The 72089-nt window shown below is 38.2% G+C and overlaps 1 long non-coding RNA gene across 1 annotated transcript; it reads right to left on the reverse strand.

The window, feature by feature from the left end:
* Positions 1–23379: 23379 nt before the first annotated feature.
* Positions 23380–57262, reverse strand: LOC128784810 (uncharacterized). The gene is made up of 5 exons (XR_008429627.1): positions 57170–57262; positions 54464–54574; positions 53253–53418; positions 24952–25121; positions 23380–23735 (listed from the first exon to the last, which is right to left on the reverse strand). It is a non-coding gene; the product is annotated as an uncharacterized LOC128784810 (long non-coding RNA).
* Positions 57263–72089: the final 14827 nt, after the last annotated feature.

Consider the following 72089-nt stretch of genomic DNA (forward strand, 5'->3'; position numbering starts at 1 on the left):
AGCAGCCTATTCTGAGATGCAGAGGGGACTGACACATCCCCATTTGACTGACACCTGCCTGGCTGGCAAAGCCCCATCAGGCATTTCATCAGGAGGTGAAGAGCATATTAATGTTTACCCTGGCAAATCATTATTCATAGTTAGCTGCTGGGTGCATTAGCAAGTTTAAAAGAGGTTTGCACTCCTCATTTGCGCACACACTGCCTGCAGAAACTGTTTTATTGTATAAGCTGCTGAAATTATTGTGGCACAGTGAGGGGAGTGGGTTCCCTGCACACACACACACACATGATGCCACCTGCCTGGCAGCAGACATGAAACCAGCTAATAATTTCACATCCATCCTTAAATTAAGGTTGAATGAAAACCAATAATGATCTTTCTCAGGTCTGCTGAAGGTTCAGTTTTGCTGAGTTTGTAACCTTAGGAAAGGGTAAAAAAAAAAATCTGCTGAGTTGTGCAAATAGCATAGTTTGAAATATATACTGATTGTTTAATAAATAAGGAGTCTACAGGATGGGTCTTGGGGCAAAGAAATTTATGGATAGCTTAACTGCAAGCCCCCCTACAATTCTTTCATTGGTAAATTATACATCCATCTTTACCACAGCAATATTCCATTTTAACCTTGGGTACTCACCTTGGGTACTTGCTATGTAAAAAACTTTTTCCATTTTTGCTAATAATCTAAGGGGATATCAAGTTAAAGAGTCTGAAGAGAAGCCCTTGCTGAGGAGAAACAGAGTCTACATAATAAATAAATACTATATTTAAGGCATGTGACCTCTGCAGTTCCAATGGCACAGGACATAACCAAGCCCAAATATTCTAAAATACACGAGTAGCAGGGCTGCAGAACATGAGTGGCAGGCTGACATTAACAGCATCCTGCAGTGATAACAGCAGAAAAACCATGGACTTAAATCCTGGCTGTCTCACAGCCTGGTCAGTCCTTTCTCTGTCAGCCATAAATTTCAGACCATTGCTCATATATCAGCTAAATCATTTGAATGGTCCTTCACTGTATCATTCCCCAGCTGTTGACTGGGTGCATCCATCAATGAGGTGAGCAGCTTTTGCTGCAGCTGGAGTAAAATCTATTTTTCAGTTTGAAAAGAAAGTCAGTGGCAAGGTTACCTAATGTAGTAACAATCTTTCTGTTTAAACTTTTATGCCAAAAAACCTTGATGTAAGTGATGGTCACCCATTTAGGACACAGAAACAACATTTAGGCTGCTTGTCATTACAGGAAGTGTGAATATCAGTGAATAGTCCTGAACTGCTGAACCATTTGTATTCTAGCTGCTTAGAAAAACTCAGGATCTGACCTCCTTGTTTTGCAAGTATTTATTTAAATCAACAGCAATAACATATTTATTCAAGTGTATTACAATTTGCTGCAGCCAGATTGTAAACAGAGGTAAAACTGAACAACTTCAGCCTTGTGTTTGTAATCCTGGGAAATGTATGGACTGGAAAAGATAATGTTAGGCTTGAACTTCCTGAACAGACATGCAATTACCACCATATAACTGAATTCCCTCCTGGTTTTGATGCATCTTTTTTGCTTCTCCCATTTTTAAAGCTCCTTTAAATGATTAGCCAACACCAAAATTGCACAGAAAGAAAACTGCAGCTATCTCCATCTGCATGTGGATTAGCAGGCAGAAAAGAAAACAAATCCATTTTCCATACAGGAGCTGGAAATCTTAGCACCTGATGGAATTGGATTAATTAACAAAGAATTAAAGGTAGGTATTTTTTGGCATTCCTACTTCATTAATAATTTTATGGCAAGCAAATTAGGAAAGCAGCAGATGAGAGAGAGAGATGAAAGTCATTTACATCAACTAGCTTGGCTAGAGCTGAGGCCAAATGGCATTTAATGACATATGTTTTCATTCTGGAATAATATTCCTTTGATGTGGGTAGAGAGAAAAAAAACCCAACCTTTGGTAAAATCTTAAATTTACAGTATTTTTAAGAAGAAAAAAAAAATCTCAATCCCTGATCAGCTGTTTGCAAACCCACTGAAACTTGTCAAGGGAGTTATGTTTTGAAGCAATGCCTTTGGCTAGAAATACATAACAATATTTTGTGTGTTCTATACTTACAAAAACACCACATTTCTCCTATGTCTTGTTAAGATTAAAAGCAGAATTTTCAAACCCGTGAATGTATCTGGTACCCATTAGTAGCCCAAACATGGCTTTTCCAGTTTCACACTGATGAGAACTTGTTAAGTTATGGAAACAAAAGTTGCAGTTGTGTTTAAATAAGCCTTGGGCAACTGAATGGCCTCTTAAAGTTATCTTATTCTCCAAGAAAATTCATCAGCTTTGGACAATATTATCACTTAACCTCTTCTGCAATGTGCATGCATCCAAAAACAACAGTTTTACCATACACTTTCCACTATTTGCAGTGATTGACGATTTGCTGGCAATCTGCTGTTCCTGTCTGGATCTTACCAAATTTGAACTTTTTTGGTCAGTGAAAGATGGTTTTAATTTCCAAAGTCCAGGACAAAATAAATAATCTGCCAATAAATTATTCTTAAAACCCACAAGAGTCACTCTGAAGGCTAAACCACTCCTCATAATGGGTGGCTCTTCTTTTTGCATCACATTCACTTTACTGAGCATCAAAACCTTTATATCAATTAACATGCTCCATTTCCTGTTAGATGCCATTCTATCAAACTGAAATTGTCCTTGGCAATTTTCCTGTTTAATTTAACAGATCCTGCTCTAAAATCTGTCTCCTAAATTCCATATCTCACTTGTAGAGCCTGCAGCCCACACCACCCTGTGCAGCCTTGTCAAGATGCTGGCAGAGTGAAATAAATGCTCAAAGAGTAAAATAAGTACTGCCTACATTTCAGCTGGAAATCTCCAGGAAGACTTGTTGCCCTTTCTTGTGCAGATTTACAGGGTTGATTCTGGCAGTTACCCATCATTTCCTCAGCCCAAAGGAGACAACCAAGCCTTGCACTGCCTGCCCAGTGTGCACAACAGTACCTGACACAGGACTGTGTTTGCACTGTATAGAGGAAAGTAAATTATTACAAACTCATTACAAAACCCACCCACACCAAGGGCAAAAAAAGTCTTTTTTCCTTCCTGAGGGACTCTATCAGAAATATGATGAATCTGAAGGCTGATGAACTTTCTTAATATGCTCTCATTCTCTTTAATGATCCCATTTCCTCCAAGTTTTTAGAAAAGTTGACCACGGGGAAAAAAAAAAAACGAATTCAAAACAACTTTGCCATGAATTAGATCTCTGAATTGAGCTGGGGTTAAATGGCAAACTGATTTTCAGCTAACTGCTTCTCATGTAGTTCATTCTTTTGAATGCATGGCTGCAAATCTGCTTGCTCACACTGCTGCTTCCTAGGCTGGAGTGACTATTAAGTTTTGTAATTAGTGGAATGTAATTATTTCCCGTAATGGGCTGTAAATTCACATTATGCAATAAATCATTCTTATGTACGCTTAAGGATTCATTATTCTTCTTAGCAACTGAATATTTACTAAGTGTAGAAATGTTCAGCTGGAGTGCCTTGTAGGTTATTGGAAAAGCATTAGTTGTTCCCAAATGAACCCTCTTTGGTGAGGGAAAGTGGTTAGCAGCAGGAAAATTGTGGTTCTGCCACTGAGGTTAGAAATAAGACTTGCAAACCTGATTCAGCAGGGCACTAAAAAAATATTTGCATATCAGTTCCACTGGGATCATTTACTTTCCTCATTAAGGCTATTAAGTGCTTTCTTAAATCATCTTCTGAAATAATAGTCAAGGAGAGAGAGCTGATGTTACCACTAAAGATTTGTCAGCCAGGATAGGAGAGAGCAGCAGAATCCATGGAACTGCTAAAGCCAAGCCAGAACAGTCCTAAGCCTTGCATAAGCCTTACTAATTTTGTACTTTGGGAGGGTGAAAAAAAAAACTTGAAAAGGCTGGTGGGTATTCTCAGTAGAGACAAGGAGTAAAGTTTATTATAATACTGTACTGAGCTGAAGACTCTGCACTAATGTGCCTTTAAATTGGTTCTTCCTTGGAGATCTGCTATTTGTCACCCCTTAATCAATTAAAGGAAGCAGAAGCTCAGAACATCTTTGAGCATTGCCATCAAGAACTGAGAGTGCAGGAAAAGGGAATTTGTTCAACAGAGAAAAAAATAAAGATTCAGCACAAAGTTTGTTTTCTGTGTGTTGTCACACTGCTGGCAGAATTTAGATTCTTTCATATACTGACCTAATATTCATATAGCATGCATACACACGTGCGTCTCCACCATCCTAATATGGTTCATGAGGGGTAAACCAGTCCAGAGATATTTTATTCTTCAGCAAAATGAAATTTAACATATAAACAGGCAAGCACCACCCTTCACAAGATGGAGGACTTCAATAAAAAGCCTTTCTTGAATTTTTCCTGTACTACTTTTGTTGCCACCTTTCCCCTCTCCAAATTTGATCTTATCCCACCTATCTCCTCTTCTTATTCACTCTCAGTAATGAAAGTAAAACTTTCAGAAGGGTCAGAATCTCTTTTCTTTTTTGCTGTGACCATTAAGCCCTCCTTTACTTTGGTCCTGTTGCAGCAGGACTGGCACAGACAGGACATATTCACAAGACATACATAAGATACATGACCCTAATTTAAAAAAAAGGAAAAAGCTAAAATAGAAAAAAAGAAATCCTCATCTGCACCTGAACCACTCACAATCAGTGTTGTTCAGATGTCTAAAATGTGCAGGCTGTAAGAATATCCTAATGCCCTTCACACCCAACATAGGGTGTTAATGATTGATTTAACAGCAAAAAAAAAAAAAAAAAAAGAAAAGAAAAAGGCTAATCCAACAGATAGCAGCAATGAACTACATGCCAATAAAGGGAATCTGAGAATGAGTTTAACAGATTTTCTGCTGAAGCTACTGCAGTGTAAACCTTGAAGGCATCCGTTTGTGGCCAGCAAAGATCAGCTCTCCGCTTGTCTCAGCCCGATCCTCTGCATGTGATTAACAAAGGTGAAGGGAAGCAGCTCCAGGGGACTGTCACAGTGGTAGATGGATGGTTTTAGACACTCTTTGCTTATGCTGTGACCAAACTCCAGATCCTGCCTCTGTCCATGAGTTTAGTGTGTCCCCAGTGGGCACTGTCAGATCCCATCAGCTTTGTTCCCGTACCTCGCGGAAATTTCTGTCCAAACACACAAACGGGTTTTTGCTCCCCAGAGGCTCCCCTGGTGCAGCTGAATAACCCAACACAGCTATTCCAGCTAAAGAAAGGGCAAACATTGCTGTGCTAGAGCAGGGCAAAACCCAAAATTAAACAGTCAGAATGCTCTCCCAGCTCGAGCACCAAAAGCACACACTTGTCAGGCTTCAGAGAAGGCTGCTTCAAAGTTCTGAACTCTTTAATAGGAATTAGGAAAGACCACTTTTTGGGGTTTTTCACATGGTCTTCAGCAGTGGTGGGACAACAGTGCGTGGTTGCTGAATGCAGGAGCAGAGAGCTTCATGCTTTCCAAGAGCAGACCTTGGCATCAATCAGGTGGTGAGCAAGCAGTGCATGTTAAAGGCAAGGCTGCTCAAGAACAGTCTCCCCGGTGGTTTTAAGGACATGCTGCTGTGAGGAACTTTCTCTCACTGCTCTGGTTTTAGCTCTGCTGCCTCTTCCAGCCAAGGGTGTAACTGTTAAAGAGCTCCCCTTCAGCCCTATTAGCACAAAAGAATTCACCAAGAAGCCCTTACAACATTCACAATATCTTTTTGACCAGTAGCAGGGCCATCTTCTTGCTGTCTTCATATACAGAAGGAAGAATCTGGAACAGAGCCAGGAAGTTGCAAATAAGTACTTATTAAATTTTTTTTCCCTCTATATTTGCTGGCTTTCTAAAGGGGCAAAGAAGAAATTAAATACAGCAAAAAGAAAATTGCTTTTCAGAAGCTGAATGTGTAGTTTTTCCAGCTAAATATGAAGAGCAGTTTTCTGTATCACTTCCTCTGTCTACTTTATAACTCTGTAAAATACCATTAAAATATAAGGTGCTTCTGAGATTCTTATGTTCAATAAAAGGGTCAATAAGAAGCTGTTATGGTAACAAACTCTTTTTCCTTAATTGCTTATCTGCTTACAATGCAAACCTTTCTCAAGGACTTCTATTTCTATAAAGTGTTTTGCAGCAGAGTACAAAGTTTTATAATATTGATAATTATATCTAATTTTTAGATGAATGAAACCATATTTCTTCCCTGTGCAGAGTCCATTCAGAAAGATTTGTTCCCAGGGTTATGGAATTGCCCATATACCAGATACCAACAAGGAAATTAACACTGTCCCACGTAAAACCAGGATTATCCTAATTAAAAAAAAAACTCTTCAAATTTCAGTATCTTTCTGTTACATGTACTTTTATTATCCCACAAAAGCTTTCAAAGATATAATGACTAATTTTCATTCTTTTAATCTTTTTTCTTCTTGCATTCTGTCCTGGAAAATTTCTCACCTTGGACTTCACTTCATATTCTTCTCTCCCTGCTTTTATTTTTCATTGCTCATCTATTTCTTGGCAATTCTCCACTCTCCAGGGTATATCTAATAATTATTTAGGTCCACAAGCCAAACTGTAAAACAGCTTCTGAAGGCAGCACCTGAGCAAACATCTTTTGTGGGACAAGGTAAGGGTGTATCAATGAGCCTTTTATAAGGAAATATTATTATTTCTTTAATGATAAAACTTCTATTGCTCCAAAACCATTTATGTAAAACCTCACTAAATTAAATGTATTGAAGGTAATGTGAACCTCTGGGCTGCTCTGTCTTACAGTTCAAATCTCTTGTGTGGCTAAGACTTAACTTCATATCTAACTATTAGCCAAGTAAGAAGCCTCACAGAAAACCCATCCAAATAAGTAATTAAAGAATAAATCATGCCAAAAATTTGCTTAGGACTGCTGAAGGCAGAGGTTAACTCAATGGAATACACCCTTGAAAGAAATTCAGTTTAGAAAGAAAACTGCCTCTACAGCCCATCACAAGGATATAAAGTGTATTTTACATCACAGCCCAGAGACTCAGATTTCTTTCTAATGGAATTAATTAGCAATCACCTCCTTTTGACTACATTTATATTCCCACATAATAAGCAGGGCTATGCCAAACAGGTGCCTTTGTATTAATTACTTTTTAGCAGTTGATTTTCCCAATTATCACAGATTATCACAGAGTATTCTGAGCTGGAAGGGACCCAAAAGGTTCATCAAGTCCAACTCCTAAGTGCATGGCAGGAAAAAGCCTTAGGGTGGACAAATTTTTAGCTTTTCAAATAGTCTAAGTAAATTTTAAATATTAAAAAAAATATGAAGAGGAAATCAGTCAGTTGTTAGTCAGTCTTACTCTAAGCTGTACATTTCAAAATGAATGAAAAGGGGGAAGCAGGGAGGAGAAAACTTTATGTAGCAAAAGACAACAAATTAGTACAGCTCTGTCTCAAATTCACATTAAGTACAAGATGAAATGAATAGGTTCAAAGGCAAGCCATAAATCAAGCTTATGAAAGGAGAGTGAGGAATTCACACACAAATGAAATCTGCTGACAGCAAAGTCAGTTGTGGATCACTCCACAAGCTCAAAATAAATAAGAATAAATCAGAAGCAAACAAAAAATACTGTTAGGAACAAATACCCAAGAAAACAGTGAGTGGGAATACAGCCTCTAACTTGATAGAGAAACAATTCTGTTTGAGATGAAAACCAGAGAAATATTTACAAAAGTGTCACAAGACTGTGGAACATATTTAGCAATCTCACAAAGCTCCTAATGCAGGCCAATGATTTTAAACATTTATATTTGGTAAGATTGTGGCTAATGCTCTCACATGCTTTTAGGTGCCCTTAATAGCCAAATACAGATTAAGGTAGTGATTCTTCTCTATAACAGATCTTTAAAACATTTTAATGAAAACAGAGTAGAAGGAACATGCTCCTGACTTTCTCTTGAATGGCAAAAATAATCTGTTGCAAAATTCAAGTATAATACTGGTTTAAGCCATTGGAAGTTGAATGAATTTTGATAAAATATATGATGGACATTGTCTTATTCAGAAGTGTTCACATAGTGCTCCAGTATATACCTATACCAAAATTGGTATATACTTATACCAAAAGTATATCTTGCCTAAATGTTTATTTTGGAGCTGTTCATTAAAGTGGTGAAATAAAGGTAAAGTTCCTCTCCTACTAAAGACAGCTGCAAAGGTTTTATTAATTCAGTATAAACATTGGGGACAATATTTCTCATTCCTACAGCAAATAGGAATGTAGCTTCAGTCCCACTGTTTCTACCTGATTTCTGTATTTCCAATTCCAGTGAAGTGAAAAATTTTGAAAGAGTAAGGGAAATATTAGCAGAAGGGACCATTTACAGGAAGGATTTCCACACTTTTTTCAACAGAGTCTGGCCCTTTGGAGTCTTATTAGCACATTGTGATTCTTTTGATGCAGAGTGTGGATTTTCAGTATTTAATTATTGTAGTTTAGAATGAAATTTCAGGTTTCCTCCTTGGTTATATTTTCTTGAGGGTTGTAGGACAACATTTCAGCTGCTATCAAAAGGTAGCAAGAATGAGGTAGTGAAACCAAGATTGCCTATGAGAAACACAGTAACCCAGAGAGAAAATATTACTGAGTTTAATAGCTAAAACAGCTAAAAAAAACAGTGACAGGCTGATCTAGGTACAGTTGTTAAAATGCCTTTATTCAGATTCTCATGAACTGACTTGTTTAAAACAACTGTGAGAAGTTCTGAGTGAAATTAGAGAAAAAAGTGACTGTCAGACCAAAAATATCTTATATCTGAGGTGTTGTCACAGAGAAATTAAATTCTATAGCTTGTAATGTAAATATATCTAGACAAAACTATTATCTCCGAAATTACAAATCTGGCATCACAATTCTTTTAATGAGTAAACAAAAAAAAAAAAAAAAAACAAAAAAAAAACCTCTAGAAAACAATATTAATGAATGTTCAAATTACTTTCAGTATTAGTTTACGAGTGGCATATAAATAAATTTGAAGGAAAGCATTTCTGATGGGACAGATATATGTATGTCCTTAATCTTCAATAGAAATTGGACAAGTCTGTCAAACCAGAAAGAAAAGTGTAAATACTGTGTGCTGTTTTTTTAATAACAAACCTCATTTTAATAATAATTGAGCCTGTGCCTGAAGATCAAAACAGAATTGGATGGGTTTGGGGGTTTGTTTCTTTTGTTTCACTTTATGAAATGCAGACAGCCTGAAGAAAGAGAGAGTCTGGAGTAAATTTGTAATACAAAATGCCTTTTTGATTTGTTGTGCTGCAGAAGTTTCTCAAGAACGGGAAGAAAAGCAGACAGAGATGTCAAAGGTTAGGAATGAGCAATCTCAAGCAGCCATTGACTTTCAGATCCAGGCCACCATCATCTTGATATTCCCACCTCCCTGTGTTGGTTTGGCTATGAGTCCTTCACAGTTTTATTCATTCTGTGCTCTTTGATTTTATTCTGGTGTTTAATGCTTCAGTTAAAAAAAGGGCCAATGTATAAAACCTCTCTTAAGAATGGAGCACATTCACAGAAGGAGCACTTGGATAGAATTTTTCCAGTATGGCTTTTCCATGAAGAAAAGAGGCAAAATTCTTGAATAATAAAACCAGATAAATTATATAGCCTTTCTGAAGTGATTTTGAACAAGAGGAAATCATAGGTTTTTACAGAGATGGAGAAAAGTAAAGTATCACCAGAGAACAAGTGGTGACGAGAAATTGATTTCAATAGAGTAAAAATGATCAATTGAGGACGAGGCTGAAACCCTCCCAAAGTCCTGAAAATTGTGACAGTGAACCTTGGCAGAACCTGTCCATCCAAATTAACACAAGGATGGTTTCTGGTTGAGCTCAGCCAAGACATCCACTCTCATATCAGTGATGCCCTCACGATGCAGAGCAAACCCAGCACTTCACAAGCAGCTGCTCCTGTTAAAGTTGTTCTTTGCAAGAGGCACATTTCCCTCAGTTGTGTCACATGCAGCAGCTCAATTAAGTTTTCTGGTGGGCTCAGCAGCTGCAGAGAGGTACAGGTTTTCAGGAGCATGTCATTCCCATTCAGACTATAAAATAAGTGACTTGACACTCAAATTGAGCTTTTGCTTGTGCTAAAAGATTTGCAAGGCTTGCAACACTAGTGGATTTATAAAAATTTGCCGTTATGGCTACAGGAATTTTTTTTCCCAAGTTTTGCAGCACGTGGGAAGAGGATTCTATTTAGCTCTACATGGTCCAACAGAAGACATCTGTATTTGAATATTTCATCCTTATTTTGCTACATAGAGAGTATAAATACCCCTTTCTCAGTGGGGAGAAATCAGAGCTTATAACACATGATTCATCTCATCTTGAAGCAGAAAATGATCAGGAAAATCACATTCTAAAATGTTTGTTTCTGCCCACTCATTATAGAGGAACTCTACATGAAAAAGACCATAGTATTATATATATATATATATATACACATATGTATGTGTATATATATAAACTCATATACTGTAGCTGAGCTTTTCTTCAGTGGTTTAATAAAGTGATTTTAAAAGTGATTTAATGATTTCTTCCCTCTATTTGACCTATTTTTAAAGTGATTCTGTTACTTTTAAATAAACAAAACAATAATCTAGAAACATTTTTCTCTAAATTTCAGCACTTAGAACATGTCCTAGGGTTCAGGCTTTTTTTATCTTGTTGAAGAAAACAGAAACCAGAATCGTAGTTGTCCTGTACATTCAATGACAACATATTTTCTGAAAAATATTTTCCATTCTTTTTGTTTGTAAATTGGGGAACATTGTTAGAAGGAACCTAAATATGGACACACAAGAGGACATAAAAAAAGGACCAGGATTTGGGGAAAAAATGGATTTCTCTGGTGGTCCCACAGGACAAACAGCAGCAAAGAGACAACTTCAATCCACCAAGGGGGAGACAGTTACAGCCTGTCATCAGCTGCACAGGAAAAAGACCTTTTAAACTGAATAGGAGCCTAAATCTGATTTTATTTAAAGCCTGTTCACAATGGGTAAAAGCCTGAGGTGCTGGTACTGGACTCACAGCCCCTTATGCTTGGCTAATATTCTAATGAGGGTAGATAAAAAACCCTTCTGTGGGCAGAAGTGTGTTTATCTCTGGGGTGTATTGATGTTTTTTGCTCAGTTTGTGTCTGTCAGTTGCTGAAATATTGCACAACCAGTAAAATACTGTGTCATCAGATATATCTCATGTATTTAGAGTGTGTAGGGTACAAAAAAATGCCAGTGGTTGGAGCACAGTGATGCTTTCAGAGGTGCCCTTGGTCTCCATGCTGGCATCCCTCTTAAACTCACTTTTCTCTGTGTTTTATTCACACTTTGCTTTTTCTGTCCTCCTGAGAACAAACTAAATGCCAACGAGTGTTTCAGGCAGGTGAGTGGTTATCAGCTCTTACAATACCTGATTTGTAAAACATTAAGCCAGAGCTGCCTTTTTACCCATAGCTGGCTCAGATGGATAGATCCCATCCCTGGTGTTTCTCTAAAGCCCATCATGGGCCTCATCTGCCTTTCCCCACCAAACCAGCTCTGAAAGGTGAGAGGCACCTGGAGACAGCACTCAGAACAGCAATACACCCTTGGGGAAAAGATGAGATTGATTTTTTTTCATCTGGACCTGAGGTTTGGCATTTACACTGTTTTGCTTGTATTGCAACCCTACACATGCACAGGATGTTTACGGTGATTATAATGGACATTTCTCATCTCTGTTTGCAGAACATGCTGATGGCTGTTTATTTTTCTTGAGACTCAGCTGTTATTTCCGCCCTCCTATGGAATGACAATGATGCTATTTTAAGTAAAAGCTGATCCTGGTAGTGAAAAGACTCATTTCACTGAGGCCCACAATACATTCCTGCTCTCAGCACACTAACTTGCTAACTCCAGGCTTTTGGAAAGACAGAACATTTCTTGCAAAGGACTGGGGGCAAAGTTGATGGGAAAATTTTGCCAGCAAGACAAAACCTTGTCCTATCTTCCACTCCCTCCTTGAACAACACCTCTCCCCAAAGCTGAAAACCTGATAAACTCTGAAATTTAGGTGTAGCATAACTTGCAACCATTTTACCTCTAACTCCTCAGCACACTCCCAGTATTCTCCAAATATTTGTATTTCCCTTCCAGAGGATAAATTTAAAGACATGAATACGTTTTACAGCTGCATAAATAAAATGCTGCTACTGAAGTCTGGGGCAGCTGGATCTACTTCTTTTGCTTTCTAGGATAGGGAACTATATTTTATTTATTCATCTGAACAGACCAGCATGTACCACAGGGGTAAAGACATCAATTTCACTCCTTCTTATTGAACCTCCAAGGAAAACTTGTACTCTATCAATCAAGCAGGAGGCCAGGCTGTGTGTAAGCACTGAAGGTGCTGATCTCAGCCTGATACTCTTTTCAATCCATTGCTGGCTGTAAATAGGATTCTGCTACAGGTAGAGCAGAGTTATGAAGCACAGAAGATCTGCCCTGCTGAGCTTTTGTGTGACTTCCTTTTCAAAGAGAAAACCAATTGATCGTAGGAGGCAGAGGAGTGTAACTCAGCCTCTCCCACTGAACTGCCTCAGATTAAGAAAAGAAAACTTCCTTTCCTTTTTTTCATGTGGATGAAGGAATGCAAAAACATGGTGTGTATGTGCACCTGACCACAGACACAAATCTCAGTGCACCAGAACCTTTTTGGGTGGAAGAACAGGGGCTCCACCTTTAAAAGAAGATGCTGTCTGAACAGAGAAGCCACTGGCAGTGACATATCCACAGAAGACAGTAAATCTATAATGTGTTTAACAAGTTGTATCTTTTCCCACAGCTCCTGAGCACAGCTCACGATTCCACCAGAGCAATCACTCTGCTGAACATCCTTCTACCTCCCAAGTCATGCTTAAATCAATGGCTTTTTGTGAAAATGCAGCAGAATGATGTATGGCTGAGGATAATAATATCTGGGGAAAAGATACAAGCCAGTAAACTGTTTCATCTTCTGCCACTGAAAGAATGGCCTTGATTGAAAGCTTTTTTTTTTTCATATAATAATTTAAACAACACAGCTGCAACTACAGCCTTCTAGACTGTGGGGTTTTGGCTCTGACTGGACACCAAGTGCCCACAAAAGCTGCTCTATCACTCCCATCCTCAGCTGGACAGGTGAGAGAAGATAGAATAAAAGGCTCATCTGTCCAGAGGGCAGGGAGAGATCACTCACCAGTTCCTGTCACTGGCAAAACTCAGCTTGGGGAGATAAATTTAATTTATTAAAAATCATAGGTTAATGAGAAATAAAACTCATTAACTCATCAATAAAACTTTTTCCTGGGCTGTGCAAATGCACAGCTGTTTTGCTTTTCTGAGGTTTGGTAGACATGGTGGGTCTTGATATACTGCTGAATTTTAAATCATCAGATTTTTAGGAAATTATCTCCTCCCATGAAATGCTAAATTTCCTCTTTTTAGCACTAGAATAAAGCCCCAATTTTCTCTGGTGATACCCTGTGAGCAATTTCAGGTATTTAATTTACGTCTCTACTCATGGAGCTATAGAGGCAATTTGTGTTGTACAGTTCAAACTTTTCTGTCCCCAGGGAACAATTAAATTCTCATTGTTCAATCACTCAGCCAAGGCATTTAGGGAACTCAAGTCATGTTGGGATAATGAGCCAAAAAAGCGCAAGAATTTGAACATGATATTTCTATATCTTTTCACCTCTGTGAGTGTTAGAGGTGGACTGAGAAGCTTTCATCTTCTAAGAGCTGTTGAAGTTATTCCACTTCTTTATATAAATTAATTAATATCAAAAATTGCTGCACTAAATCCACATGGACCTTCTTAAAAATTTGGTGATACTTACCCCATAAATATAAAACTTTATTCGTTTTTGGAGTAGATTGCTTTCTTTCATCTCCCCTTTACAGTAGGTAAAAAAGGGGCAATATTTACATAGATTGGTAGTAGATTTTCTCATGTTTAACAATGACATCAAATTCAGAGCTCACCATTATCTTCTCCCTTCTTCCTTGCCACCCTTATTTGACTTTTTTTTTTTTTTAATGAAAACATTGAGACCTCTAATGCTTTGTCAAATTTGGCTTAAAATCACTGGCAAGGTGAAAAGTTTATTGGAGCAGGAGACAAACCATGTGATCACATAAATCTCACCTTCAAAGAACAGAAGGAAAATCATAGGATTTAAAAAGAAAAGGAAAATTCTTATCCGCTCTTATGTGAACTCTTCTTGTAGGGAAAAAAAAACCCTGCATTGATCTGTTAATTCTGTATTGTTTTTCCTTACTGGTGATGGTCCTGCTGATCTTTGATTTTCAAAGTATTTTCAAAATACTGAAATTATTAAAGGAAAAGTAGAAATTAGAAAATTCACTTAATTAGTATCTAGTCCATTCTGTTGTGAAATCCTTTTTTAAAAAAAAATCTTTTCCTTGTCTGAGTAACAGGACAAGTCAGTATTTCCATATTTTTCTAGGTAATAATCAAAACACCACTAGATCAAATTTACCACTAGGTTGCTGTTATTTCTTTTAAATATCTGAAAAAGTGTTTTACTCAGACTAAGCCTTTGTTTCATGTCCCCAGTAGCAAGATGAACACATGATGGGTAATTTTCGGGAGGGAATGGAAGGAGGGAGGGAATAAGAGAAGGCAGGAAGGGATGGAGTGTTGCTTTGTTGGGTTTTTCTCCTTTTTTTCCAGTTGAACTATTTTCACCTATCCTTCACTTTCTAATATCACTGCCTGGGATAAGTCCAGCAACATTCATCCAGTGTCAGTATTCTAAATCAACTTTTCTTATCTGACACTATTTTTTAAAAAATTTCTTTACATAGATTATTTCCTCATTTTTAAATTTATTTATGGCTGACCTATACCAGCATTCATCTGAACATGCTGATCAATGTAAGCTGCTCTCTGTAATTAGACTTTTTTTTTTTAATTAAAACAAATTAAGGGGAGTTATTTACATGAAATCAGCTTTGCCACTAAGAAACCTTTATTGGTATTTACATGATTGCCTGCTGCACATTTGCTTTGGTAATTATACACATGTTAGCTCTTAATGGATTGAAAAGGGCACAGGGACCCAATGTTTTTAATCTACTGTCATTTATCTCCCAAAGTTGCCAAATTGGTGCTCAGCTAAAGACAGTTTTTCAGTGGAAAAGTGAGCACTGCTTTTGTTGATCTAATCTTGAAGCTACATTTGTACTCCTATCTATTTTCAAGATAGGAATGGGAAAAAAATGAAAGAAAAAAAAAAAAAAAACAAGGGCTGAATAAAATATAAATGGAAACAAAAATATTATAGTAACTGAACCTCCTTTGCAAAGAGAATGCATCTATATCATGACAAACAAAAAGAGGAAAGGACACCTGCAGTTCAGCATAAATCTTTTTGAAGTGAGTGAAGTTCTTTGACAGAACAATAGACTCTGCCACAGAATGAAGGAGGTTTTTTGAGGAATCAGTTGTACTTATAGGCCAGCTTGAACCTTCTTCTTTTTTTTTCCTCAGTAAAATCACTTTAAGAGGGGCCTGCACAGCAAAATTAGACTCTCTGCAAAGGAATGATTGCTGGGTTTACGTGTTGAAGGAATGTAGAAAAGTAATTAGGGAGAAAAAAAATGTCAGCTTGTTACACTTCAGCTGAGAGGAGAATGTGGTGTTGATACCCAACTACTGCATTATTTGTATCCACACTGCCATCCTAAATATCTCTCCTTAGTTACCCTGAGGGGAGTGAATTTAGCATTTCCTCCCTCTCTGCTGAAATACATGAATCCATGTATGAAGAGTCACTTGAGCAGCAGGACAGCACTTTATTTACATGAGAGGCACATAACCAATGCCTGGAGGCACCTTCACCAACGTTTAAAAAATAGTCTGACTCCACAAAACAAACTGCATTTGACACGAAATAGTTCTACATATCAATACAATACATATTACATATGTATACATATGAAATACAATACAATACAAATAGTTATACAAAGTTAAAAAAAGAAATAAAACCCCCAGATCCAAAGAACAAAACCCACAGACCCCCACCCAAATGTAATTGTGGTTTGCAACAGGATTTAATCATTTTCATTCTTGCATTTCATTGATTCAAGTGATGACACAGCCTCAGAAAGCCCACTTGGGAATTTGAGACATTTTTGAAGGAACCAGGAGCCCTGGTGGACTTGGATGGGCTTGGCTGTCAGTTTCCACAATGAAGAAATATGCCTGTCTTTGGAAATTAAAAAAACTAAACAGGATTCTTGGTTGGGAGGGACCTTACAGCCCATCCAGTGCCATCTCCTGCCATGGCAGGGGCACCTCCCACTATCCCTGGTTGCTCCAAGCCCTGTCCAACCTGGCCTTGGGCACTGCCAGGGATCCAGGGGCAGCCACAGCTGCTCTGGGCACCCTGTGCCAGGGCCTCACCATCCTCACAGTAAAAACATCCTAATCTAAACCTTCTTTCAATTTGAAACCAGTGCCCCTTGTCCTGTGACTCCAGGCCCTTGTAAATAGTGCCTCTCCATATTTTTGGAAGGCTCCCTTCAGGTACTGGAAGGGCTCAGTTAGGAGAGAGAGAGGTGGGGGGAAGAGAGGGCAGAGAGAAAGGAGGGAGATGAGGAGAGAGAGAGAGGAGGTGCTGTGTTCACGTGTTTTGCTCAACAGCAGATAAAAATACACTGTTTACACCCTCTTCCATCTATATGTGCCAAAACTGATCATAATATAAAAGCAGTCAGTGATTTTTTTTTTTACCATGCTTTTTCAAAGATAAAATAAATGGAATTTTCAAGTATTTCCAACCAGCTCTCATTCTAAGCAGCCATGAAATTGTCTGTACGACCACCCTCAATTACAAGACTTGTTAGATACACAGCCTGTGAATTATCTGTATAAAAAGTGAAGTTCCATCCTCTGCTTTAAAAAGAGTGCAGGTCACTGCAGAGGGTAGCCTGCATTTGAGCCTTCGTGGAATTCTGGTTTTTGGGACTGAATTTTTAGCAAAGGTATGGACAAAGGTTTTAGAATACTTGTGGACTTTCCCAGACAGGTTATGTCTATGGCAGTCAGGCAAAATTTGGCAGCTGTCTAAAGAAAACCACAGAGAACAATAATAATGTGATAAAAATGCGGTAAAGGGGTCTTAAAACTTGCTCTGTTTGACACCTCTCCTAGAAGGTCACCTTTGGAAGCTGAGTCTGCTATGTTCACTGGAAACTCAGGGGTTATTGAGGAGCAGACCAGATTTATTTTCAGAAATCCCTTTGGAGACATCAAGCACCTTGCACAGATACCAAATATCGCAAAGCAACCACCCATTCCTGCCAAATCTGGACTCTTCCAACCCTCCCTGCTCAAGTGGTGAAGGCCATCAATCAATAACACCATAAAAGTCATGATTACATTTCATAGATACATAAAATATGAGTTGTTTACAGCAGCCTGCTTGTCAAGGAATTAAAAGTCAGCAGAGGTTCATAAAGCTGAAGATAGAAGGAGCAGTGCAGATCTGACACATTCCATAAACATCCATCTGTCTCCCTGAGAACAATCTTGGCCAGGAAGGATGCAGAGGAAGAGATGCAGAGGAATAAATGGCTCAGTTTGTTTGGGATTCAGAATTGTCCCTGCAGCAGCCCTGTGGATCAGAGCACAAGCCACACATCCATGGGGAGAATGGCACATGCACCAATCTCTCCACCTTAAAGATTTGTCTGTTTAGTATCATGGAAAGAACCACTCCCAGGGCTCTTCCAGAAGGAGAAAGAAATCCTCACAGGAAACAGCAATAAATGGTATCTGTGGCATAGGAAAGCAGAAGAAATATTAAATCTGTGAGAAGGCCCAGTGGAGGATAAATGAACAGTTTACTGTGGAACCACTGGGTCTCTGCAAGAGCCAGGTGCTATTTTACAGGCTCTGGAAAGATCTCTCAGTTTTATGCACCATATTCATGAAAAAGCCTGTTTCCTAATTAATCAACTGAATAAATAGGTTTGATTACCAGGGTTTCCCCACCTCCACCCTCCTGCCCCCTTCAAAATCTGGAATCAAGAAACTCTTCTCAGGGGTTGCAATTTCTACCTATAATCTAAACTGCATTACTATTATTTTATGCAGTGTATGATCTTGTGACACTTCTGTATGAACCTGACATGGCAGAGAAGACATATATAAAAAATAGCAGAGGAAAACTCAGAAGGGTACATTTTAAATAAAGCTTGGCATATCACATATTATTTTGCTTTTTCTTTTTAATAACCTGCATAAAAATAAGGTGGCCTGGAGACTGCACACTACCCATAAAAGAGGTGAAATCAAACAGTATTAGACTCTGGGGATTACTAATGTCACAAAATATACAGGTTTAAATGCTGACTGTACAGAAAAACAGGGTAAGCCACTATGATAGTGCCACATCCTCTTTTGCATATTATAACTTTTAAAAGCAAAAGCAGTGCAGGAAAGGAGAGAAAACCCAGCTGAATGAACAGAGCTTGATTTAGGCAATGATATAAAATCCACTCACTCATTCCAGGTGTTCAGTGCACAGTCTGCAAGGCCTAAATCACTACATCTTGTGATCCAGCAGGTCTCAGAACAAAACATTCTGATTACATTGTGCTGCTGTTTGGAACACTCCAGAGAATTTCGGGGATGAGCTTTCTCTGTGCACATTAAGGAAAAATGTTCATTCAATAGAGGGACTCCTCCATGGGTGGGGAAAAGGCATCTCTGAGAGATATTCTTTATTTTTTTGAATACTTCAAAATGAACTGTGGTGCCATGAAGAAAAAATACAGGGTGAAATTTTTACTTCAGTACTTGCTCCTTGATAATGTACTGGCTTTACTTTTAGGGTGTCAGAGAAGCTTTAAAATTCACAAATTTGGGTACTGTGAAGTGTCAAAGACCTCCTCCTCCTCCACCTAAAAGTGTCTTCTCATCAACTTTGGCTTAAATGCAATCCTGCACTGCAGCACTTCACTGCCTGAAGTTTTGTCAGCCACTGAAAGAACTGCAGCTCCTAGGCAGGGACACCTGAGGATGTTGATAAAATAGGAGGATAAACAATTTAATGAATAAATAATTAACATGCAATTAAAGCTTTATTAAACCAGACTTGCATTAGATGTGCATACTCTGACTCTTAGTGCTTTCCTGAGATCTTACAGGCCTGACTCACTCATTTTTTTTTTGTATTTTCTGTGTAGATCTTTGCCGTGAAAAAGTTAAAAATTAACTGCTACCAGAGCATAGTGTCTTTTGAGCTATTGTAAATTAATGCACATATTAATGGTAATCAAACCCCAAACCCATTCTTTTTCAAATTATCATGAAATATTGCTATCGTTAATTACATTTATTCCTATTTGCAAAATCTCCCTTCCTACAGAACAAATTGTTTGTTTCAGAGCTCAGCCATGTATAAATTAGGTATAGCAGTATTGCAGAGAACTAAATAAATCTGCTGCAAAAGATTAGGTTCCACAAGACCTAAATTGCTGTTTCTGCATATGCACAAGTAATTAAAAATGATTCATAGGGGCTGTGAAAATACAAGAACCTCCCATAAATATTGTGGACATCAGAAATGGGAGAGGCAGGTTTGGTGAAGTGCAGGAGATCTGATGCTGACCTTTCACAGTGAAATGATGGAGAGAAGGTCCTGACAAGTCACAGCTTCTCTGCCTCCATGGGAAACAGAGAAAACACTTCTGCTCCTCACTGTAATTCTTCTCCTTGGTCATTGTCACCAACCTGGTTTTCTAATAAAGCCAGTTTGTTGCTACATTTATTCCTCAGACTCCATTATTTAATAAGTGCACCCTGGAAGGTGACAAGTGCTGGCAGTGGGTGAACTCATATTTCAAGTGCAGAGAAAAGTTTTACAAATTAGTCTTAACTGGTTTACAAAACACAGTTTGCTGAATTAATGTCACTGAAAAAATATTACATTTTGAAGAGGTGATGCATCCACGGCAAAATTCAAAAATTAACTTTCCTCCAGACTGCAAAACTTATAAAAAGATCATCTCAAGATCCCAGTTTAACCCCCTCCTTTTAGAGAAAATCCAAAATATCCTGTGTCATACACATCATTTTTTATCAGATAGGGAAAAGGCTGTGTGGGGTTTAGTAGGCACTGCTGCTAATTTCTGAAATTAGAAGCACAGGGTAAGGAAATAAGAAAGTGCAACTGAACCTTTTAAGATCTACATCTTTTTTGTCATTTATTGGGGAGCTTGACTAGTCTTGCTACAGGCCATGCTGTAGAAAATCATATTTTAAATGGGGGGTGAGGGAGAAAAATAACAGAATGAAACAACAAGAATTAATTTATTTTTCAAGAAAGGAAAAAAAAAAGGAAGTAAGCTTTATGGCATTTTCAAGTTTTAATTGTGTGAAAAGCTTTAATATTTTGCCATTTTAAGAACTGTTGGTTAAAAGTAGACAGCCCTTGGCAGGATTTTTTCAGAGAGCCATTAACCTCACCCCATACAAAGAAATACATCTTTAACTTGCACTTTTAAATTTTCAAAATATAAAGTTATTGTAGTACACCTGGTCTGTTAAACACCTTCTTTAAGGTCACCTTTCATCCTGCTTTGCTCCCTGCTTCTTTTCCCACAAAGAAAACCTGAATTTTAAACTAATCTATAAAATGTTTGTCTCACAACTCTTTTTTAGAAAACCACTGAAATTCAAATATATTATATAAAACTGAATGTGATTCTCAGCAGGCTTTTTGAAGGTATCTCACCACATTGGTTCTTACAGAAACCAATCTGCCTTGGGGTAGTAAGGAAAGCCTGCTTATACATTAATAAGTGCTCAAGAAAAAGGAAAGTCATGGGTGATACAGTCCCTCAAGTGAAGATTTGTCATTATTTTATCACTGTGGCCTGGGCTGGAATTGGAGTAGGAAAATGAAATCAGCTACTAATTGGAGAGGGCTAGAGAAGATCTGAGATGCCTTTGATCATAATTGACTACAGGGTTTCCTTTTCAATGTGTGAAAAAATCACAAATCAGTGGCTTTTTTTGAAGGCTAGGAATGTGGTGTTTGGGATTCTGAAGTTAGGGGGGTTTTTTACACCATTTGTTGTGCTGATTTGCTATTTCTCCTGTGGAATTTCTGAGGTAACAAATAAACTTCTTCAGGTTGGTATTAGAATCCCACATTATGAACCTTTTTCTTACGTGGCTTAGAAACAGGATCCCTTTTACCTCGGAGCCTATAAAAGCATTGCTGTCAGAACCTGAAATTCCATTTATTTCTCCAGGGTGACAAACCTCCCTGCTTTGACTGAGTTTCCAGGCACCATGCTCAACAACACAGTCTTAACCTAGTTCTTATAATTAATCACTAAAAACTCATTTCCTTTGATTATACTTGTTTCTTTTGCCCAACACACCCAGAAGAGAGAGCCAGGACTACTTTCTTCAATTTGTAATGAGCACAAGCTAATCTCCATTTAATAGCATGTAACTAATGACATCTAAATGACCTCTGCTCCTTCACACCCCTGACTTTATTACATTTCTGAATAATGACCCTCTCAATCAAACCCTTCCTCATAAGAAGATTTCAGCAGCGCGAGCACAGCTCAAGGAGTGGAAGCAGCTGTGATGCAAACACGAGCTGCTGTGACTGTGCCCACAGCAAGGCACACTGAGCCACTGCCTTCATCTAACACAGCACCTCTGTCAAGCCTTGATTTGCAAGAGTCCTGCAGTCCTCAGACACCTGAGCAATTTGTGTCCTTCATTCTCTGAGCTGAACTGCTGAACTAGCCTATAAACTCAATTAACACCTAGGATAACTCAGTGATTTGTTCCCTGACTAGTCACTGGACAGCAGCTGAGATGAGTGGCCACCCTGGGGAATATCAGAGCTAAAAGTACTCCAGTATTGGTTAAAAATAAATAAATACAGTAAGTAAATTTTTTTAAGGTGTAAGAATCTCAGAATCTTTTTCCAAAAAATAATTTCTAATGTAGATCAACCTTGTCATATTACAGCTACACCTAATTTCATACTCTCAACTGAAATTCTGTCTCTGCCCCAAGAATTACCTGGAATAAATCTACATCTTGCTGGGAACTGTGGTGGTACAGAGTGACATCCCACATTTCAAATAAAGCTTTGGGAAGACAGTTCTAATTTTGTCCTATCTACTGTAGTTGTCCAGCATGATGATGATTTTTAATAGGAGTTTTTTGGTTGTGGGGTTTTTTTTGGGTTTTTTTTTTTTTGGAAGATCTAAAGGTGAGTTACCTAGTTATTAAAAGCATTTTTATATCCCTAAATCCTTCAGAGCCCTTAAACCCACACATCCCCGAGGCAAACTTTATTAAGTTCACAGACTTCTGATGTCCAGCAACAACTCTATAAATCTGCAAGGCTCTAACACCTCCCAATACCTCCTTTAAAGTTCTCAGAGCCCTGAGGCAGCCCTTTCCATCACAGCATGGCCAGAAGGCATCAAGACAAGCAGGAGCAGGTGGAATATGGACACAGGAAAACTTCAGTGCACCAGAGGAGGGCGAGGGGAGCAGGCAGAAAAGAGTCCTGGAGTTTGCAGATGCTCCAAGCATCCCTGTGCTGACAAGGAGAGGCATAACCTGTGACAAGGACACCAAACAGATTCTCTGATTTGAATTCTGACACAACCTTGGTGTGGTTTTTCCTGCATCTCTGCAAGACAGGAAGGGCTCAGCCACCCTTCTCGTTACAACCAGGAAAATGACTGCAAGGCGAGAGGATGGAACTCAACCCAAAACGTCACAACAATTAGGAAAGTGGGTATGGACTTAAAAATTTGATGCTGCTGCAGTTAGTGAGGAGGCAAAACACACAGAAGAGGAGAAAATCCCAAATGTCCTGTGTGATCAACACCATCAGAGCACAGAGAGGGAAGGGTTTCTCCTGCCTCTCCCCAGTGGCAGCAGCTCACTCACAGAACACCAGAACTTTCAAACATTTATATTTAAGGAAGTTGCAAGAGATAACAGATGAATACAAGGAAGAAAAGCTGCCAAAATATATATTCATCAGCTGCTAAAATATATTTATATTTATTTTTCAGCTCTTTGAGGTAACCACAAGCAAGCACACAAGCATTGAAATCAGCCAAGAATCAGTATTTCTGATTACAGTTGAGTTAGTGCAAACTACTCCATAATTTTTCTTTTTTTTTTTTTTTTTTTTTTTTTTGTATTTCCCATCAGATTAAAACTGAAGCTGGAATACTGACCACATGAGAACAGAAAATTGGTTGTTCTGCCTGTGGCTTCATCTTCAGGGTTGGATAAATGCTCTTGTTGTCTCTTCATAGTAGGTGAAAATGGAACATTTAAAAGAGAAAGACACTGAGTTTATAAAAGAAATGTTGTCTGGATTATCTTCATCAGGTAGAACATCCTTGATCACTAAAATAATGGTGTCATTGCATTACCCATTCTGTGATTCTGCAAATAACTCATTTTCTCTCCTTGTGTTTGACAATTGTGACAGAAGGTCCACCAATGTAGAGTTTCTCAGCCACAAGAAATTTTTTCCTTCGTCACTACTAGGAAGTAATGCCAGCTGGAAAATAAATTACCAGAAATTTCCATGAGACTTCCAGTCCAAAAATGTAGTGAACACAAAAAAAAAAAAAAAATCCTACCAGAAACTCCAACATCCTGGCACAGATTACATTTTTATGCCATGTACTTGGCCAGTGAGCAAATTTGATAGAAACAAATAGAGCTATTATTTTTTTCTGCAGGAGCAGATTTAAAAGGAGGAAAAGAAGGACAGAGCTCCTTCAGAACAGAAATGCAGGACTCTACAAAGAGAAAAAGGCAGGTCAGACCTCACTTGTGGTATCTTTTCAGGATATGAAATAAAGCAGCAGTTCATGTCACTCCAGAGGAAGCAAATGCCATAATATAACACAGGCACATTGGTGGGCTGACATAAAAAAAAATAAATCTATCAACAGATAAGGTTTGTTTGACATTGAGTCTGGGGAACTGTGTCTGATGGCTCTGGTCTAACCAGATGATGGAAATTTTATGAACTTGGACAGCAGAGGTTTTGACTTTGTGGATGAAACTGCAGCAGAAACGGTTTCATTTTATTCAATTCATTGGAGTATTGATTTTCAAGGTTGATGATTTATTAAAGTAACATGTGGTACAGTTAGATCTTCCAGTAATGATGATGTTGCTACTGACACTGAAAATAAATCACAGTAAATCTTTAAAAGAATACAAGTGCTTAGCCAACAAATTGGGTGTCCTGGATTTGGAGAAGCTTGGGAATTCCTGCTAAATCATATGGTGACTTTTTTTTTTTTTTTTTTTTTTTTTTTTTCCTGGGGAACTGTTCTCCTTTTTGACAACACTGGGCAGAGGACAAGTTTATTTAAACATTCCAGGGAGTTTATAGCCTCATTTTTTACCAAAGTAAAAAATTTTACCATTTTTTATGCAAAGTGTGAAGTACACATTGAATTTAGCTTCTTCACTACTAAACAATCCTGTGTGAAAATCAGGCAGTGATCTAGCAAACTGAACAGCTCACCACTGGAGCAAATGCTTACCTATCTTGTGTGGAATATAATTCAATAGTTAAAAAATCCCTGGGCACACAAAAGACAGTTTTGTGTCCATAAGTAATCTCTTGTGTGTCCACCTGGCAGGTGCCTCCCAAATATTTACCCCTGAAGTGGCTGCAGCTTCACAGAGCTGGAGGATTTCCCTTCCCTGGCACTTTTTCATGGTTTTACCTGCTGACAGTAATTTTCAACACTCACCTTTGTAATTAAGGCTGCACTCAGAAGCAGGCAAGTCTTCCCATGGGGAAATGAGTGCAACCAAGATCATCAGCACTCCCCACAGCAATAATGCTGCTGCTGCACTGCTACTCCATAATCACTTCTAGACTGCCTGGGATGGGATCTCCAATAGAATGGAGTTCCATTCTCTGTGGGAAACAAAGGTACAAAACTGCTTAGTACCACTGCACATTGTGAAAATGCATTTCTACAACACTAAAATACAGGAAATTAATAACTTCACAAAGGGATCATGACTTTTTTTTTTTTCTTTTTTTTTATTTGCTAAGGACAACTAGTTTATTTTTCCTTGTAATAAACTTTATTTCCAAACCCTTCCTTTTTTTTTTTTTTTTTCTGTGTGAGAATAACCTTGTTAAGCATAATACAAGCAATTCTGCCTATTGACATTGCAACCTAGGTGTTCCTAAATAAAATTCTCTCATATATTCTGTCTGTGGTCAGGCAAGCCTGTAAATGAACTAAAAAAAACTGAGAACTAACTTGTCACATTTAGCCACAGCCTTGACAAGAGGTGTAAAGAACCATCTTCCCTGAAGGACCCAAAATTCCCTGCCCATTGCTCTGTAGTTGTGCTCAAGAAGTGAGCAATTAGCTAAAATTCATTTAAAGATTCACCACAGGTCTCTACACTGGGTTAGACCAGAGATTGCAATACAGAGATTGTAGCCTTGTAGTTCTTTTCCATATCTTCTGTCTGATGAGTCAGGGATTGATATTAGAAGATGTTAAACAAACTTTGTAGAATTATACATAAAAGTCTCACTTACTGGAAAACAGAGGTGGCTCAGAATGAAAAAGATGTAAAAAGCAGTGAGTGGCAACAAATTTCCCCCATTTCTTTCTGAGTTTATTCTGGATGGGTCCTCTCAGACTGTCACTCACACAATCCCCCTTGGTTACTCAGTAAAGAAAAAAAAAGAAGAAAAAGAAAGAAAAAAGCAAGAAAAGTGAAGATGACATCTATACATCTGCAGAAAACCCATTGGGTCAGCAATTTTTTGCTGTTTGGGAATTTGAAGGTTTTGATAACTCTTCAAGGGCACATCTGTAAAAATGCTCCTTTTTAGCTTTTGTATCATGCAATTATCTTGGGGCTAAAAATCTGTGCTTGGCTGATTATAATATATTAGGATCTCAATAAATTCACAAGGAAAATACCAAATTTTCTTTAAAAAATAAAAAAGAGAGGAAGAACTAGCAGAGATACCAAATCTGTAAATAAAGCTGTTTCAATGTATAAAAAAGCTGGCCATGAATTATGCTTCTTTTAAGCCCTGGCAGCTTTGTCATGAGTTTTATAGCAGAATAGCTCCAAATGGATCTTTTCTGCTAAAGGTTGTGAGCATCATCATCATGGATTTTATTTTATTTTATTTATTTTATTTTATTTTATTTTATTTTATTTTATTTTTTATTTAATTTAATTTTATTTTATTTTAATTTTTTATCATTATGGATTTCATTTTATTTTATCTTTTCCTACAGATTTACCCCTTCCATGTGCAGTACACCTGATGATAGCAAGGTGAAGCCTTCACTGATATTTCAAGTGGGGTCATTCTCTTGTTTCTGACTTGTGTGTAAACTTCTGTGACCCCAAACCTGACACTCTCTCTTACTTAAGATGAATTTTCCTTGGTAGGTGGCTTGATGGAAGCTCCTGTTACACTAAAGGCTGACCTATAACTATGCAGCTAGGAATTGGGAGAGATCATTTCTCGCCTTAGCACAGGCATTGTTGGGATCATGAGGAATTACAGCAGAAGAACAAGAGCTAGACAGAAAAACATAAACAGATTAAAAGCAGAAGTGATTATTTTAATAATTAAACATTTCTTAGCTGAAACGTGAAATGCAAAAGCAGCATGAAAGGTCAGGAGAGATTTTCAAAGAGTGCTCCAGAGGAAGGGAAAGGGAAAAGCAATTAAATACAAAAATAGAAGGTTATGATGCACAGAAGATTATTGCAAACAAGTGGCTGCCAGCAACAAACTGTATTGTTTTGAATGTTTAATTAATAAAATAATCTTTTTCATTAACCACTGCCAGGGGGAAGATAGATTGGAAAAAAACATGCAGGAAACACAACAGACCCATTTCCTACTTATGTGCATTTGTATATATGTAGAAATCTGAAAATGAATTTTGTTTGTCTTCAGAACGATAGGATCAGAAGGAATACATGGTTATTACTGACACTGCATGTTTTCATGTAAAAAAGGTCATGTTTTCTTTAAAAAAGCCACCAAAATTTGTCCACTCAAATGTTTGGGTGGGATATAGGATGCACTTTTTTCTTTGCTTTGTTGTGCATTATACTCAAAGGTAGAAAAGGCAGCTGAGGGAAGCAGCACACTTAAAAGGGGAAAAACTAAATTAAATACTTTAATTTATTTAAAATGTGGTTACTCTTTTTCTTGTGTAGGTTGGAATATTGTCTGTTTTTTTTTTTTTTTTTTTTGAGGCATATCTAGTGAAGTAAATGCTTGTAAAGGGTGATGACAAACATGTTTAGTAGTTTTTTTTTGTAAGGAGGTAAAAACTAGACTTGAAAAGGTGTCTACTGATATCTGGATATTTTTGAATTTTTTAAAAGATAAATATTTTGTGATATCTGTTTCCTATAATTGCAGGCTCTGTAATTTCCATGGATTGACAGCTCCTGTGGATACAGGAGGTTGCACAAGCTGACAGTTAGGGTAAGCATTTATGATTGCTTGATCTTTGGACATATGAAACATTTGTGTGAGTGCTTGTGTATTTTGATTAAAAAATGCATGACTTAGTTTTTTTTTGTTTAAAGATGTTTCATAAAGTTCTTGTAATGGCTATTGTTAATTTATTTGCTTTTGTATTTAATTTTAACTAAGAATCTTGGAAGTGAAGAATGTGCTTTAATATGTGATATAAAGTATTTGCTATTTTTCTAAAATACTTTATAAATATTAAAATATTTTTCTAAAGCACTTAAAAATTCCAATTCTGAGCCAGGGTTGGTTAGAGCCTGTTTTTAATAGTGCCTTTTAATTGTGGGTTCAATCTCTGTACGGGCCAGTCACTAAAGAGGTGGGTTTGATAATCCTGGTGGGGTCCCTTCCAGCTCAGAATATTCACAAACAGGTGACTTCATGTGAATAACGCCCTCCTTTATACCCCTGACAAGAACTGAGATTGAAGGTGTTTGTTTTTCCCTTCTGAGAGGAAAACATTGAGCAAAGCATCAAAGGCAAAAGGAGCTGGGTGAAGGGCCAGTGTGTAAGATTCAGCCTCTCTGCCTGTGCTCTCTGCTCAGTGGAGGTTTTGCTGTGCCAAAACTCTTCCCTTCTGCCTTCAGCATTAGCCCACGAGCAAAGCTGAGCTGCTCAGAGCTCTGACACCACCTGTGATTAAAGCAAGGCCTTGATCAAAAGCAGTTTTTAGACTCCCAGCTCACTGCTCTGTGCGAGGCAGTGACTTTGTCACACCGTACGAATCAAAAGCCCCAGTGGATGTTGTGAATAGAAACACTTTAAACAACAACAACAATAAGGAAGAAAGGATCTTTGATCAGGCTACAGTTAATTGATTAAAATGTCCATTTCATTGTCCTTTAATGTCTAAGCTACAGTAAACAACATGAGAAAGCAGAACTCGGCATGCAGTAGTAGAAAGGAGGCCACAAAGGAAAGCCTGGCAAGTAAACAAAGATTAAAAAGAAAGGGAAAAAATAGATTATACAGAATAAATACAGAAACATGCTGTGCTCATGCCCAGAAGCTTAACCCAATTCTCCAGCTATGCCACTGAAAGGCAGGGGAATTAAAAACCATCAGCAAATCAAGGACTCATATTTGCATTTATTTTCCTCACTGTAGCCATATGAAACCTTTCCTACCAAACCCACAATGTGATTTGTGCAAAACTAACCTCATATAATGCTTCCAATATGAAATGGATTAAGTACTGGGGAAGGATATTGACTTTCATTCTAGGGAAATCTGAAAAAAATCCTTGTCTTTGGTTAACAAATAAACCAGGTTTCCCTCTCTGATGAAAGTGGAATTGCTATAGTTGCAATTTCTCTCTCAGCTGAGAGGTATCAGGATGGTACCCAAGTTCCAGATATTCCCAAAGACACTGAGATATTTAAACATCAGCAGGAGCCACTGAAACACTTCAGGATGCTCACAAGTAATCAGTTTACAGGCTCCTTTTGTGTGCAGTGGAAGAGAGCCACACAATCCCTCCTCCTCCTCTCAGGCAACTCAGCACACTGGTGCTTCAACTTCTTTGAATCTTCTCCCTGGAGAGCCAAGGCTCCCTCTGTGATTCAAACAGAAAACCTAGAGACACCTGTCTCACCAAAGCCCATCATTTTTAATTATCTCTTTCAGCCTTTCTATTAAGAAGAGATCACAACTTCATTAAACAATTATGTTCAATGCTGGGCATGACATTTGCAAATGGATAAAATAAAGTGAAACAATATTCTAGAGTTTGCATTTTTACTTTTGCCTAAAGAACATCAGTGATATCCCTTAAAAGCATAAGATTCTCAAGTGAGATGTTTTTAAACTTGAATTTTATGTGTCAAGGCATGTAAATCAATACACACTGACAGACAAAGCAATTGGGAGGTGAGGCAACTGAATTGTGCCTCTCATGTTACACCTTGGTTGAGTTTTATTAAAGAGCAGAAAAAATTACTCCAGAGATCCTATTTTATCTTGCTGAGCTAAAAACTCGTGAATACAGTCATTTTAAATGAAAGTAATGATATTTTTTGCTAAAATCAATGTTGCAGCAGTAATAACACCCCACTTGTGTCCCTGTCCAGTCTCGAGCATTCAGGGAGAGGCAGAGAATTGCTGTCACTCATATCTTTAACACTTCTGCAGTGGCTGATGCTTTGCAGCCCAAACACCCAGCCCCAGTGCCAAGCTTGATCTCTCTTTTTTTCTCATTTAACAGCCCAAATGCACATCCCCAGTCACTTGGATTTGGGGATTATTGCCTCTTGCTTGCAGTGCTTGATGCGTGAGCTGTGTATGAGTGACTGGCTCCCTTCTCTGAAAAAACATGAAAACATCACTCTGCAAACACACAGAGCTGCCCAATATCCCACCTGAGTCACATTGGGCTTAAAATATAAAGCCCTGATCCTGCCAGCACTTATTGCTGCTTGGGAAAAAGTGACTACCACGAATAAAAGCCCCAGAGAAATCTTCCCAGAGTGTCGCCACTCCTAGCACTAAATTAAATTATTAAGCAGTACTGGTGTAAAGATTGCACATTCAGATATTTAATAGGTGCAAAATCTTCTGACATAACATGACAATTTGCCTGAAGTATTCCACAATTTCCTTTTCTTCTCTGTAACAGTGCAAACAACTCCTCCATCTTGGAAAGGCAAACAAACAGCTGGGTACAACATATTTACCAGCAGACCACTAAACACACTTCTGTTCAAATAAACAGAACTGCAGCAGCAAACCTCAAGATAATATGGGCTTTTATGGAGTCTTTATGGATCCATTAGCTTGAATAGCTGCTGAATTTTCGAACTAGAATAACAGATTTGCATATATTGCCTCGAATTTGCACCTTGCAAGGTCTGTTTCCTAATTTTGAATGATGAAGGCAGCAATGTAATACCAGAGTATGCCTGAATAGTGCATTATATGAACTGTAATACTTTTTATTCTCTCTAATTTATTAATGTGCCATACTTCAAACAGCAGGGGCTTTTTCAATCATCTCATTGAAGTGTCAAAGATGCTTAGTACAAACATTTCTAAGATATTAGTTATTAGACTGATCGTACATTTTAGCAAATAGTGAAATCATGCATTTCAATTTAATTTTAATGTTCAATTCACGCAGAACATTTTCACATAGTTTTCAAATCTACTAATATTAGTCAGGCATAATCTTCTGGTTGGAAAGAGCAAGCTTACAAAATTTCATTCCCACAAGTAATGGCAGTAACTTGACTTAAATTAAATCACTGCAGAATCATGTTCATTTAATTTTTTTAAATGCAGAAAATGCACAGCACTCCTCTCCTCTTATAGCACAAAAAAGTGTAGAGGAGGGTAGGTTCTCACCTAAGTGATGTTCAGCACTGATAAAATTCTGGATTTTTGGGCATGAAAATGAAGACAAACAAGGCAGTTTTTCTAAAATATCAAATGGGACCTCCTCTTAACTGCTTGTTTTGTGGGGCCTTCTTGAATGCAAACAATCTAGAATAGTTTTATCAATATAAATGTGTATTTCTTCTGCTGCAGAAAAGTAGTTTTTTAAACTACCAAGCTATGTATATAAATAACCAGGGAGAAAAACAAGACAAAAAAAAACCCTGAGACAAACACAAGTAAATTGCCAGATAATCTTTAAAGACTTCACTTTAGCTAAATTACGGGTACTGATCTTAATTACCCAAATGGCTCCATTAAACAAATGAGATGTCTGAGAACCACACAGGAAGATGTGTTCTGATTTTGCTCCCCAAATTGTTTGACTAATATGCTACAAAGCTAATTAATCTTAATGGGTAAGCATAAGAGTTGTGCTTCATATTGCACAGGTTATCTGTTGTTACCTAGTAATACACCCAAAAGAACTTTTAATCTAAAGAGTACATTCATTATTCATGTGTTTTTTATTTAATATTACATTTTAAGACTGCCTATATATTGCTGATCATTCTCTTAAACACAACTATTTGTAGCAAAAGTTTGAAGATTCCAAAACACACCAGAGAAGTGGAGACAGACTTGCAAAGTTCTACTTCAGGAAAATTTGTAATGCTGTCAGAAAGTACAGAACTGAAAACTACAACACTGAGGATGTGGGACTGGAATTTTCCAAACGGCAAAATTTCCTTATGATTTTTTTTAAGCCCTAAAGCAAAGACATTCCTACCTTTGGACACACTGAAAACCCTGGGGATGACACCTAAGAGGAAAATTCTTTCCTCTTTCTTGATGAGTTGAGCAGACAGCCTGCATGTGAAAAAATGGGAAACAGGACATTTGAAAGAATTTTAAAGAGCAGAAAGATCACAAAACTTCGTGGGATCGTCTTAGAATGTCCTAGGTTGGAAGGGACCTGAAAGATCATCCAGTTCCAACCCCTCTGCCATGGGCAGGGACACCTCCCCTAGACCAGGTTGAAAAAGAAAGTCTGTGGTAAACTGTGAGAAAAAGCAGTACAAAGCAGCTTTAATATTCTCTACTATAACGAGAATTTGGCTTTGTAAGATTGACAAAAATTGAATTTACTTATTACAATCATCAACATTAATACATATGTTAGATGTGATAATATTTATATCAAATTGTATCATCATTCTACTACTTAGGGAAAATTTTGCTCACCAGCTCTTCAATGCAAGGAGGTGTAAGGATTAATTAGTCCTGTGAAAATGCACATTCTGCTAACTTTGTTTTTAAGTCAGGGAAGTTCCTCATGGACACTTGCTCCACTTAGTGTGAAAGTGAGATATCTGCTGAGCATTAGGGCTAAAGACTTAGAAACTCTGCATTTCCAAAAGGAAGTCTATTAAGAAAAAAAAAAAAGTCATGATCTTTCTTCAAAGATGCATTGAGCTGAATTGCATGTGAAATACTTGAAGAAATAAAGCAGAGTGAGAAATTATATCATCTAGGTGTATTATCTAGGTGTTCCAGCTACTGATGAGATTTTAAGCATATTTTTGGTTATCAGCCAATTACAGACTGCCACATTCAAAAGCTTACATGCAATTTGTCACATTTCTGTCAGAAGGATGTTTTAACTGCCTGTGGGATGTAGGACAATAGAGATAAAAACAGCAGATGGGATCAGAGCACTGGTTTACTGATCCAATTAAACAGACTTATGGGAGAAAAACGTCAGAAATCATGCTAATAAAAAATTCTTTTCTGCAATCACAAAATAAGACCTTAATTATGCAATGTGTCTTTTAGTACTTTGAGAGGATTTCCTACTCAATTTTGTTTTCTCTCTAATCTACATTAGCCCGCTGGAAAAAAAAACAAAATGAACCAAAAAAGCAGTTTACTGCCTTATGTTTTAACAAAAAATATTAGACTACAATTTTCTCTCTTTTAGAGCTTTCTACAGCTACAGGAATGTACTATCAAGATAACATGTAAAGATTTTTCTTTTGTAAAACACACCTTTGCAATTACAAAAATTAAGCCTAGAGCTTATCAGTTAGATTTGTGTGCACTCAAAGAAACTCATTTTCGAGCAAAATATTTGCTTTTTATTTTTTCCAGTTTTCATAATAATAAGAGTTTCCAGTTGATAAGGAAAAGCTGTTGCAATAACAAAGCAGACAGGCAGAATATATTAAACCAGGAGATGTTTCTTTTGATGGTAAATTTCTTTTTAACATTAATATCTATGCTTTTGCTGAGGTCTCTTGGTCTGTTCAGCCTGGAGAGGAGGAGGCTGAGGGGAGACCTCATCACAGTGAGGGGAAGAGGAGAGGCAGCCACTGAACTCTGCTCTCTGATGACCACGATTTTGGATATTTTATCTTTTCAACTAGCATTACCCAATGCTTCAGTGGAGATTGAAGAGAAGAATCAGTAAAAGAGCAAGAAATATAACAAGAGTGAAATGCTAGAAAGATGAAGGGAAAAAACCAAAAAGTTAAGTGAATCAGCACTTCAAGTGGAAAGGTTGAAAAACCAGACATCTCTGATATAATTGGAAGCCTCAAAATCATTGAAGTTACTTTGTCAGTGATGAAAATAGAAGCAAAGCTGCCTCTTGTAAAGGAGGCCACTCTCTGCCAGCGTGCATGAAAGTAGACAGAGGCTCATCCTACAAAAATCCTTCAAATGTGGCATGAAAAAGGGCGTGCTGGGAAGGAGGAGGAGAAAATGCTCACAACGAGACCTATTTGGGACAAAAATGGGCAGAGGAGGAAACTGTAGGGAGGAAAAGAGGGTTGTAGTGTAGACTGGGTGTAAAAGAGAGAAAAATATGGACAAAGGGATAAAGAGAGATATGAGGAGGTCAAAAAGGGGAGGGGAATTCAGAGTATAAGAGGGGCGTTTCTAAACATGTCTAGACATTTGCAAAAGGAAAAAACAATGCTGAAGTCCAGCTAGGAGAAGGAAATTAAGATTTCTATGGAGCAGTTAAAATTGCATTCTTATGTTCACTGGAAATCCAGTGCACAATCAGGCTGAGGTGGGAGCTTTGAGAAAAATCATGGAATGTGTCAAAACAAAGCTTGTGGTCTTACAGCTCCATCCAATCATTTTCATTCTTGTTTTGAACATGGGCTCTTGATTTTTTTCAGACAAGCAGTTCAGTAAGAAAAAAAAAATGGACAATTGGACACCGTCTCTCATTCTGACCTTGGAATTCCTTGGAATGACCAAGGAATGAAAAAATAACTTGAGCCAAAGTCATAGAGGAACAGACCAGGCACATTAAGGACGTGAGGGAAAAAAAATGAAATTAGAAATAGAAGCTAAACTAAAGTTAGCATCTGTCAGCCAGCAAATCTTTGGCTTTGTCAGACTCTGTAATTTTCATTCCACAGAGGTTGACAGGAGAAAAATGGCACCTAACTGAGGTGAAATGCTTAGTTCTGAGAACATCTCCTGAAAATAATACAGACTTCCATTATTTTCATGCTGCAGCACTAATATTTTAGTGCTTTTTCATGGAAAGCTTCACTTTGATAACCCTGGCTGCTGCTGGCCAGAATGGCGTGCAGAAAAATCGCCCTGCCCAGGGGAAAACCAGGGGAAAAAAGTGGGAAGAAGTTTTTATGTTGTGTGGATGTGAAAATACTGACCTTGCTTTGAAACTTCCTCAAGAAATAAGGCAGGATCTGCCAGTAAAAGAGGTGTTTTATGCACAGAAACTTTTTTTTTTTTTGTTCACTACAAAGTAAGAAAAGGTATCTGGGAGAAATCTCTGCCCAGATAATTTTGTGCTGGGTGGGAAATACAATAAAATAACACTGACCCCTGTGGTGCTGAGTTAAGCTGTTCTCCAGAGAGGCAGATATGTGACACCCACACAAGAAAAATACATGTGCTAGAGGCACGTTAACCCATCAGAATGAATACAGAATAACCTGTTTATATGTCTAGTGCACAAGTATTTGTCAGCAGAACAATGAAAGAGCTCTTCTGCCTCCAAAAAAGTGATCTCAAAGTTTTGGGCTCAGCCAATAAAGACTGCCCTATAAGCTGATTAACCCAATTTGATTTGGATTTATGAGCTCACCAAAGAGAAATCTCTTGAAGGAAGTTGTTTTTAAAATTGTCCTGCCACAACAGGTTCGTTTTAATGAAAAGACTGAAGAGGACACCAAGAGCAAAACTGGCCCTCATTAGGGTACAGTTTCACATTCTGTGTGATTCTGTGATTTCACAGAAGAAGGAAGAGATGGAGAGTGAGGAAGGTGCTGGGATGGAGAACAAAAGCCATCTTCCAGCTGTTATCCCTGCTGGATTGACACGTTAAATGAAAATTAATGAAACACATTGCTTCCATCTAAACACTTTTCCCAGTGCTATCACCTGGTGTGAGTAGCATCTCAACTTTTTGAAAAACGTGGGTTTTGATGGGCAATGTTACCTAATTACCACATAATTTGCTTGCCAGAACACCTAAACCCAGGTAAGGTGAAGTGTGAGCTAATCTGTGTGATGTTTAGGCAGACAGATGATGCACCATGAGTGCAGTGAGCTGTGTGGAATCCTCCATCCAACCACCTACACAGTGGTACATAACAGGTATCAAAGAAGATATCTGGGAACAAGTAAATAATTAGAACCTAAACCCACCAGTACTATGGGGCTCTGAGCTATCCTTGGAGGTTGAAATTCTGTTTGGTGGAAAATCTGCAGGCTGGAAAGAGCCTGGCAGACTTCAAGGCAGATGAAATAGCATTATTACTCTCTATTTCTGAAATGATTGAGGTGATTGTAGATCAAAACTTGTTTCACTGACTTCAGGCAGTGTCTGTGAATTGGCACTGGCTTTGTTTCAGGGGCCTGGAGGAAAGCTAAATAATTTACTCGAGATCCCAGCTTCTCTCTTTCATTTGTATTTTTCTCTCTCAGTTTCTACTGGTAGCAATACCCTTGCTCCTGGCTAACTGTGCTGTGTATCACCAAATTCACATCACCTATGACAGAAAATGTAGCTCTTCTCTTTTCCCAGACTGACCATAAGGCTAGTGCCTTTTTTTCCTACCTGTCATTAAAAGCAACTGTAAAAAAACTAACCAACCCAAAAAAAACACCAAAAAACTCAACCTCTCTAACTTTGCAATTACATCGTACACGTAGTTAGAAATCAGAGACCATTTTGTAAAGTAAAATCCATCACAGGCTTATAATTCACCCTTGGAAAAATCAAATTATGTTCAAAATAAATCTGGAAAGAAAAAAAAAGCAGAAATATAAAACTTGATCTCCTGCTTTTTGCGCAATAGTGGAACATATTCTCAGAGTGTTTAAGGAGAAATTTGTGCTTTGCTTCACTGGAGCTACAAATGTTGGATCAGTTTCAAAACTGAGCTAGCAACAAAAACTGATTAAGATATATCTGAAAGAGTTTATGAAATAGTAATGTAAGAAAAATTACAGCAGAGACAAAAGAAGAACACATGCTGGAACTGGAGCTATTTTAAAAGAAAAGTGAAGAAACAACCTTTTAACTTTCTAAAAGGTTGAAAATGAGCGAAGCAGTTACTGTGTATGACAGGAAAAAAAAAAAAAAAGAACATTTATGAAGATGGAAAGGTGAACCACAGCTGCAGTTAGCAGAGAAAATTCAGTTCAATTCACATACTTCACATGCGAGGAAAAATTTCTCTCCTCACTTAGAGCTGTGATCTTTATTAGTGTTTTTGTAGGTGAAGTGTGGAACCTTTATCTGTATTGTGGGGTGATTTTCCCCATGGCAAACAAGTGCTGCAGAACACAGCAGCTGATGCAAACCCGAGACCTGTGCACCCATGGGATCTGTGGAGAATGCTGACAGCAGGGAAAGGGGCAGACGGCACAAGTAATACTCCCTGATAGAAATGAAGAAACCAAATCCAGGTTGGTTTTGATCACATTAAAAAAAAAAAGAATCCAAAAATGAGTCTATCATATTCTGGAGTTCTGCTGCAGTGTCGCAGATCCTCGAATGAGCCAATAATTCACTCGCAGACAAAAATTAATGGGAATAAAAGAGAAGCTTTTCTCCCTGCCTTGTGTGTCCACTGAACATTGATCTTTAACCTGCAACAAGCAAAACCTATCAAAGCTCCTGCAATTTTCCCTGCAGCAATCTCTGGGGAAATGAAGGGGCAATGTGTTATGGTGTCGTGCCGTGGAGGTCCCAAGCCCTGCTCAGAGATGGATGCTGTTGAACCCACACCCCAGAAAGGCAACCAGGCAGCTCCCAACAGCTTCCTCCTAAAGAATTATCATTTCAGACATGTTTCCTCCATGGAAAATAGGTGTTTTTTTGTTACCACTCTTTCATTGTAGGGACATCCAAGTTGTACAGTGATTTTGACAGAGCTTCAAGTCAGTCTTTTATTAATTGGGTGCTGAATATTCAGCTGAAGGGATGTTGCTGTTAGATCCACAAAGAGAACAATGCACATACATGAACAGCACACAATATATAAAAAGTTATTTGTGTGTACATATATATATATAGTAATTACTGTTCTGTGATGTGCAACCAACCCATTCCCTTACTTCATCTTCCTTTTCCATGGTATCCTGCTGTATCTGGTTAGATTCTCACCTTTATTTGAAAAGATGGATTGTTACAATTTTTTTTGTGTCATTTACAAAGTTGAAACAGACCCAGCGGGTACAAATATGTGCCAATAAATATAATATCATACCTAAAAGACTCTTCAACTTTAGAGGGTAAATGCACTAGAAGTGGAATTAATTTTTTTGTTTGCTAATGCATCCCAAAGAAGTTCCAGTCTTAAGTCAATACATGACAAAGTCCTTTCAAATTTTACATGGCACCATACCATTTATATGGAAAAAACCTTTGAAAATAAGAAAATGATGAATGTTTTTCTTGTCTGTTTTGACAAATTAAAGTGCAAATATTTGAATTGGTGAGTCTCTTGCTCTCACGTAACATTTTCAAGCCTACAGATGATCAAACTCTAATTGAAAACATTAGGCAATAAAACAAACTTTATCCAACTTATTATTTAATTTTGTCAAAGCCTGACTGTATTCTTGTTCCTTTTGTTTGGTGAAAGGATCCTGCAAGCATACTAAAAAAATTCCCATTTCTATGACCCTGTCCAAGTAGGTGAAATCTCTACCAAACAGTTACAAAATTGATGCTGTTCCTTGTAATGTTTTTCCAGCAGAGCAGGTAAAGGATTTATGAGTACCTTAACAATTAAGGTTATGAAGTACATTATAATTTCATCTAATTCCTCCATCCTGAGTGGATTTTTCCCTGCTCTTTGCAGTTCCCACACTTTTTCATTAATTTTCCACATCTTTCATTAATTTCCCATATCTTTTCATTAATTTCTGTCATGAAAACATCGCTGCTGTGATGGTACTGCAAACAGAATGCTGACTGCTGTACTTGCACACTTTGCAAATATTTCCTTAGTTAAAAAAAAAAAAAAAAAAAAATTCTGACGTTCCTACAGTTTCACTGTGTTCCTTTTTTCTCCACTTCCCCTGAAGCTAAGCTTCTGAATGTTTTTGTTCTCAGTATTTTCCTTAGTCTATCTTTTTAAAGACACTTATTATGTCTCACATTTTATATATCTGCAGTCTCATTTCAAGAAAGTGACCCTTTTTTAAAAGGCACATATATGCTGAGCTTCTTGTTGTGTAATTCTCTTCTGAAATGTAAAAGCATTGATCAGCAAAATTTCATGCTGTTCCTTGAAATGGTAAGAATCTGCTGAGAACTCTTAGGCACTGAAAATCTATGTGTCCTGTGCTCTTAAGAAGTCAGATCTGCATGACCTGGGAGCCAAAAAATTCCAAGGATCATTTACCTGAAATCTCCTGGCTTCATTACAAGGTGCTGTTCTGCACCTGTGAAGATACAGGTTGCTCTCTGCATTATTCTTGTGTGAGTCCTTCTTGGGTGATGAATTCCTGTTCTGAGCTGTGTTTTAGAATCATTCTGCAAGCTTCATTTTTGGCAGAGGTGAGTTAGGGATGACGTTGAGGAACTCAATGCTTCCTAATTTCTACTAGGGAGGCAAAATCTGCCTGTTCTACTCACAGAGAAAAACCTCTGGCTGGAAGACATCCTGTCATTTCAAGAGACCTGAGATATTTACAGGATGCTGATGGAAAGACCCTCTTCAGCATGATGATGTGAGAAGAGAATCAGTGAAAGGACACTGTACCATAAACATTTGCTCCTCTTTCTCCTATTGCCCCACATATAATTCCTCTCCATCGATATCTTCCTGCAAAAGATTTATCCAGGGAGGCTGAGGAAAAGTCTGGTGAGAGCTGTTCATTTAGGATCCCTCCACCACTGAAAAAGAATGAGGAGTGTCTTCACTTGCACTTCCCATTGCTACAGAAAGAGCCCAGATGATTAGCTTAGGTCAGAACATTTTCAAGGATGCTAAAGTCAGTGAAATTAGATTGAAAAATAATGTAATATTCCTATCTTTCTCATATTTCTCCTCCTACATCTGAGCTACAACAAAGCAAATTGAAAGGTCAGAATTCATCTTTTGCAAAATGCTGCAGAGTGAGGCAAGTCCCTCCTGATGAGACTTGAAGCAAAATGTGGAAGTGCAGGTGAGGCACACAGGGCTGCAGGGCTGGAAAGGAGGAATTTGCAGTTCTGGAAAGGAGGAATTTGCAGCTCTGAGCTTCCCTGCATCATGTAACCAGATCATGCAGACCCCTACTAAACCAGGGGTGTAAAAGGAGGATGTAAACCATAATTACAGGCAAGAGTCAATCAGCTTTGAAGAAATGCTGGGACATGAATTACAGTTGGCCAGGAATTGTGAGTTAAGCCTCTTTCAAGCACAGCCATTAACAACGTGTAAAAGGCCTGCTGAAAAAAATCAATACATAACTGTAGCATTTATCAAGTTCATATAGATTTGTGTTGTTCCTGTCTAATTTGGATGGGCTTACCAAAGAGGTGTTCACAAGTGGGGTATCAAAACAGCACCAGGGAGGCAATTTCCTCATTTTGTTTCATCCTCCTGGTGTTCTGTTGAGGAATAAGATCTGATGTTAACTTCAGATTGTTTGAAAAGAGATTGTTATTGATCAGAGATCCACAGCTGTGCATGTCAGAGGCTGTGTAAGACTTTCCAAACATGAATCTTCTGTGTGGCTTTTCCTCTTATATTTAATTCTTTGTGCCGATGCTTTATCACTTTTTCCAATTACACACACACACAAGAAAAAGCTAATCTAAATGATAAGTGAGAAATAACATTTGGAATATGCAATGGAGTTTGTTTACATTCTGCTTTTATCTTGAGGGTACTGGTTTTGCTGATGGGAAAAGAGAAAGCCAACAGAAGAGCTCAGAAATTAAATAAAAACCTGAACTAATGATTCCAAGGGGCAGCCTGAGATCAAAATGCTTAAATTTCAATCCACCTTAAATTAAAAAAAAAAAAAAATCCCTTAAAATTTTTTTTTAGTGTCTACAATGCTTGCAAAGTCAAATTTTACAGCAGTTGTCTTGCATGAGATACTGGCAGTGAGAATTCTCTTACTGCAAGATTCCACGAAATACAAAGCAATCTGTGACCCAAATATTGTTTTACTGTGCAACACTGACATTCTTCACACAGGATAAAAGATTAAATGGAAAAGGAATTTAATTTTCTGAAGGTTCCTCCATCACTTCCCCAACTCTCAGTTTCTTCTCCCCGCTTTCTGCTCTGAATATTTTGAAAGATAGAAAACACAAACCCAGAAAAATATTGCAGTAGTGCAAGGAGGCAAAATTAAGACATCAACTGAAGAAACATAAAGAATAGTGTGACTAAAAGGTGGAGCTTCTTTTTCCTTTTAGTGACTTGAATACAAAGCAAAAGCACTGTACACAACAAAAAAAAAAAAAAAAATCCCATGAGCACATTTTCAGGATAGGGCTTGCACAGAGCCTCAGAGACGCTGAAGTTGTGTGGCAGATACATTTACTGCTGTAGGAATTCCAGCTAATGATCTGCCTCCCAGGGCTTGTTAAGATTATCTTCCTTGTTCTTGTTGTACTCACTTGAGTAGTCACTTTGTAATTTTTTCCCCCCTGTTTGGAGTTAAGAAGCCCTACTTAGCCAAATAGGTCTTTATAGAAGCTGCTCTGCCATGTAATCAAAGCATCTTACAAAAGGCTGCTCTTCCAGAAACATCAAATTAGCTCATTAGCTCCATTTTTTTATTTTCTACACCCTTCACAAAAACCTAAAAGCAAGTGGTTAAAGGAGAAACAAAGAACCTCATGCTGGGTGCACTGCTGGTGGGCATCATTGTTTAATTAATCCAGAGGCAATTTAATTCATAAACAGGCTTAAATAGATATTAGGAATAAATTAATCTTTTAACTGGTTTGGCAAATACTATGTGATATCAAAGTATAATTGTGGGAGAGGTTTAAGAAGCTTTTTAAAATTTAACATTGAAATATTTTTAATAAATAGGGGTAGATTAGGGGTAGGGATGGATTTAAGCCCATGTGCACATTCTTCTTTAGAACAGGTTCTAGTGCAAGGTGGACTCCAAAATTCACTGCATCACCAGGAATGCTGAAGATGCAATTTAGATCTTCTGCAAGTTGTTGCTTATGACTCTCCCTGGGAAATTCAATTCACTGTACAGTCCCCTTTGTAGCAATTTCTCCAAGCCAAGCAATAAACCCTCTGGAATTTGTGAAAAAAAAGGGGAATGGAGCAGCTGAGGATTGCTCAAATTCCGTAGGAAACCCTAATTCCAATTTACTCAGGGCTGATAAGGCCCAGCCCAGACTGTGTGTGCACATGAAAGTTGCAGGTGCACAGAACAGCACTAGTGTGATATTTGTCAGAAGAATTTTTTTTACTAGCCTGGCTTTGCATGGAAACACCTTTCTGCCTCACCACCTCCAGCATCCCCTCACAAAAAATGCAGCAGCAGATTTACTAATCTGAATGAGAAAAAGATTTCAGATCTACCAGTAGGGCACAAATGAGACTTTCTGGCTTCCTTCTGTTCTGCTGTGATGCAGAAAATTCAGTGGCTTTTGTTTCCACTTTGTTTGATTGTGCTGCAGTGCGGTTTGATGTAAATGACTGAGCTAAAAATGAGTATAACTAGACCCAGCCTGTCTCTACTTCTATTTCTCTTTGTCAGCTGTGACTTAAAACAACAAATACATTCCAAGCTACCTTCACAGCCCTGCCTTCCCCAGTGAAACACACAACTACCCAAAATATCATCCCTTGTAGTCACTGCGGCTGTTTTGGATAGGAGATGCTTCCTCTCACACTTCTTTCCACTCACAAGGGTTTTTTTAATTAATCTCTTCAATTCAGTTCTAATGAGAATAAAGCTATTACAATGGCTAAGGTTAAAATTACATGTTTATTTTAACAACAAGAGCCTTCCCAACTTCTCAGCTATTTTGAGGGATTTAGAGTTCTGAGTTTCTGAAATAAACACTCCCTCCTTTTCCTCTCTGTTCTCTTTTCTGTTGATGAAAAAGTAAGGTAAAATATTGGCATCTTTTGGATACAAGAAAAAATAAAAGCTAAAAGAAATAGGATTAAACAAAAAGCTATGTAATGCTATTAGAACTGAATCAAACAAAAGTAGCAAACATTTTCAGACTTTTAAAACTTTAATTGCTTTTTAATAATTGAAATTATCTGGTTATCATCTCTGATTATGAATACTGTTTCTAAACACAAATCCAAGTTCCAGATAAGCACAACATTTACCCAGCTGTTATCTGTTCTTGATCATCTCCTCTTTACTTTTCCTCTTTCTGCCAAGTAGACCAGACCTGGTGTTTCCACTGTATAAAGAAAGTTTCATGGAAACACAGCTTGTGCATTCTGCATTATTTGGTTAATACAATTTTAGCATCAGCCCACTTTTAACATGTTTATATTCTATAATGTCCAAGGACCTGATATGGATTTTATAAAATATCACTCAGACCTCAGGAAAAAAAAATCAGACATCAACAAAAGCCTATAAACACTAAATACCTTGCAGATGATTGTGTTATTTTATATATATATATATATTATTCTGCTCAGCCTGGCTCATCTAGAACACTAAATTTCTGTGAGACTGTAGACTGGCGAGGCACACACTGAATTTGGAAGAGCTGGCTGAGCACTCCAAGCAGCAGAACGTTATAAAAGACACATTATGTTCAGTTGCTGAGAATAGACCAAGATAGGGATTCATTTTGGCTTTTGATACCCTGAGATCTCAGCAACAAACCAACTGCACAGACAAAACCATCTCCACAAACTTCTGCTCTCCAGCTCTTTCTGAGGGGTGCAGAGTGACAGGGCCAGCAGGCCACCCCCGTGGGCCAGGACACGACCAGGGGGACACAAATGGGCTCCACCCAGGGTCAAAGGCTGAGCTGCTGCTCCCAGGCTGGCCAGGCAGGGGAGGATGAGATGAGGATCCCTTCCAGCTCCTGGCACAGGGCTCCTGGCCTTCTGTGGGGTCAGAGTTTGTCTGCAGTTAATATTTAAGCACTTTCCAGCTGTCATTTTAAATAAATAAATAAACAAACAAATAAATAAATAAATAAAATTTTATATAGAATGTAATTATAATATTATATATATTATTATATTGTGGTATATGTATAATATAACATATAATACATATTATATTATATATTATATATTATATATTATATATTATATATTATATATTTATATATAATTTATCATATATTTATATGATATATTATATATCATATATAATATATCATATATTATATATTTATATTATATATTTATATTATATATTTATTTAAATATATTTATATTATATATTTATTTAAATATATTTATATAGGTTTGTAGATGAAAATATACATCTATACCCCCTGTATTATACATACAGGAATTTCTTGTAATCTCCCATTCAGAAAGGCAGTGATTTCAGTCTCAGGGTGAATGCCATCAGCCTACTTGGCTCTCACAGGCTGGAGCTGAGCCAAGAGGATTTTTTCCAAGTGACTGACACTCTGCCCAGGCTGCAAAGACACCCCGGTTCCTCCTCTGTGTCAGGACATGAGGGGACACGTGGGAAAAGCCATTGTAACTTGGAGGTGAATAGGAGACTCAACAGAGGCCAAAATATATTCCAAAACAGCTTAAAAATCCAAAAGAGCTCAAGAAAACACAGACAAAAATTTGTAACAAAATTCCCTTTGGAAAAGGCAGTGAAGGCTATTGCTGGTGTTTATTTTAAATATTGTTAAGGCCTTTATAGAGAGAAGGTTAAAAACAATTCATAATGCTGGCAAGGTTATTTGGGGGTAATGCAGACAGTGCAAACTTGATGTGAGATGGAGCTGAACTTTCTCTATTTAACTTCCTCACACTGAAGTCAGTGTTTCTCAACTTGTGTTTTTACAATTCAAACCTATTTTGAATTGGGTTTATTGCTCCTAGAACTAAATTCTCAATACTTCATACACAGGGACAGAGGTTTCTATATCTTCCATTGGGTGACCCCTTCACTTCAAAAGAAATGAAGTTATCGTTGCCATTTTTGAGGATGAAATATGCTGGAACAACCATTTACTTTCTAGAGAGAAGCATCTAAAAGCCAGGAGCACTCCCAGTTCCCTTTAGACATGTCACTTCCCTGTAAAACAGCACAACCCCTCAAGGCACACCTGCTCCTGCTCTACAGCAAAACCAACCCAGCCAAGGAGCCATTTGCAACAAAAAGCATCCATGAGATTACTGAATTTATCAATTCTTACGCTGCAGTTCAGCACTGATGTCTCTGATCACATCACACCTTCAGCAGGCACAAAATGACATTTTCTCTTCAAATGTGCCCAGAGCTCCATGAAGAAAGGGTATCAGGTTTTCATCAGGGAAGATGGAACCCATGTTCTGGCAGAAAAGCAATATAAAAATCAATCAGGTTCCAGAGAATAGTGAGGCTGAAAAATAATCTGGTTTCACTGTACACCAGTGATCAGAAGCTGACACTTCATTTATGGAAGGCTCAGAAATTTCCTCTTTAACAACAACAACAAAAAATTGGATTTATTAAGTTCAAATAGTCAAAAAAGTCTCAGTGACAAGTTAAGCCTTGCTAATTTTTATACACACTTCTCCTCAGTGCTGTGATAGCCTGGCAAAGGCCACGGACTAGGGGTAAATTCTTCATACAGCAGAAATTCCAACTGTCATGGAATTTCATGTCGTGTCTCAAATTTCACTCTGCACTACAGTAAACTTCAGAACTTGCATTTAAAAGGAGAAAAAAAGAAAAAAAAAAAATCCCCAAACACTGCTGGCTTCAAAAAGAGCTTGTCATTGTCTGTAGAGATGCTCTGTTTGTCAGCACTTATTTTTGATGCTACTACTGAGACTGCAAGGAATAAATTTCTCTGGTTGAAACACTGAACCAGTGTTTCTGGTTGAAACACTGAAGCTTCAGGAGAGGAACAAAAACCTTACATCACATCCATCTTGCTTGCATTTTAAAGCAACTTTGCCAAGGCAAATTATTTTCAAGGTGAGGGTCTAAGTTAACAAATAAATATGTTATTTCATTAATGGTCCAGTAAAAAAGACAAATTAAATTAAATAAAATGTCTACATTTTATCAGACATACTGGCTGCCTTCTGTTAAGGTGAAATCTGTCTTTCCTCAGATCCATGTTCTATAGTGCCATTAGTATTTTTTCCTCCAATATGCACTAAAGGAAAAAAGAAATAAGAAATACTTTGTGAAAAATTCTGCCTTTAAATTTCTTATCTTGTCAATGCTATTATAAAAGAAAATATTTATTCTCCAGAAGGAGAATAAATTTCCAATTTCCAAGCACTGACAATTATTTTGTCAAAAATAATTCTCTACAATTTCCCAGCAGCTACCAGAACTACCTTTGCAGAGCAGCTGGATGCCTGTAGGCCTACAGAATTCCTGGGGTCTTCCCAAACAAAATTCCCCAGGCAAACCACTCCTTGCAAGGAGGGGTCCTCAGGTCATCAGTCAAACTTGAAAATGTCAATTATTACACTTGAAATAAGTGAAAGATAAACTACTTTAAGATAATTAGAACTCTAATTTGTTTTATAACTTAGATTAGGATAAAGTAACTGATGATATTTGTTAAGATTTTAACAAACTTGAAAGAAATAAAAAGCTGTTTAGGCAGTGATGATCAAAATGACTGTAAATGGTACCACTACAACAAATGAAAAATTTAATATTTTGAAGATAACTTCAATACTTGAAAATATTTAAAATTCATGTCTGTCCATGAACCAATATCAGGCTCCTGTGAACAAAGGTCCATTTAGTCAGCTGGATGCTGGATGCCTGTATTTAACTGAGAGGTGGTTGAAATCACTAGACCTAGTTAAATGTAAATGTGTCTTTACTAATTTTGTTCCCAACTTCAATTTCCACTTAAAAAAAAAAAAATCAGAATTATTTCAGTAAAATCTGAAAAATGTAGCAGGGCATGTGAGAAGATCAGACAAACTGCCTTCTGAACTTAAAGTATTCTACCTCATGATATCTCATTTTTTGTGTTTCCAGAAAAGCAAGATTTACTGGCTCTGAAAGACTCCCTTCATCCTCCCACTGACTCTATTTCTGCCTTCTGAGAGAAATGCTCTTCCTTACACAGAGCTCCTCTCATCCCAGGAAGTGACAGAGCCACATCTCACCCAGCTCCAGGTCCTTCATGAATATTAAACCAAAAGAGATTGTGGGAAGGAAAGCAGAATATTGGAAAGGACATTTGAGGAAATCCTCTTAAGAATTACTGAAAATACTGAAGGAGATGGAGGAGAAGGAGAAGAAGGAGATGAAGAAGAATGAGAAGAAGGAGAAGAATGAGAAGAAGGAGGAAAAGGAGAAGAAGGAGGAGAAGGAGGAGAAGGAGGAGAAGGAGGAGAAGGAGGAGAAGGAGAAGGAGAAGGAGAAGGAGAAGGAGAAGGAGAAGGAGAAAAAGGAGAAGGAGAAAAAGGAGAAGAGAAAAAGGAGAAGGAGAATGAGAAGAAGGAGGAGAAGGAGGAGAAGGAGGAGAAGGAGGAGAAGGAGGAGGAGAAGGAGAAGGAGAAGGAGAAGGAGAGGAGAAGGAGAAGGAGAAGGAGAAGGAGAAGGAGAAGAAGAAGAAGAAGAAGAAGAAGAAGAAGAAGAAGAAGAAGAAGAAGAAGAAGAAGAAGAAGAAGAAGAAGAAGAAGAAGAAGAAGAAGAAGAAGAAGAAGAAGAAGAGAAGAAGAAGAAGAAGAAGAAGAAGAAGAAGAAGAAGAAGAAGAAGAAGAAGAAGAAGAGAAGAAGAAGAAGAAGAAGAAGAAGAAGAAGAAGAAGAAGAAGAAGAAGAAGAAGAAGAAGAAGAAGAAGAAGAAGAAGAAGAAGAAGAAGAAGAAGAAGAAGGAGAAGAAGAAGGAGAAGAAGAAGGAGAAGAAGGAGAAGAAGGAGAAGAAGAAGGAGAAGAAGAAGGAGAAGGAGAAGGAGAAGGAGAAGGAGAAGGAGAAGGAGAAGGAAACTAGGTCATATCTTCTCCATTTCTTATTCCTTATATTTCAGATAAAATATTTATTTTAAATAGTTTAATAAAGAAAATAGAGAGAAGAACCAAGGAGAACCTGTAATTTCTGAGGAAATATAGTTTCCTAAGCACCTGAGAGGATTTTTTCTTAAGGCAATGGAAGGAATTAGGATGAAGGAGAGAAAGGATATCTGAAGAAGAGAAATAAAGTTTTGAAGACAGATGACTTAACTTACATTCTGACAGATGAGGGACTCTTTTTAACTTCACAGAGCACAGGTAGAAACACTGAGGCATGTCTTTAATGAAGGAAAAAAAAAACCAAACCAAACCAAACCAAACCAAACCAGACCAGACCAAACAACAACAACCAAAAAAAGCCCACCAAAAAACCAAAAACCCCAAAACCTCCAAATGACATTAACAGAGACATGCTATCCTGTCCCTATTACAGTAGTTTTAGCAGTAATATCCTCAGAGAGGCTCATTTGCTGAAATATTTTGCATTTTAAATACTCCCAGGGATATGAAGCTGTTTAGTCTCACTTTCCTTATGTCCCTTTTCTCTTGTTCTCCCCAGAAAATATTTGCTTTTTTTCCCTTTTTTTCAGTTTTACCACTGACTGGAGGCTGACTGGGCTCCAGAGAGTCACTGTGAGCCAGAGGATAGATGATTGTGATTTTGGGGTTATCATTGTTTTCCTTATAATTTATGTTATGTTATATTTATTATATTATTTTTAAATTTATATTGTTTATATTATATTTATATTGTTAGAGCATTAACTGAAATCAGAATCTCTCTCTAAGATGGTAAGAGATGGTATTTTCATGGATATTAATTAGATTAGATTAGATTAGATTAGATTAGATTCCACTGAAATGCATAGTAAATCTTTTTTTTCCCCTAATATTCCAGGTGGTTGAAAATCACTGTATCTTCTGTAAAAGAAAAAAACATTTCACTCATTTCCCCTCAGAATTCCTCCTGTCCCTGCTCTTTTTTCTGGTTATCTGTAGTTTTTTAATGAGTTAATCTGGATTTGGCTGGAGAATGCAAACATGGTATTCCTGTAACCACAGGTGCTCACAAAGAGAGGTAAAATCATCTTCAGGTGCAACATTTTTATCATTTCTGGGGAAATATATACTCCAAATTCATCTGACAACAACCCCATCCTCCATGGCTTCCACCAGGCAGGTCATAAAACTTATTAAGAATCTGAATAAATCTTAAATAATAGATAAACTTTCTGGGACAACATGAATGTTGTGCATCATGTGGGTGACAATTAATGTTGTCTTTTTGGTGGTATGAAACAGAAACCACTGATATTTTAAGCATAGAGTGATTTTCCCTCCCTTACTGCAATCAGAATTAATTTTATCCATTTTACTCAAATTACCAGGAGTAAAGCAGTCCTGATAAATTTACCTTTTTATTAAATTTTTTATATTAAGGGTCTATTTCCCCTTCACTATGTGTCTTGGTCTTTGCTAGATAAGGGGAAAATAATAAGAAAGCAAACCAGCCAAGCAAATCCCAGACAACTTCATATTTACACCAAATAATTGCTACAAATTTTTGAATAAAACAAAATTTATACATCAATGAAAATCTCAGACTAGCTTTCTTTGTTTTTTTGGCAATTGAGAGTTTGGATACCAGAAATGGATGATCAGGAAAGATGTATAAGCTGACAAATTTACATGGATTTTACATAGAATATGTAAAAAAAAAAAAAATCCCTATCATTTTATCAGCACCAAAAACCATTTCAGACCCACTTTGTGACATTCTGTGAATATAGTTGCAAGAAAAACATATTCACAAATCACAGGAATACGATCAGCAGCCACCACAGAGCAATTTTCTTAAAGACTTGGTTCTTTCTATTTTCTTTACTCTGTAAAGTACTGCAAGAAACATAAAGAATAATGTGACTAAAAGGTGCAGCTTCTTTTTCCTTTTAGCGACTTGAAAACAAAGCAAAAGCACTGTACACAGTACAGTGTATTCAGTTAAAATACTCTGTGTGTTTTAACTGTTTATGCTACACTCTTACTGTAAATTTATGTGCACAAACACGAAAGCTGGGACTTTCTTATCTCCTCTCTAAGGAAATCTCATTTTCCTTTTATTTGAGAGAACGCTCAAGATTCACGGCGTGAGCACAAGAGTAACTTCCCTGCAGGCACCATGGAATCAACCCCCAGAAATTCCTCTCATTTGAAACCCCTGCCATACCAGAAAAAAAAAAAAAAGAGGAAAGACACTGACCAACCACTTCAACTGCACCACAGGGTCAGAGATGAGCATTACTGAGCAGAACAAGAATGAGAGCAGGGTGTTTTCCCTTCCTGGTAACGTGTGGGGCTGCAGTTTGGATTTGTGGTGGTTTAGTTTTTCTGTTTCTCACACCATCCTGCCAGCACAGCTGACCCCAAATGACCACAGGGATGTCCCAGACCTTCTGGTGGTCATGCTGAGCAACAAAAGCTGGAGGAAGAAGGAAGAGATGATGTTCAGAGCTTGGCAATTTTGATCCTAAGGCACCATTCCATGTGAGGGAGCATTGCTCTCCTGGGGATGGCTGAACCTGCCTGCCTGTGGGAAGATGAAAGAATTCCTTGCTGTGCTTTGCTTGTGTGTGCAGCTTTTGCTTTGCCTATTTGGCTGTCCTGATCCCAGCTCATGAATTTTCTCTCTTTTACCCTTGGAGTTTTCTACCAGTGGGGAGGAACAAGTGGCTGAGGGGAGCTGAGCTGACCTCCAGGGATAAATCACAGCCTGTGCTGCAGCTGTGTGCACAAGTGAGTGGATCCAGAGGAAGCCACAGTTCCCCACCCCGTGGGATTCAGCAGGCAAGCTGCCAGACCATATTAACACCCCCTAACAGCTCAAGTCAGATGAGCTCAGATGAGTTTACACACACTCTGGAAGGCAGAGCCAAAAAAAAAAAAAGTCTGACCTCAAAAAGAGGTGCTCAGACCACAGTGAATAACATTCATGAGGCTTGGTTGGCCCAGAACAAAACAGCACCAGTGAACCACAACTGTGTATGAATGACAAATCAATTTGTTGGGAGCTACTCTGAAATAAGATATTTCCCTCCAGAGAAAGGTCACACCTTCAGAAACCTCTCCTCTGCCTCAGCAGTTACCAGGCAAATAATGAGGAGTAATTCAGGAAGCAACATCCCCCATCACCTCTGAGGGAAAACAAAAGACTTGGGATAAAAAAAATTGTAGGTGGACCTTGTAAACCCTAAATTGAGAGCCCCTGGAAAGCAGCAGGCTGTCCTACCCAATAAGCATAAAAACATGTAGTGCTCTTCCAGGAAAAGGAGAGCATAAATTTATGATAAATATTGTTTGTGATGAATAATTCACCTAGCTCTAATTATAAGTACAGGGCTCTGGAACATTATTGATGAAGAGCATCCCATAAGCCTCTAATAACAGCTGAAAAAGAAGATAATATCTGGCATATTTAGTGCTAAATTACACATTAATAAAAACATTATTGTATAAATACTTTCCCATCTATTTGTTTGGGAGTTCTACAGTGTATTTTATACACTGGAACTGGGAGACTGCCTAGTGATAAAAGTACTGAAAATGGGAAATTCAGACACTTTCTGGGAAGGTTACCTGTTTTCCCTGAGGCCTGGGCCCCATCTGTGGTAGAATTGCCTATCTTCTTTATTAGACTTCTTTATTATTGCCTGTCTTCTTTATTTAGAAAATAATTTTTTTCATAAATAAAAGAGAAGATTCAGAAAGAGGGGATCCTACAAGTAAAAATAAGGCACCAAGAATTGCTGTCAAACCCACAGTAAATATAGACCAAGTAAAGGGCTAAAATGAAAAAAAAAAAAAAAATCAGCATTACTGTCCTTTCATATTTCAAAACTGTGAACAGCCATTAAGAAAATCCAAAGTGGATTTTCTCCTCATTTCTACTCCTGTGGGTAGATCAGTGGAGAGTGCTGATTTTAGATGCCACGGAAAATCATTGCACCACCATAAGTTCTAGGTTAAGATGTAAGATGGAACACAAGTCACAAAACCAACAAAGAAAAATCCCCTACTTCTTTCCTAATATTAATAGTAATTTTCCACTAACAATATTCTTTTTTTTTATACCTTTTTGTACTAATTTTTAGTAACACTGGAACACAAAGAACCCCTACATTCTGCTTATGGGCTGATATTTTGCTTTTCCCACTACTGCATTACAGGTGCACTGTGCCTGCTTTTTGTGGGGGAGGGATTTGCAGTTTTAGAAATGCAGAGCTCAGATATCTTATTTTCTGATTTAACTGTGACTAATTGCAATGCAGAACAGATGCAGCAATACAGCTTCGGATAGCAGCTTCACAAATGCCACATATGTTTTTTTTATACTTTTAATTAGCACTTCCTTCCAGAATATATGTGATGAGATTATTTGAAATTGTGGAAGTCCCACAAGACCCTGCACTATCATTGCATGCAAATCCTTTCTAACACATCCCTCCATCTCCAAGGTGCAGAAAATACCTCAGAACCCTCCATTAGCGTGCAAAATGCCATTACAAATATTCTCCATTAAAGTGCATTGCCATTTGCCTGAGGATAAGACAGGCAGAGCAGCTCATTGGGCAGTTTATTTGGGCTTTTTAAAATTTATTTCAAGTCTTCTTCAGCTTTCCAGCTGTGAGGAGCACTGAACAGATCACAGCACATGCTGGGCTCCCAGGGGCTGGATTTGGTAGGTGTGTGCCAGCCTGCATCCAAACTTGTTTAGGTAGGTCTAAACCTCTCCACCATGCCAAGGTACTCCATCCAATTTTAATAAACCTTTGTGGTTACACTTCTGCCTTCAGACTGACACTTGGGACATTCCTGTGGCCTCCCACTCAGTTTGGGAATTAAAACTCAATGTATAAGTAATTTCATAACAATTTCTCTAATTATTTTCTCCTGACTATCTTGGACATTGTCACTTATCTTGCTCCCAGCTCAGTGGCAGCTTTAACATTTACACTTTTCTCTGAGGATGGATTCACATATGTTCTTTCCTGAACAGTTTCTGAACTTGACAAAGTCTGATAAGCAACCCAATGCCATTTGGGATGGGGCAGAGTGAGCCAAAATACAATTCTCTTGGATATATGATGACTTTTTTTTTTTTTTTTTCAGACTGAAAGGAGCTGAGTTTCTTTTCTGCAGTATCCCAGAAAAAGAGGATGATAATCTTGATATCTAGAAGAATTGTTTAACCAAATCCCTCTTCACACACCAGCAGTCAATCCATAGTTGGAGTCATCCAAAACTCCTCTTCTTGCTGAACACAGCCCTTAAACCCAACTGTTGATTTCACTTATATTCATGTTATTATACAAAACTACCACTCACAGATGCTACCACATAAAATTGCAGACAAACAGAAACAGATGAATGTGTAGATAAATGCACAACACACATTTAGATATGGCGAAGAAGGAGCAAAAATAAAACACAACACAAGCTGTGATCATCACCGTGGAACGTACCTGAAAAATGGTGATATCAAAAAACTCTCCTGGGGAACATCTTGTCTGAGGTCTGCTATGGAAACTGCAGTATGGCTGTGCCACCAGGGTTCTGATCTTTTCCAAAAGCAGAGATGTGACAGGCACTGCCACCCCCTGCCACTCACTGACAGGTTTGGGATGCATGCTGATGGGGAAAATGCAAATTCTGAGAAGTTTCATCATTTGTTTTCCTTGAGAAAAGAAAGTTATGTAAAATAACTGCTTGATGCTTGGTTTTTTCCTGTCACTGCTCTTCAGCAGCAGTACAAATAACCTAAATTTTACAGCTTTGTTCTGGGGGCCTGTTTTCCCTTTGACAAACACTGCCGATGCATTTTTGAGGTGGTAATGTGAACCTTTTGAACAACAATCATATGACAAAGGCAACTTGTTAAACCAGCTTAATAAGGGAAATACAAGCAAGGTTAGTTTAGTTTAATATCATATTTTACATCTTGCCCAAAGTCATAGAAGCCCCAGATAAGGCAATATATTGGCAGCAAATAATTCATTTCTGGACCAAGAGCTCTCAATTTTTCCCTTTCAGCTAAATCCTACTCATCATGTCCACAAGTGTAGAAAGGAGGATGGATGAATTTATTTCAGACCTGGGTACCTGGTATCAGAATTTGGCTGTGCATATTGGTGAATGAGATCTAAAGGATAACTGCCCCGTGTGCTAATTGCCTTCATCAAAGCTGCATGAAGCAGTCCTTTCAAGCACAGAGAGCAGAGCCATTTAAATATTTTAGTGAATGGTTTGCTTTGCAGATACACTGGCATGAAGTGTATGTGAGCTAAGAGACAGCATTTTTTAATTAAAATGCTTTTCTCAAAATAGGCAGTGAATATAAGATGCAAAAAGGTCAGAACTATCCTACTTTTACACAGGGGTAGCTGAGCCATTGGCTTCCCGTGTTTCTGGGATTTTTTTTCCCCCAGCTTTTAAAAAATTGCTCTGAATGCTGATCAAATAACTTACTAGCTTCTGCTTTTGTTTACAAAAGAAAATTGATCCAGGATAGCTCAAAGTGAAGTCACTCTAGAAACCCAGGAGCACCTTAACACATGCTGAGCAGTAGAGAGAGCCCCTTATTTGTAGCAGTTCATAATGAATGGATGCCCAAACGCTGTGTGACCTCTGAATGGTCTGTAAATGCCCAAATTAGAGATTTCCATAAATCAGTCACCTGTGTTTGAAATGGTATTGTTGTTCCTTCTTATGCTCATGTCAGAGGAGGGCTGGGGCTGTCACCAAGTCACTGGTAAAGCCATCACTGCTGCCAGGATTTGGTGTCACACTGCGCCAGATGACCAAGGTGGTAAACAAAACAGCTTCGGAATAATCCAGCAAGATAAAATTCAGATAAATTATCAGGCATTCCAATTTACCAGGCCTAGAGCATTTTTCGGGGCAGCGTTCAAAACACTCCCTTTCCACCCCCAGCATTTTCCCTTTACAACCTGTTGAAATAACAATGTCTACAATTACAGGGTCATTTGTTATGCATGATATAATAGACTGCAAATATAAAAAGGCATTATCATTACTTTTGTCCTTTGTTCTTCCAGGCCAGAATATTGCATAGTTCTTTACTTTGACATTTATTGCTTTTAGATTGGTAATGGAATGGTTTGTGTTGCTCATTATCTTGAATGATGATAATAGTAGAGTTTGGGGAGCCTGCGTTCCCTGTTAAGTAAAGTAAAGGCTTCATATAATTTACCAAAGGTTATTACTGGACAATTACCCACAATACAGTTCAAGTCTAATAAACGTTAGCCACATTCACTCTTAAATACCACATCTGGAGCGTGGTTCCTAGGAAACTGCAGAGAATGATTTATGGCATTTATGTGGCTGGAAGGAGGAGGGGAGTTTATCTGTGCATATGCATCTACATGGCTTTATTTGGGTTTTTGGTGGTCACTAATTGATATGTGGGTTTGGTGTTTATTACTGTGTGTCCTTAGGGAAAGGAATATGTATGAAAGGAATATACCTACCTGGGACTCTGAGACTAGAATGGAAGGGGAGGAGGGATAAAGTATAACCTCAGTTTTCACCCTTACTATTGGGAATAATGGAATAATTTCATATTTAAATTCCTAAAAATTATATCAGGTTTTGGCCTGAGACTTTACATAAATTCTTATACAACAGCCTAAAGTATTAAATTTATCGGTCAGCAAGTCATGAAGTTCAGAGCCTGATTTTATCCTTCCATCCCTTCTATCACTGACCATGGTCAGCATCTCCAGACCAGCAGCAGGGCCCTGTTCTGGACACACTTCCTCACCTGCAGCCAGGGCTTGGCTCCATTCCTAGCAGAGACTGACTGAGGGTTTTCCACCTGGGGAACTTTCTGGGCTGGGGATCCTTGACAATCCTCTCCATGTCTGAGACTCTCAGATGTTTACATGAGTATAACACTCTGTACACAGGCACACACATGTATGCAAACAACATTTTTTTTTTCCCTGTCCCTTTTCTGTTTGCTACTCCAGTTTGCCTGCAGCCATTTATGTTCAATTTATGTTTATCAGTTCATTTCTCTAGCAGCTGCACTTTCAATGAAATGTTTTTATTTGGTGCCAAGTAATAGTAGCTGGAGTTATTTGCCCTATGAATCTTGGTAGATTAGTTTTTGTAATTTACATACATATCCAATTGCTACCAATTTTCACTGACAGTTTTCTCTTTGGACTTTTTTTCACTTCTATTTTTGAACTGTAACAGTTTCAGACGTACAGCTCTCTGCAAACTTTATGCTATGCCCTGCATTATTATAGTTATCTAGTAATGCAAAAGTGAGAGAAAACCTTTAACTCAAAATGTTAAAACAGTCTGCAGAAAATGAAGTTAATGTTTCATGAAATAAATGTCATAATACAAAAAGACTTATTTTAATGGAAATTTGCTCAAAGCTTCGGATGTTTCTTTTCTGGCTGACACCAGTTACTATTCCTCACGTGAATCACAAAGCCCAGAGTGATTAGGTCAGCTGGTTCCTCCACAGGGCAATAAATAACTGCAGAACTCCCCAGAAGTGCAGTTATGAAGGTGTGGGATGAGCCCGTGGGTGTGAGTGACACACCTGCAGTGGGTTTGCTCTCCAGAGGGAGCACACTGATGCCTGGGGATTCCTGATGCTGTAAGAGCCAGATAAACCCTAAAACCAGGATGATGCTCTTCCATGCTGTGCTAGAAAGGCTGGAGCACACAACTGCATCACTTGATATTGTAATGGGTGGGCAGGTGCAGGCAGGAGGGGCACACCTGCAGCTTTGCTCAGCGTGGGCCCAACACAGGCATCTCCCAGGGTGAGGGGAGGCTTTCCAGGAGCTGCTCTGGGATTTCAGTGAGCACAGAAGCTGCCCAGACCTGTTCAGAAAGCAGTTCACCCCCTGGACACAGCAAGCCTGGCCCCCACCTCCCATCTTGTGCACAGCAGTTGGATGTGATGCCTAAAGATTCCAGCTTTTACACTTTTTTCATAGCTCTGTAGACTATTAATATGTGGTTGTACAGCTTCTGGTATTTTTCCTACCCTTTCTCTTAGATTTTAGAGTAATCAGCTAACCTTCCAACACATTCCTGAAATACCATTTAGTCTTATTTGCAAGAAGAGGACTTACAAGAAGAATATTTTGTTTTCCAATCTGAGGAGAAACAACAAGAAATGGAACAAAGAAGCCCTGGGTCAACTCCAGTGGGGAAGTATCTGGGGGAAAAATTACCTAACCAGCTGCTCTTCTAACTGGACAATGTTTGTTAGATATGATAATTTGTTAAACTTGCAAAAACTGTAGAAATCTGATATCGAGTGTGCCCATAGCCCATAACTATGGATGCACCTGGGAGCTCCCAACAAAAAACTGCTTTTTTATCTTACCATTTTAACACTGTTGCAAGGGGTTTTATCTTTTGATACCAGACAGGAGATGCATAACAAAATCTCAATGTGTTTGGTGTAGAGCTCAGCTTGGTGAGTGCAGCTCATGATGCCTGACAGGAGGGGACCTGCAAATAGAAGTTTTTGTTAAAATCTGGAAAGCAGCAGGTGCTGGGGACCTGGAGAAGGCACTGAACATTGCCTTCAGAGTGTCCCTCCCAGACCTGCAATAACACAGAAGGAATTCCTGAGGATTTTCAACATAGCCTGAGCAACTTAGAGATATAAATTAAATCAATGTGCTTGTTACTTCCACCTGCTTTCAACACTTCAACTTAATTTTATAAAGCACAATGGCAGCATGCATAATGAACAGGTCCAGACTTTCAACTTTGCTTGTCCTCTGAGCTAGAAACTGGGAGTGAATTCCACTGCATGGCAAAGATAGAAGGTAGCAGACAGCTTTCCCATATGAGAAAAGAAATTAATTCCTCCAGGTCTGTATATCTTGACAAAAAAAAAGATCCTGTCATCTCTCAATAAATGAAAATAAAAAAATTCAAAACAACTTGTGATCAAATCTAAGCAATAAAAAAAAAGCAGCTACATTTTGATGAACAGTGTCGCATTCAAAAAAACAACAGGAACCTTCAGCTGTGGAGTTTTACAATATAGCATGTTCCAAAAACACTTTTTTTTTTTTTTCCCTTTCAATATTGAGGCAAGATACTCATAAAGCCGGGGAGACTGCTCAGAATCTCATAACTGAGCTGCACATAGGCTAGAATTCAGACAGAAGAGAGAGCAGGAACTCAGCAGCCAAGCTCCAGTCACTAGAGAAGACTCTAAATCAAGCAAGGGCAAGTACTATTGATGCTGCCTTCCCCCAGATGGATACTGGTGATGAATGCATTCCAAATGCCAATAATCTCAACCTTTGTTCAGAAGCTTTGCATTGCATTATTGGCAAACTCCCTGCTGCTCTTTGCCACCTCTCTGCCATTGGGTGCCTGCCCATCTGGGCTTGCAAGCATTTCTTTGTTTTCCCTTTCCACTGGCTGTTCTTATTTCCCCAGTGCCCAGGTAAGCGTGGCAAGCTTCTCAAATTAAAGTGACCTTGATGCCTAAATACACTTTCTTGGTCTTGTTCAGCCCCTTTTTTAAATTAAACTTCTACTGCTAAGTATGTTTATGTCAGCTTTTATTAGTTAATTTTTGACGTAGCAGCTCCCAAAACATCTCTTTGATCTGTTTGTGCTATTTATGCTTCCACATCCCCTGATCAAATCTTTTAAAGGTTTCACCAGCACTGTGCACCTCAGCTGCAGGAGTTTCTTGCTTTAGGTACCAAAGTAGTTTTGAATTTATCCTTCTATCCCTGCAAACACAATTTCTAGTGCCATTCTTGTCCTCAGATCATTAATATCATGGTTTAGAACAGCAGAGAGATCAGTTCAGTTCCTCTCTTTTCCTGGGAGAACCTGAACCTACACTTCTGCCAGATCACAGAATGGAACTAACTTGTTATGATTGCCCTGATTTTAGTGCTGTCCTTTCCAGCTACAAACAGGAAATTCCAATTTTCTCTGGTTGAATTAATTATGTTCCTTTTTTTTTAAGTGGCATAACAAATTCAATCATTTAGGCTTTTCTGATACACAGCATCAGCCACGATACTTGAAACAACACTGAGCACCATAATAAATCACACACTTTTACCACTACAAACAGATCACAGCAGCAGCTTCAATTTGCTATGGAATAAATATATTTCTATTTAATACACATCCCTCTCCTGCCTACAAACCCTGCAGGAATGCAGCTGCAAAGGAGCACCTGCTCTGATGACTACAGAAGCTCAGTTTTCTTGTGGGAAGGAGCTCGACAGATACGCTTGGAATTTAGGCAGTGGATTTTTGCCTCTCATGGTTGGCTTAAAATTGCATTAAAATTACATTAAAGCAATGAAGGGTTATTGATCACTATCAAAATAAAATATCTAGTTACTCACATATAAGGAATTGAGTAAGCAGGAGTGTGAGCAGAAAATTATAGTGTTCACATATGGGGAAGTGATACTGTAATGTATCCTGGCATAACAGGGCTTGAACAGGAATCTTACAACTGGAAAGAAGTTTGGCTTCCCAAGGGAAATGGTTCAAAGTCTGGCTTAAAGGAAAAATATTTTCATTTCCTGGGGAAAAATGTCTTATCTGTAAGATTTTTTGAACCCTAGGGAAAGAAAAAAAAAACGCATTTACCACCTTGGAAATTTTACTATAATATGTCTGTTTTACTGTCATATGTAATATATCTTCTGGTCTTATTCTTGTTACAAAAGCAATAACATGTAAAGAAAGTAAACTTTTTTTGTTTGTTTGTTTTTTTGTTTTTGTTTTTGTGTCACCTTTACCTGCTCAGAGGGCTAAACCATAGTTTTGAGTCAAGTAAATGGTCCATTCAGATCCCTGTCCTGAGCAGAGCCTCTCAGGGCTGCTGTTGTTGGAATGCATAAAATAGAAGCCTAAGTCTCTCAGAGAGAGAAAGGAGTGCAGAGACTGAATTAAAACTTTTAGAGAAACTAAAATATGTTAAGCCACACAGACATGAAGTAAGAGTGTAAGTTTTAGTTTTAAGTGCCTTAAGAGACTGTGTTAGCTAGCAAAAGGCCTAAAGCCTAGTTTAAAGTTCAGCAGTGTTACCTTTCACAAAATGAACTTAGTTCCAGACATAATGAAAACATAGCAGATAGAGCATGGGTTACATTTCTAGATAGGACAGACAGAATTATTTGTGTGAATAGATAGAACTATATAAGTAGATTTTGGGTAAGAACTGACGCTACTTTCACACATTAGAATTAAGCTCAAATAGCTAATTAGGTAATTTATAAATAAAATGCCCCTGTATTGGGGTGCAAGAAGAAGGTGATGAAGATGAAGAAGAAGGAAAAAGAAGGAAGAAGAAGAAAGAAGAAAGAAAAAAAGGAAGAAGAAGAAAGAAGAAAGAAAAAAGAAGAAAGAAAAAAGAAGAAAGAAAAAAGAAGAAAGAAGAAAGGAGAAAGAAGAAAGAAGAAAGAAGAAGGAAGAAGGAAGAAAGAAGAAGGAAGAAAGAAGAAAGAAGAAAGAAGAAAGAAGAAAGAAGAAAGAAGAAAGAAGAAGGAAGAAAGAAGAAAGAAGAAGGAAGAAAGAAGAAGGAATAAGGAAGAAGGAGGAAGAAGGTGAAGAAGGTGAAGAAGAAGGGGTGGGAGCTGCTGCTGCTGCTTGGAACATCGGGACCCTATGCCAGAAAGCTTTTAGCACAGACTTTAATACTCTGAACTCTTCACCTTTGAGGCTGATGTATTCATGCAATGAACAACTTTACAGCAACCAACAACTGCTCTTGTCTCTTTGAAGACCCAAGGCCCACGCAGAACTCGACAGCTGTGATGCCAGCAGGGCTGTGCACATCACCTGGCACAGGAGCTCTCTGGAAGAGCCTCCTGAATGATTGCCTCTGCCACTATTGCCTCAGCTTGAGCTGCCACGATTGCCACCAGGAAGAAATTGGCTTTTCTGTGCCTATTGTGTCACCCTAAATTACAGCCTAATTGCTCTGCCCAAAGAAGTTCAGATGAGTCATTCAATACTGCTCATTTCCTGTCACTACCCATGTGGGAAGAGGTGAGAAAACCAAGGGTAGAGCTGCACCTACTGTAGATGCCTGAAGTCATGTGAAATTTATTCTGCCAGATCGTTATTGACTCAAAAGATCAATGACACAAAGACAAAAAGCTGTTATTTTTATTTGCTGGATTAGGTTTTGATTCTAACTCCGTTCTTGTTAATATTCAAGGAAGTATAATCTGTGTGAAAATTAATGGGAAATGAATCACTGCATTATAACAAGAGAAGTAGGAACACAGCCCCAGTCTAGAAATTTGATTTGAGCTGTATACTGAATGCAGTCCAGGGGGCTGCAGTACCTCATGTGAAGGATAAAAGCGGATGTTTTATAGACCTTTTTATGTTTAACAGAGGCAGTATCATTACAAATGCAGTTCTTGCGAATTTCTTTTTCAGTCTAGTGTAAACACATTCTGAAACCCGGTTTTCAATTCAATATAAAACTAAGAAACAAAAGACCTAAGTGTAAATAGTGTTTCTTCAGAGCATTCCCTTCAGTTTTATTCAAAATTCCATTCAAAATCCTATTCTTTTACAACCCCGACTGGTTATTTTGGACAGGTAAGTGCAGAAACCTTGACACTTCAGGAAGACATAGGTGTGTGAGTCCTCCTACAACTCTGAGTTGTTAGAAAAGGGAAATGCACCTGGAAGGACATATATTTAATAAGCAAATTAGAAAGCAGGGACTAGAAGATGAATTATTCTCTTGGTGTTTTAATTGTTCGTGCTGCATCTCTCAGCATTAACTCAGCTTCTCCCTCGGCCATCCCTGTAAAACACAGAGAAAGTCCCCACGTTCCTTCCCTGGTTTTGAGACAAGAAGAAGAAAGGCATGGCAATGGCACATAAACTCCTGTAAATCTTTTGATTTCCATAACTGAAACATAAAGGGGCACACCTCAGTGAAAGCACTCCTAAAGGGTAAATATAACTGAGTTATAGCCCAAAAATAAATCCCAAAGCAACACTGCTTGTAACAAACATGATGGAGCTGATGAGTTTCTAAGTTCAGAAAGGAGTGTTCTGCCCTGAACTGGAGGATTTTGTTGTTAGAAGAAAGGAAAACTGCTACCTCTAAAATAAAATAAAATAAAATAATAAATTTTTTAAAAATCCACCAACAAACCAACCTACTCTTAACCCATTTTTAAGTAAAAGTAGCTTTTATACCCAAACACCATTACACAAGTAAATTCTCACTTTTTCTCTTCACACACCCTCTCACTCATGCATGTTCCTGTGTATTACAAATATGAATTTCACACAGTTGGAAGGAAAAAAAATGCCAGAGATAATGCATACACCACATGGAAAAGCAAACTGCAGTACCAGAAAACATTAAAGCTTCATTTACTCATGTCTGGCATACAGATATTGTAGCAACTTCCAGGATACTCTCCTTACCAAAAAAATACACTATGCAGGACTACAGCTTCTGAAAGCAAATGCGTTGTTCATGTGCAATGGAAATTTCTGAAAATTATTTTCTTTACCATCTCACTGTCTCTCTCTTCCATCTTTTCCTCCAGCTGATGCCTTGCAAACACAAATCTTTTACAGGAATTTGATTTGTTTCTGACTTTTTAATACAAAACCAGGTACTGCTGTGCTTGAGGTGTAGAAACAAATCAAGCTCATTCATTTCAATTGGGCAAGAATAATTTCATATCTTGAGTTACTACACCCAAATTTAGCAGCCTATTCTTTTAGGTGATCCATCAACCCAGAAGTGGCAATCCTGCATCCAGGATCTCTTTGCATATCTTTTCCTCTGTCATCCCTTTGATCCCTCACTGAATATCTATCTCATTTGTCATTCTTTGTACTAAATAATGAGTAGCTTACAAATACATCTGCTGCAAAATAGATAAAAAGCTCACTGCAAACAAAGGTGTGGTCAAACCCTCCCCATGAGAAGCACCTGGCCATTTTTATACTCTTCACTCCCTCTCTTCAAGAACAAATTCACTTTTCTTATTTACCAGCAAGGGACTGTGACTGGTGGCACAAAACATGCAGGACATGAATTAAACTTCCCAATTTGCAATGACCTTTACATGAAAAGAAAGGCAGAGTGGTTTTCCCAGGAGCTGGAGTGTACTTGCAGTTCCCATTTCAAAGTCACTTTGTCATCTTTGAAGAGAAAGTCCTTTAAGTCCAGGAGTAATGCACATTTTCATATTGCTTTGGGATTTGCTGTGCAAATCCCACACAGTGCAGTGCTCATGGTTCAGATCAGGACTCACTTGAACAATGCAAATCTAATATGCCATCCCAAATTGTTCTGTGTTCACATTTTCTTCTGTGCATACCTGAAATTTAAATTACCTATATAACTCTTCTCAGACAGATTTTAATTATTCACTGGTTTAAATTATTCATATTTAGCAGAGTCCCTGCATAACACCCACTGATTTTTGTTAATAAAGTAATTTTACAAATACTGTGGGCCTGTAAAGTTAGAAAAGCCCTCCTACATTCCCAAATCCAATATTCCACTGCTATTAGCAAACATTCATCTACACTGCAGTCCCCACTACAAAATTTTCTTTCAAGGATTAAAATTCTAGTTTGTCTTGTAGGGCTGAAAGAGAGCCATGCCCATGAGCACCTCAGATGTAGTTAGCTAGCCAGAACCTCACTGCCTCGATAATTTGGTGTTTCAGGAGACTTTGGGATGTTGACAGAGCTGAGCCATCTGCTTCCTACCCACTGAGGCTTCTCCAGGGGCAGCTGTAAGGGACTGTCCTCCAGGCACACCTCCTGTGCTGACCTCTCTCAAGCTGCTCTTTTATTGGTTTTAAAGTGCCTGGGTAGCTTCCATAGTTTTTCTTAGACTGTATAAAATAGCAAAGCATTATCTAGGCAAAAAAGGAAAATCTCTTTTTCTATTCTATGCTGAAGCTGACATTACTGCAAGCAAGCTCTTCTGCTCCAGGGATCACTAAAGCAGGGTGGCAGAAGAAGTGGATCAATGGGAATTGACTGTCTGGAAGGAAAACAGGAGGTGACATCCCTGGGAAGGTTGAACTCCAGCACTGCTTCCTACTGTGACAGAATCCAACATTTTATCAGAGCACAGAGATGTATCCCCACAGAACTTCCACACAGGCCCTTACCACCTTCATTCTCCATGCAGGAGACTGAAGGACACATTTTGACAAGGTATTTAGATGGTTAATTTTTTGTTGTTTGATCTTAATTCCCTCCACATCTCTGCTCTTCATCAATCCAGTAGCCCAGTGCCTGGGTCACTCTCCAGAAATCAGAAATAGAGCTGTCCTCTCTCAAATTCCCTCTAACATCCCAGATGAGCTCAATAACCACTCCTACTTTTCCCACTTAACTCCAGCCAGTGCTTGAAACCTCAGCCTGCACTCCCCTCCCTGTTGCCACAGATCCAATTCTCCTGAGCAACAGAAAAGCCAAGTGAATGCTAAATAAAGAAAGTAATTAAAGCAAGATAAATGAAACAGGAAGGTTTAGTGCCCTTTGTCCTGGACAGTCTGGAATGAGGTGTCTGACTTGTTCAGGAAACTGTTATTTAAAATCCAGGCAGGCTTTTTACCTTGGCTGAAGGGGGAATGAATCATTGCTGATGTGCTAATGCAGTTAACACCACGTAACACCAGGGTCCAGGGGAGGAGTGTGTGAACATGTTTGCATCCAGTAACAACTTCACATTTGAATTTTTTTTGGGGGGTAGATTTTGATAAAAGCATGATGGATTGATTTCAGCTTGTCACAGCCACTGAGACAGGGAAAGCAAACAAGAGACTACTCACTGAAATTAAAGTTTTGCAGTGATGTTTGAGCAATTGCTTGTTGTGCCAGGAGAAATAAAACCAATATGAAATAGTTTTATATTAGGTGTCATATTAATATAATATCAATACCCAAGCTCAGCTGTCTGGTCTCAGAATAACAGGGTCCTTCTGCATTGGATCTACTTTAGAGAAATCAAAACTGTCAGGACAGACAACCCCAAAGCAAATTCTGGGTAATTCTGTTAAAGCAAAGACTCCTCTGGCTGTGCTGTCTCATGACTCTGGGTCTCCTAAAGACAAAAGATGGCACAACAGACTATAGTCAATGCACAAATATCAACCATCAAAACCAGCATCCAACTCCTAGAGCAACTTATTACAGCACCATAGGCCTTAAAATTTCATCCACATCCAGATCACCTGCTCAAATTACCTCATTTCCTTCCTTTGCTCATCCTCTGGTCCAAGCAAGCATGACCTCCTAAATTTTTGCCTCTTTGGCAACTGCATCTTTTCAGGAAGTTTCCTGGGTCTTTGTCTGCTTGTTTGCTCTGTTTTGCTTTTTTTTTTTTTTTTTTTTTTTTTTTTTTTTTTTTTTGGTGGTTTATTTTTGTTTGTTTGGTTTTCTATTTTTTCTTTTTTTTTTTTTTTTTTGGTGGGTGGTTTTTTGGGTTTGTTTTTTTTTCTTTTTCTTTTTGGTGGATGGGGGTTTTATGACAGAGGGCGAAGCAGTTTTAAAAACCAAGCTGTTATTTATAGTAGTGTCTCTATTCCTTTCAACATTTCCCATACAATATTTGTCCCATACCACCCAGGAGCTATAATGATGGATGTAAAAAAGAAGCCCTTGGCACAGCATTTGGCCCTTTGCTGATGTCCCTTCACAGGACCCTTCGTTTTGCTGCCAGTGGCAGAGCCTGAAGTCTGAAATCTGGACTGAGTCAGGCTCCAGGGGGGAACACAACCCACTGCCTGCCAAACCCTGCACCCTGACAGATCATGCTGTTACCCTTTCTCTCTGCTGGTGTGCAGCAGCAGCCCAAATGAATGAGCTGCCTTTGCTCCTCATAAAAGAAGGCAGCACAAATGGCTCAAGCTGTTCTAATGATCTTACCCTGCTCTGCACTCCTGTAGGGGCTTGGTTTGAGTTCAGCTTTTGTGTTCCTATCGTCCTCCTGGATAAGACTGTAGGTGTTTGTGCTCATGTGCTCAACACTTTTTAAGAGAACAAAGACCTAGCACAGAAGCAATTATTCAAAGGCTTTCTATTGGATTTTATGTCAGGCTTTTGTAGCAATTGTACAACTTTTTGTTTTTTTCTTTACCCAAATATTTAAATCCAGAGAGATGTCATTGCAGGTTATTTGGTAAGTTCTTTGGCAAAGTGCTTGGGTGAAATCAGTTTATATTTGCTAAACAAGGTCAACAGTGCCTGTCACCAGGATGAGTTATGGGAGTTTCTTGACTTGCTGGGAGATGCCCCAAACAATAATCTATTCCTGAGCTGTTTGGGTTTGGTTTTTAATGTGACTGATGTGTTAATGAGATTCTAATTCAGTGCAAGCAGTACTGCTTTTAGGAAGATGAGATACCTTGAGGAAGGTTGACTTTAAGCCATCAGGATTAAAAAAATGTTCCTACTTCTCTCTTCTGCCTGCTTCTCCTTTCCTGTGATACCCAGCTGAAGAGGATGTCCTATATGGAACAGTTTTATATGACTATAAAACTCAGGACTAAAGGATAAATCAGGTTGAAAGGAACCTCAGAATGTTCCTGTGAACCTGAGCAACAGGGAATAAATACTCCATTACAGCCAGTAGATCACCTGCTGCTTTGTATACATACTGCTAATCCAGTGAAATTGGATTAAAATATTTTCCAAGAAGTTCACTGTGAGAGACTTCATCAGTTACAGCTCTGAACTGCAGCTTTTGTAAAACATAACTACAGGTATTCAAGTGCTCCACTCTGATCCAGGAACAAACCACAGGCAGGAAAGTTATGATCACTGGGAAGAAGTTTATAAGGACCTCAATAAACCTGAGAGAAACAGATACGAGGAACAGCAGCCAGCAGACAAATGCATGGTTTGAAATAATGCTCAATTTGTTCAAGGCCCATGAAACCTTGATCAGTACCAGCCAAACACAAAGTAGTTTCCCTCTTAAAGCCAAACTGGGCACTGGACAGCCTTACATCAAGGCATGGCACTGGTCCCTTTGCAGCACAGCTGGGAGCTGTGGATAGCATTCATCCCTCCAAGGCTCCCAGCAAAAGGCGTGGCAATGTCGTCACAGAAAGGACTTATGTCCCACGCCAGTCAGGGGATGGTTTTCAGTGGCAATCAAAAGAAAATCTGTACCACAGCCAAACAGCTACCTCCTTTCATCCTGGCAGCTCTCCCTCTTATCTACAGGCCCGTGTCTCTGTGAGGTTCATTTTCTCTGTGTGCAGCAGAAATCTCATCTGTTGTACCCAGAGAGCTGCGAGTTCTGTTTTGCCCTTGGCAGCCAAGATACCAAACCTCCCCTGTGACTCCTTTTTTCTTCTCCCATTCCCAGGCAGCTACAGCATTCTGGGATCCATCCAGGATGGATGAGTGACTCTCTTGATTTAGATTTCACTTTTGTATTATTTTCTCTCCTTCGGGAGAACGAGCTTAAGAGCGTTTACCAAAGACAGAACTATTATCAGGTCCAAACTGGCTGCCTTTATTTCTGACCATTTATTCCTGGGCTGTATTTTTAGCTCATTTTGTTCTCTTCAAGTCAAACAGTTGTTCTCATTTATAATTCCTGTAACCAGGCTCTCTTTTTTCCCAGCTGACTGCTCACACACACTGCCATCACTCCAGACCTGTCATTCACTAAATTATTTTCCAGGACAACCAGAAGTATAAATGGCCACGGACTCCTTTGCTGTGCATAACTCCCAAACTGCTGACTTTCAAACACCTAGATTGCTATCAGCAGAGAAATCCAACATCTTTAAGTAGCCCCTAGTTCAGCAAGGACAACTGCAATCAAGCATCTCAAAAATAACTGGGGAATTGGAAGCTCTTGTATGTAGCAGATTTTAACTCAGCTCCACTCACAAGTCAACATTATAGGCAGGAGGGCAAATCGGAGTAATTTGAAATATTATAACACTGGCACACGAACACTGATTTTTGTGTACCCCATCTTACTTTTATCAGTGTGTCAGAAAGCGAATTTTGCATCATTTTCTGCTTGTTTTGGTGCTTTCTACCTTAAGTAGCACCACTGGTTTCAAGGGGACCCCTCACAATGGGCAAATTACACATTACCCTTCAAACACAAGCAAAAGGGACAGGATCCTTTTCCACAGCTCCCTCCCATGTCACCTGCTATGAACTTCACACTCTAATTGTAAATACCACTGTCTTCATTTTCTACTTGTCAGGCACGGAGATCTCGTGACCTGATCTTGAGAGAAATGAAATAGCTTTCAAGGCAAGAGAGAAACAGTTTGCTCCAGAAGATAGACTCAGAACTCATGTCAACATATGTTTATCCCAAAGGTTTTAAGTGGCATAGAAATGAAGGCATGGAACAAGCACCACACTTAGTGCTTTGATCTTAATAAATTTAGTTTTCATGTAGTCAATTAACCATAAGTGTTGATGAGAGCAAAATGATAATTCTGGAGCACAGTAAATAAAATGCAATTAAAAACACCAGTGTAGCAACACACCTGGGAGTTACATTTGTGCAAGGATGTGATTCAGTAGCAGATTGGGGACACATGTCTCAGAAATATTAGTGTAATATCTGCAAAAATAGTGGCAGATTTCTTTAATTATGGCATAAGCTTAATCAAGTTGCAAAAATGTCAGGAATGTCTGATTCAGCAGCTTCTTGTTAATGGCAATATAATACAACCATGTCCACCAAACAAAATAAATTTCCTCCAGGTAGATCTGCATGTGGAGGAAAAGCTTTTTGTTATTCTTCATCAATACATGATTTTAAGTCCAAACTTCCTCATGCACTGGTCACTGCAGAGTACTTAGAGAATTCCTATAAAAATGAAGGGAAGCTCTGTTGGCATATAACACCATCTCACCTCTCCAGCAACAGCAGTTTTCACAGATGTACCACACAGTGAAAGAATATTAAATAGACCTGTTGTGTCTGATAACAAATGAGGTCATAAGCTAAACATATGGCCTGGAAGATTTGGAAATTTCTGTCTCTAAAAGTAGAATTAATGGGGCTTTTAGAGTGTCACTGAAAGAAAGATTCCTTACTGGCTCATTTAGTGTCAAACCAGCACCCAGCCCCAAATAAAAACCTTCACAGCCTGCACAAGGTCATTTTTCTCATGGATATGAATGAAATTAGCAGTATGACATCTTAGATAGGTAGTCTTTTTCTTCCTATATGTCTTTTGCCTTGCAGTGGACTACAATATATATATTTTTAATATATATAATATATATATGTGTATATATATAATATATATATGTGTGTCTGTGTGTGTGTATACATGTAATATATATGTATGTATATCTATATTATATATATATATATATGTATATATTGTATTGTACAGACCCTGAAAAAGGTATTACTTGTAGAATATATTGATATGCCAGATTAGAAGGCATATGTTAAACAAAAACAAAAAAACCCAAAACTACAGAGCACTAGTAAGGTTGATTTGCTGAAATAAATATGATCTAGGACAGTAGCAGAGAACAAATTGAATATGATTTTGGAATTAAGAAGCCATTGATAAAAAGAAATTAGGAGCTTCCTGCCCCACACAACTGAGATGGTCAGGGAGCACTCTGGGCAAGCCCTGAGCATCCCAGTACTGCTGTTTGAGAGATTCTGGTGTAGCAGGTGTAAGACACTACCTTGAATTCTGTGTCCTTCTGGACAGGACACCTGAAGTAGGTGAAAAAAAAAAAGCTAAACATAAGCCCATATTCCAATTAAAAAGGGCTTGAAAAGGCAGTTTAGGAGAAAACTGCAAATAAAGAGAACTGGCTTGTAACAATTTGGGTCATAAGACACCTGTTTACCAGTAAAGCACTGAAAAAGTAAAGGGTTGCAATGGATTAAGATCAATGATATAAAATAAAAACAAGGAAAAACTCCACAAGATCAGCATTTGAGACACAGAAGCCTGTCAGTAGAAATGGAGAAGACCCCTTCAAGAAACTCTTTTTTTTTACAAAAGAGTTTCACAAAGCTCCTGTGACCACCAAAGGGTAGATGACAGAAAACAATCTGGCGCTGTGGGGGGCTGAGATGGATGACCTCTCATGTTTTGCTACGCTCCCAAATTGACAACCACAAGGATTGCAGTCAAAAATCTGGCACCTTCAGGGAATGGTTTGAAACATAAGATCACAGAGACACAACAAACACCTGGTCAGAGTTTCACCAGGGGTGATTGAAAGAAAACAGGGGTGTGACAATTATTTCTGTTGACTAGGGGAAATGGAGTTGTCAGGGGAGAGAGATGTTTAATTTTTTGCATCCTCTCCCCACGTCATTGGTAGGTATGAGAAATTCCTCTGGTCTTTCACCCACTTTTGGAGATGTCATTGTCCCAGAGAAGGAATATGAACCTGAGCAATAGAGTCACACCCAAGGGACTGAAAAGAAAAATTTTTGTGTGTCTGCTTCAAATGAAAATGCAAGTTAATGTAATCTGTTTTTTAACCTAGGCAGCAGGAGCATTAAATAGTATTAAATAGTCTTTAATATAGTATTAAATAGTGAGGAGTATTACAGGATGTGTATCTCTTTGGGGCCTCCCATCTCCCCAGGAAAGGCTGTGGTCTTCCCAAAACTAGACAGAGAGGAGCCCAAGGGACAAATTAAATATCTGCCCTGTTTTCTCAAAGAAAAGCAGAATTTTCTATACATAAATAGTATTTTAAAGGCGTCTATTTGTCATCTGGCAGTGTGGAAACCCCAATGTCTCACATCCAGAGCTTACATTCAATGTTCACCATGGAACAAAATGGATGTCATTTGGCTAAACTGCATAGAGTATAAATAAAAAGAAAAAAGAATCGCTGAATGTAAAATATCTGATACAAAAGTATCAAAATGCATTTCCCCCCACGAATATTCATTCAATCACAGAAGCAGAGAAAACAGAGCCACAAGGGAAATCATCAGGTCAGTTAGTTCATTCTTCTTCAAGGTAAAAATCAACTATTCCAAAAATCAGAACAGAACCTGTAAATTAGCTTTCAGTTTAATGTGCAGTTGCCTTTCACTATTTTTCATGCTGTTGTGTCAAAAAAAAAAAGAGGACCAGAGCTGATGAAATCCACATTTCAAATCAACAACAAACAAAATATTTTTCTCTTGAGACTGATATGCAAAACCCTTCAAATTACTGTAATGAAATGTGAGGGGTGTACAAAAAATGAGGAATGCACATCTAATGAAAGAAATGAACGTTGTGAGATGAGTGATTTGTTGGATGCTGCGAGCACGAGCAGCCATGAATCCTTTTCAGAAGCAGTCAGAAAACCTTACAATGGCTCATAAATCTAAAGCTAGGGGGGAAGAAACAGAGGCAGAAATAAAGTAAAGCAGCTGAAAGGAATGTGAACCTCAGTCATACACATTTTAGTTTAGGTGCTCTCACTTCTCCTGTATTTCTCTTTAGCCAGGTAAATTCCAGCACACAGGTGTGGTTTTGTACACATCTCACATCCTGGCACTGGCCTATGGAAAATGTACACTCAGAAATAACTTCTCTCATTGATAACAGAACTGCTTTTCATGTTCCATCTTCCTAGGCAGCAAAACTAGCAGATCACCCAGCAAATATGAAGATAAAGATGTTATTTGAAAGTAATAATAGATGCAGACTCTTTTTCCAATTATATACATGAGGAAACAATTTAATCTGTTCTTCCAAACACACTTTCATAAGAATAATGCCCTTTATAACATTGGCATTTTGTTGCCAGTACCTCTGAGCTTTTATTATTTTTGGGACTAAAGGCAGTCAGAAGGCCTGCATATAAACATTTAAATTTATCTGTGTGATATTTACTGGGGAAGAACTATTCAAAATACATGGAACTTTTGTGGTTTTACCCTATTCTGAAATACAAATATACAGGAATCCAGTTAACTACTGGTTACACATCCATGCCTTAACTTAAAGTGATAACTGCATTTTTTTTAGCTAAAATAATAATTATATTAAGATCTTATTAATCTTTACTTTTAACATTCAACAAATATAAAATCCAATAAAAATTGGTTTCAGTGTGAGACTACCTTGATGTAAAAAGAAAAGCCTCCAAGGATTAGTGTACCTGATTAAATAAAAGTTTGAATTTAATAAACCCGAAATGGAAAGAAGGAAAGGGATATGAATGCTCAAAGAGCACGCTGAATAAGAGTAAATTATGGAGAAAAAGATGCCACTCTGCTCACTTTCTTTGTCTCATTAGAGACCTGGGGAGAATTTTGAGCA

Source organism: Vidua chalybeata, chromosome 2 (assembly GCF_026979565.1).
Source record: "Vidua chalybeata isolate OUT-0048 chromosome 2, bVidCha1 merged haplotype, whole genome shotgun sequence".
NCBI lineage: Eukaryota > Metazoa > Chordata > Aves > Passeriformes > Viduidae > Vidua > Vidua chalybeata.